The sequence below is a fragment of the Mesocricetus auratus genome, unplaced genomic scaffold, assembly GCF_017639785.1.
Source record: "Mesocricetus auratus isolate SY011 unplaced genomic scaffold, BCM_Maur_2.0 Super-Scaffold_100024, whole genome shotgun sequence".
In the NCBI taxonomy this organism is placed as follows: domain Eukaryota; kingdom Metazoa; phylum Chordata; class Mammalia; order Rodentia; family Cricetidae; genus Mesocricetus; species Mesocricetus auratus.
This window is the reverse complement of record NW_024429205.1, coordinates 2,579,039-2,642,500: the sequence shown is the minus strand read 5'-3', so window position 1 is coordinate 2,642,500 and position 63,462 is coordinate 2,579,039. Positions and strand designations below refer to the sequence as shown.

The 63,462-nt window shown below is 47.0% G+C and overlaps 1 long non-coding RNA gene across 1 annotated transcript; it reads right to left on the bottom strand.

The window, feature by feature from the left end:
• Nucleotides 1–6,709: 6,709 nt before the first annotated feature.
• On the bottom strand, nt 6,710–32,448 carry LOC121133826. Its single transcript, XR_005870827.1, has 3 exons — nt 32,225–32,448; nt 8,482–8,631; nt 6,710–7,425 (listed from the first exon to the last, which is right to left on the bottom strand). It is a non-coding gene; the product is annotated as an uncharacterized LOC121133826 (long non-coding RNA).
• Between the last annotated feature and the right edge of the window lie 31,014 nt (nt 32,449–63,462).

Below are 63,462 nucleotides of genomic sequence, written 5' to 3'. Positions count from 1 at the left end.
GTCACTGTGGGATGGTCCGGCATGACAAATGTGAGCACACTGGCATTCAATCCACCTTTCTTTCATTTTCTCCATCGAATTTTCCTGTGTGAGTTATTGCCACGTCTCTGCCCCTCTCCCAAGCCGCCATCGACACAGCCCTCAGATTAATTGCCTTAATGACTTTGCTCCCGCAATGCTTCTGCTCGGAAATCTTCAGTGTCTGCCTATTGTCTCACAGTTAGGTGATGCTTTCCTGGGTGCTGCAGGCCCTGCTGGGGGCGGTGTGTGTGCTAATTGAAACCCCAAGCTTGGTCTCCTGGGCTCCCCTCATGGAGCTCTCTGGCCTATTAACACCTAAATATGTCTCTAGAAAACTACTGTTTACTGAAACCAAAGAGACTACTCAGAAAGTGTTTACTGGTTTCCATGCTCTGCCCATTTATTCTAGAGAATAATTTTGTTTATCTTCTCATCGTCTCTTCTGATGAATTATCCAGATCCCCAAGACTGCATTTGTCTTTTGGATATTTTACCTTGTTGCCTCTGTCTGATGGTGGACAGGAGCTTGGTGGACATATGATACCCTAACCAACTACCCACTCATGTCCCTGCCGTGTCCTTCTCCAGCAGTTAGGTTCTCAGGTTCCTTTAGGCTCTGATGCTTGCATCAAAATGTCCAAGCCTTCCTTCAAGACCTCTCTTAAACCTTTTTAATGAGTCAGTCTGTCTTGCTGGCAAGAGAGAGTATAATCTTTTACATCCCTCCATCTTTTTTTTTTGGTTTTTTTATGAGACAGGGTTTCTCTGTATTGTTTTGGAGGCTGTCGGTCCAGCCTGGCCTTGAACTCACAGAGATCCACCTGCCTCTGCCTCCCGAGTGCTGGGATTAAAGGCGTGCGTCACCACCACCCGCATCCCTCCATCTTCTAAAGTGCACCTGTCTCACAACGTTTAGCATCCCCAATTGAATGTCTGTTCAGGGCTTGCGGGTATCTCTCAGAATCTAGCCTTCCTTGTCTTCTCTTACAACTCATAGACTTAACTATAGATTTCACTGGGCAGTCCATCTGAATTTATATTGAGGAAACTGGGGTCCTTGGAGGGGTGCTCCAAGGGCCTGAAACTTCATAGCCCATGTCTGTGGATGTCTGATCCTGGGCTTACTGTTGGACAGGAGGTGAGTCTGGGTATGGTGGTTTTGGATACTGAGCAATGAACAGTGATGTCCTTAGGAAAACTGATTAAGCACCTGAAAAAGCTCAGTGGGTGAAGTGCTTGACATGCAAGCATGAAGATCCGAGCTCGAACCCCACAGCCCAAAGGAGAAGTCAAGTGTGGTAGTGCATGCTTGCAAGCCCAGTGTGTGTGGGGGGGCATAGAGAAAGGATGATCCCTGGGGCTCGCTGGACACACTTTCTAGCCTACTTAGCAAGTTCTGGATTAGTGAAAGACCCTCCTAAAAAAACTAAAGTAGATAGCTTCTGAGGAATGACACCTAAGGTTGACCTCTGGCTTGCACACAAATTCACATATACATGTATATGTATACCTACATACACAAGAGTATGATGGGGCAGGATAGGGATGTCCTTCTGGATGCTGTGAATATATGTTTCTCTTATTGGTTCATGAGTAAAACTGTTTTGGCCAGTGGACAGGCAGGATGTATCCAGGGAGGAAGTATAGGCAGGGCTACCAGACTAGAAGAGATCTGGTGAGAGGAACTCAGAGAGGGAGCTGCGAAGGAGATGCCATGTAGCTACTAGCCAATAAGAAGCTTGAGCCATTGGCCAAACAGTTTATAATTAATATAAGCCTCGGTGTGGTTATTTGGGACTAAACAGCTGCAGGATGGGGGGAGGGGGGACACCAGAAACTTACACACACGCACACATACACACACACACACACACACACACACACACACACACACACGCAGAATCGTCTTCCCTGGCAGTTACCTATCAGGGCAATCTCCATAGATTTAGCTTAATTCTAGCATTATAGACAGTAATTAATGTATGCCTCATCTTTGTGAAAGAAAAGAACACGCCTTTTAAAATAGATCAAGCAGTTGAGGAATAGGGAACCCACTAGCAAACATCAAGGATCAAATTTCAAAAGGATGGAGAAGCGTGGAGAATGCTTCATATCACCACCCCATAGCAAAAAAAGGCACCAAACTGCCGTTTGGTGTCTGCCTGTGAAGGACAGATCTCACAGGGGCTTAGCCAGAAGGTGTGTGGATCTTGCCACAACAGCAGAGTTTCCTGTTAGATGTCAAGGAAACGCAAGATTAGATGGAGGTCCAGATGAGCAGCAAAGATGTGAGAGATGGTTGTAAGGTTGAAAGCACTTCCTGCTCTTCAAGAGGATGTTTGTTTGGTTCCCAACACCCACATAAACAATTTACAATCGCCTGTAATTCCAGCTCCAGAGAATCCAGTGACTGTCTTCTGGCCTCTGTGGGCATTTGTAAACATGTCACACACATATACACATACACATAAATAAAATGCCATCCTTTAAAAAGGTGAGGTGGCATTAATAACAGCAAAGGCTTTGGAATTGCAGATTCCCAACTTCAGGTTTGAGAGGAAGCCCAGGATGAGGAAATCACTGGAAGTCCCAGACCCCGACCCACCACTTGCCCATTGATTACTCTAGTGGGTGTTCATGACGTGTCTGCTTATGGAACATACTGTATGGATACTGCTGTCTTTCTATCAACTTCAAAAATGTCTTTCAAATATAGCATCTGGTGTTGGGAAGAAGGTCAGGGGTCGATTGAATCCATCAGAATCTGACTCCTGTAGCTGGGAAAGATTTGTTGTCAAGGTGTTGCCTCCTGTGGAACCATGCTGTTCATCCGGTGCACACTCTGCCTGGGTCAGAGCCCCTTGTCCTTGCTCTTTGGACCCCGGAGTGTTCATCCAGTTGAACATCATCCTCAGCAGTGAGTCACCATGAGACCGGAGCCTGTGCCTCCTCTGTCATCATTCACGATGACACGTGCCAGGTAAGTGACAAGTCACAGACTTCTCAAACTTTGTATGCTTATAGTTTGAGTTTCCTACAGGTGTCTGTAGTTTCCCTTTTTAAAGCCTTCAGATAAAGTCCATAGATGGGTATCGAGTACTCATTAGAGCTACAGTTTGTGAACGCTTCCTCTTGGTTTGACAGGTACCTTTTAACTTTGTCAGTTATTTCCTTTGCTTTTCAGTTTGATGGGGTGTTAGGGGGCCACCAGTTTATTTTTGGCTTTGTTGCCTGGGGAGTTTGGTGTGATATTAAAAACAAACAAGCGAAATCCCTGACCCACAGTCTCAGACAATACCAAGGAATGTACGCGTCTGTTTCCTTCTGGAGATTTTAAAGTTTCAGATCTCTGTTTAGATCCCTTGTCCAGTTGAGCTGGCCTTGGCGGCCTTCTTCTCTGTCAGTTTTTCTTCTTTCATGAGTGAATGCTTTTTTCCTCACCGCTAATTGACGATTCTGTCCTTCCTCCATTGTGTATTTCAGGTGGTTTGTTGAATATTGCTTGACTGTATATAGTTGGATTTATTTTAGGGTTTTCTCTGTTGATATTCTGTTGGTCTTTATGTCTGTTTTGCTCTTGCTTTATAATATAGCTTGAAACCCAAAGTAATACACATAATTTAATAACAAGACCCTAAATTGCCCAATTTTAAAGTGTACTAAAAATTTCACAACAGAGAAGAGGTACTTTTGCACACTCATGTATGCACTTGTGAGCTCATGAGTACATGTGCACACACACACACACACACACACACACACACCACTACGGTATATGATGTGAGCTCATGAGTACATGTGCACACCCACACACACACACACACATACACACACACACACACACCACTACGGTATATGATGTGAGCTCATGAGTACATGTGCACACACACACACACACACACACACACACACACACACACACACCACTATGGTATATGATATGTATGTACATTTGTTAGCTGTGGCACATCAACTCCCTTTCCTACATGTATCTCACAGCATGCTGTGCAAAATACCAATGTAAATAAATGAAAAGGAGAATGTCAAGCACACGCCCGACAGGCCATGGTGCTTAGGTCCCTGTCTTCAGGAAGCTGCTTGTTAATAGGGGCGACGAAGCTAGAAGCACCCAAACTAAATGCAAAATTGGAATGCTGTTCAATGCTCGATTTATTATGAAACTAATTACACAGCCCTGATTACACAGTTCCTCTCTCATTATGCTACATTTAATTGCTTATTTATTTGTATCCGACTGTACTGTCAGGCTGACTTGAAGAAGATACAAACCATATCTACTTTGCTTTTGACTTTCTGAAGACGACTCCTAGCTCTAGACACGTGGAAGGGTTCAGGAAGCATTTCTTGACTGAATGAATGAATGAATGGATGGATGATGAATGAATTAATGATGAATGAATGAGCAAAGGAAGGAATGAAGTGATTTACAGTGGCATGGCTGAAAAGTGTTAGGAGAGGCAGGATAGGAGCTAGGTCATGAAGCCCAAGAATGTGGATGGATATGTGGCCCATATATTTCCATGCAGTGTCGGGACTGGGGTGCTGTCTGTCAGTGAGGGGTGGAAGAAAGGCCAGGAGGCATTGAAGGCGAGGATGTAATTATTTCACTAGACCCAAGATAAATGATAAATGGGTGTTTATTGGGGAAAAATTACACAGAAAACACACAGAACCGCAGGAGCATTTCTCTGCCCTTCCTGCCTGTTCTGCTGGCCCACCAGAAAGAGCACGCAAAGGAAAGCCACGCCTCAAGCTTCCCTCTTTTGCTTGCACGTGTCTGTAGCCACGCCCAAGGCGGTGTGTGGCCACCATTATAGGTTCATTGCAAGACTGCTACAAGACATAAAACAGCCGTGTCGGGACACAGGGAGTATGGCTACTCCAGTCCTCCCCCGAGAAAGGCCACCTTCCAGAGCCACATGGAGCCATGTGTCATTGTATGGGTTTGTAACCATACAGAACAGAGTGTCCATTACATGTCATCTCAGTAGGAGTGAATTTGAAGAGTAAGCCGTGAGCCTGTCTCTGGGAGGAGGGACCGGTGTCCACCCTCATACTTTCAGTGCAGTTGGGCTTCCATGATACCCTTTGGGGCGTGTGCTGCTGGGCACGGGCAGATCATAGAAAACTTGTCATTACTGTGAGCATTCCTGTTGGGAAAACTCCCCCATCCCACAGCTAGAAAGAGTACTGGTTATTCTTTCATTCCTGAGTTGATTTTTATGTTTTACTCAAAACCCACTGCTCAGTGACTGCCAGCCTCAGTTTCCCTACAGTCTCATCCTCTCTCCTCACTGTTTATTTCCATCTGGCTATCTCTCCTGGTAGCCAGGGGCATGTGGTGCCTCTCCGGAGGTCCCCTTGTGCCCACCTGCCCTCAGGCCACATGGTTTGTTCCAGCTGTGCATTCTCCTATAACCTTCCATGACTATTGGCCTCTCTTGCCTTCCTGGGCTGACTGGGGTGTTCTCCAAGGCATGGACCTTCTGTTTGTCACTGTCTTTCAGGTTTGACTGTATGTACATGTTTTGGCTCATGAGCTTCATCTTAGAGTATCTTAGCTGTCTTCAGCAGTAGCCTTCTAGTACAAAACAATAGCATGCAACATCCTGATATATTCACGTGTACCCTTGAAATTACTGAAAGTAGCAGTGAAGGCAAATCTCTTGACTATCTAAACACATGTTAAAAAATTCCATTTTCCGACTGGCCTCTTTTCTAGTACTAGTAGGAATTTGGCAGTGATAAAATTACCACATGTGAAGTAAAATGGGAAGAAACGGTGGTTTGTGTGATTTCAGGGATGTGTGTTTTCTTCTCTGATGGCCAACTCTGAAGGAGGGCATGCACCCCTGACACTAAGTATGTAGAGGTGTGTGGAGTTAAGTATGTAGAGGCCTGTGGAGTGCAGCAGCAGAGGGGCACGCCTCAGAAGACAGCAGGGAGACAGCAGAGAGCTGAGAACCTGGAAGGGCGAGAACCCGCAGCTCTGGCCCTTTCTGTGGAAGACCGTGGGCTGGGGGAGGAGTGTGCTGCCTGGGCAGCTAGCTGCACACCACTTGGAAGCAGGGGTGAGTTAAGAGTCAAGGTCATGACAGCATCAAGAAGCTGTCTCTCTTGTGTCAGGAACATGGGTACAAGCTCCCGCGATGAGGAATGGGGCCATTCCACTAGGCTCTTACTGCTGTTCGACCCTTCAAATTTGTCAGCATTACCTCACACAACATGTTGTTCTTCTGGTGCATGGTAACCTAAAAATAGTTTGTGTTTATAATTTTTTGCAGCCTTAACTTTTTAAAAATGTGGGTGGGTTTTCCCTGCGTGGAAGACTATGCATCACACGTGTGTAGAGACCTTGGAGGTCAGAAGATGGTGTCTGATCCCTAGGACTGGAGTTAGAGATGGCTGTAAACTCCATCTGGGTGCAGAGACTTGAACCCTGGTCCTCTGGAAGAGCAGCCAGAACTCTTAACTGCTGAGAGATCTCTTTAGCCCATTTTCTTAAACAGTCAGCTTCATGGTACTTGCCTTGGCAGTGCTAATTTTTTTAAGTTCAGTGGAACCAGGTGTCCCTCTTGCTCCTTGAACATGCATGATAACCCAGTCTCTCCTGCTTACAGGAAGCTGATCCACCCCCCCCCCCCCACCCCACCCTGAGGCTTAATCATTGCCACTCCTTCTGCTTCCTGTTAGACACAAGTCAAGGAAGGGAGTCTGTGTCTGTTTAAATATATCCAAGAGTCACTGTGTGGATTTTTCCTCTCTGGTATGCAAGCCACTGACTGTTTTCCTAGAGGTCGGTGAACACCCAGTCTGCATGTACTGTGTTCCTGATGGTAGAAATGAACTCAATGTGTGTGCCCCTTTGGTAAGCTTGAACTTTTCTGGTAGCTGTGAGGTGGGGAATGTGTCCTTCCTCCTGGGAGACCAGGTACCACGCAGGAGAGCAGTAAGACTTCTTCCAGTGGCACAGGCACAAGTAAACATCCAGACAGTCTCAGGGATAGCCAAGGCCTATGCCTCAGGAATGCCCCAAGTCCATGATCTTCAAGGTGAGCAGGCTGACAGGCAGAGCTGGGGATCACCACTTCACCTGTGAACTCATTGCTGAGTGAGTCAGATCGCTCCTCAGAAGGAGTTTAAAGATCATGTGGATGTAGGCATGGAGATGGGCTCCTCGGCATGCCAGGCTTCCCTTTGGGATTTTTCATGAAGGGTATGGGTAGACTGGGATACACATGTGGATTGGGGAGGGGTCACACCTTTGCTGTGGATGCTCTTGGGCTGAGGTTCCTCCTAGAAACTGCAGGAAGAGATTCTTTCACCTGCTGTCTGGTATGCTGTGGATGGAGGCTGATAGTCTGCTCAGCAGAAGTTGTGTTTCTGTAACAGCAGAGAACAGTCTTGGTCATTCTCCCAATGCTTATTGTGTTAGCGATCACAGACTAAGCTTGTATCCACATGCCAGAGGCAGGGAAGCAACCGTAGGTCCCTTCTTCCATAACAGGATTGTGGGTCCTGGCCCCATCACTTTACTCCTTGGGACCTCGTCTAACCTGTTGGATACTCATGGTGTCGTTTTTCCCATCTATAAAGTTGGGATTTTATTTTCTCCATCAGACAGGTTTAAATATAAACTACCTTCCTGGCACATAATGAGAGCTTGATGAATGACAGCCATTAGCATCACGCCACGGGAAGACACACTGCTTGTGCTTCTACCTGTTCTTCAGCAGTGAGCAGGCATCGGGGCTGGGCCAGTCCTGAGGACGCAGATGGGTTGAGCCAGCATTCACACTGTTGTCGCCTACTGCGTGCAAACCTTAATAGACACTGACTTCTGGGTCAGCGATTCTCCCTTCTTGCAATAAGCATTCTTCCAGTGTACACCCACCCTAGGCAGTGGTAACCATTGATGGACAGTGACCTGCAAGGTGGGGCATTGCCCTCCCTCTCCTAGTCGCTGCATTTGTTTGTTTGTTTGTTTGTTCTGCAGTGGGAAAGAGTGCCTTGCAGGAGCCGAGTTTCCCTGGCTACAGTTGGTTGTATTTTCTATCGAGCCCCATCCTGCATGCGTGCCCTGATCTCTAGAAAACAACTCTTCAATGCCTTACGGTGTCCTGTCCCTAAGCGTAGGCTGCCTGCAGAGTGTCTTTAACTGTGGGCTGAAGATGAAGCACGTTCACGGCTAAGTTAAGGAGCAATCACCCTGTCCGTCCTGCTCGGTTGGAGTTCGGGGCCGGCAAGACAGACAGAGGAGCGGTCACCCGTGCAACCTCACCAAGGACAGGGATAGTTTCTCTTTGTGGGATTTGAATGCTCTCCTGTGCAGGCAGCAAACGAGCTTGGTGGGCGTTCGGGCCATCACTCACTGTCAACCCTTTTGTGAAGAGGAGTGGTGTGAAGACTTACTGGAAGTAAGGGAGACCCCATTTTTACCTGTACAGTGTGTTGAAGGCCATCACCATCTCCTGCTATGCTGGGTTAGTCACACGGGGAAGCCATGTCCAATGCTTTGGCTATAGTGGGCTGCTGTATGGAATTATCTTCTGAGCCAAACCATGGCTATCTTCAGGAGTTTTTCTGGGCCTGATCACAAAAATAAATAGATAGATAGATAGATAGATAGATAGATAGATAGATAGATAATCAAAGCTCTCCCACAGAAGGAGGAAGCTTGAGGTTCATGGGATCCTTGCCTTGCATATCCTGCTACCTCTCCCAGCCATCTGTACACAATTTCCCCCTCACAACAGGGGGCCTCACCGAAGGGGAGTTGGGGCTGGTGGGGTGGTGGGGGATGGGGACGTTGTGCAGGAGGATCCAGAGGATATAGCTGGGAAGGACTAGGTGCGGAAGCTCCATCTGTGTGGCTGTGGGAAAGCCACCATCCCTACTGGGTAAATGATTTCCCGTGCAGCCTTTGTGGGTTAGCACCCACATTTCCTTAAGAATGCTTCACCTGTGCTCTGATAATAAGTCCCACAAACTCATTGACTCCCAGGGTGAACATTGTCACTGGGGCCTTAGGCAGAGGGGTAGATATTGTTTAGGCTAGCAATATAGGGTCAAGCTTTGGGAAAGAGTAGGAGGGAAGAATGGGGAGAGAGGCAGTGGGAAGGACCAGCTAACCCTGAGATCTTTAGGAACAATGGGCATCAGAGGATGACAATGGATGTTTGTCATCTTCCCAGAGCCCGGGAAACTGGTGTACCCATGTACCAGTCTTCACTCAAAGTGACAACCTTGCCACAGCTAGCTACCAAACATGGAAGATAGCTGTAGGAGAGAAAGATAATTCCCCTCAGCAATGCTACTTAGTTTAGATGTCTGTCAACTTCCTACCACTGGAGTGGGTACTTGAGATGACCAACCACAAGGACAGAGGGGTTTTGGTCCATGCTCTGTCATCCTCATTGATTTGGAACTCTGACAGTGTATAATGGCAGTGACCTGCGGCAGAGATAACTGCCACCCCATGGCACTGATGTGAAAGAGAGGATGACAAACAGGCTCAGGTCCTACAGCCTTGTTCATAGGCTTATCCCCAGTGACATAGAGATATCCTATTGGGCCACACTCTGAAAGGTTCTATTACATCTCAGCACTGGTTCCCTGTGGACCAAGCCTCGAAAACAATGGGGACTGCAGTAAAATGCTCTATCTCTGAGCTATACCCCCAGTCTGACAGCTGGGGAACCAGTATGACCTAACCAGGTCCCCTAAATGTAGGTGTCAGTTGGGAAGCCTGGACAGTCAATGGAGCCTCTGGCAGCGGAACCAGTATTTATCTCCAGTGCACAAATGGACTTTGGGAGCCCAGTCCCCTGGAGGGATACTCTCTCAGCCTGGATACACAGGAGAGAGCCTAGGTCCTGCCCCAAATGATGTGACAGACTTTGATGATCCCCCATGGAAGGCCTCACTCTCCCTGGGAAGTGGATGGGAAGTGGGATGGGAGAGTTAGTGGGGGACATGGGAGGACAAGGGTCAGAAGGAACTGGGAATTAATATGTAAAATAAGATTGTTTCTAATTTAAATACAAATTGATTTTTTAAAAATGGGGACTGTTAATCCCTCCGATGGCAAAGAACAGCACTAGTTTCTAGATGGAACTTCTGGTGTGCTCCTAGATCTGTCAACCACCAGCCCTGTAACTGATGGAGAAGCGGAAGTGAGGGAAGCTGAAACTTTCCAAGGCCACACAGGAGCCATGGTGAAGCAGTCTTCCTCTTTCTTCATGCCTCATGCTCCTGTAATTTGAACACACAATGTTTGGAGTGTCTTCTGTCTCATCCATTATGTCTCAGTATGTATCTCTAGATGTTTGCCCAAACCTCAGAGTTACATTTAGGGGTTGTTTTTATCAATAATGCTCCAGCCTGCCTCACTGGACCTGGAAGTAGATTCCCCACAAGCACATGGGAATCTCAGGGGAAAGGCCTGAAATTTAGGTGTCCTTGAGGAAGGGGTTATTTCTAAATTATGCTTATAATGATTTTATAGAGGTTATGTGCCCAGAAATGTCTTCAGTGGGTGCTAAGTGGGTCAGAGTCTACAGCATCAGCTTATATTGCTTCAGAAAGCCTTGCTATGTTTTCTCAGCATAAGCTTCACCCCTTCCCCTGCTTTTCCAGACTCCAGGAGAAGGTATTATGCTTTAAACTATTTTGTTTATGAACATCTACCATTGAGCAATAACGTGCTAATAATGACTGTGCACTGAGCAAACCTAAACACTATAGTGAAGATGTGCACAGTAGGCATCTTAAATAATTTACTGTGTCAGGCATCACTTCTGACTAGACCAATGCAAGAAGGGAAGGAACTCTCCAGGAAGGTGTCAGGGTTGTGGTTGGTATGTGTGTCTTAAGAGACAGTGCTGTTCTAGTGAGGAGAGGCTGGGCAATAGGAACATGGTTTACTTGGTGGGGACAGAGTTGGGGGGTCTATAAGATATCAGGAATGCTGGGTTGTCCCTGAAGTCCTTGCAGCACACAGTATGGCTCCTGGAATGCATATGGAATTGTTTATCTCACACTGCCACACAAAATACATCTAAGCTGGTTTTCCCTAGTGTAGCAAGCAAAGTCCGCATATGTTATTCCATATTTTACTTTGAATTTTTTTCTAATTCAGAATAAAGCTCCACAGTTGACCAGGACGTGGAGGGCTTGAAGTCAGGACCCTTCTTGAGGAAGAACACTGATAAAATGCTGTCACAGAACTGTTAAAACGTCTAGACTAACTTTGCCATCTTACACCGAATGAGTCAAATGATTTAGAGGATAAAGAACTAAAACTAGGTATTTCCATGTATTACATTATATTGTGTTCATTAAGAGGCATCACTACAGCATTTGAGATGTTGCCTTAATAAGTGAGTCTATATTAAGCCTACTTTATTGATCATCTACTGCCTTCCAGGAAGCTGGTAGGTACGTGGATGTCTGCCAGTGCGATTTGTACTGTCTTCATGTGGGGACAAGAGCTTCCAGGTCACTGGTGATTGTGATCATCCTGACCACAGATTAGTGAGTACATACCCTATACCAGGTCTGTGCAAGGTATTGCTGTTCACAGAGAAGGAGATCATCCCAAGCTGAGCTTGGGTTTGGGAAGACCCAAGTCTTGAGCATAGGGTAGTGGCACATTGTTGGGGTGAGCCTTGTGTCAGGACCTGCATCATACCAGAAGAGACCTCTAACTGGGGGTTGGTCATGGAACTGATGATAACTTGGTCAGAGAAAGTGGGTGGCCTGTTGAAGAAGATGAAGAATAGACTCTTTGAGGCAGACAGAGCAGTGTGCTCAAAGCTGAGTCTCCTGAGTGCTGGCACTTTGGAATCAGGGCAGCTAACACAGGGCAGGGCTTGTGGGACTCGAGCTGGAAGGCCTTCACAGCTCAGTCGTGGGTTCTGGTGTCCTACATCCAGGCTGGGCAAGACCGTTGGTAGAACTGAAGCTCAGCTGAAGAGGTGATTTCTGGGGACCAGAAGAAGTGAGAGGTGGGTGGGGAGGGGTAGTGTAGTATTCTCAGACGGCCATGAGTTTCCACTCTCCACCCTGAAGGAAAGGCATTGAGTTCTTCCCCCACGAGCCCCTCTGCTCCCATGTCATCCACATTGCTGTGCTCTCCAGGCAGGTCGGTGATTCCTGGGGCAAGGTTTAGTTGCTTAGGGCCTTGGTTCCTCTTTCCCCCAGGCCAGGGCTGTGATCTTCTGGCCTTGCCTTTGGAAGACATCTTAGATGGCGGTGCCTGCATGAACACTCTCCGCCTCATTCATTTTTCTGTTCCTTTTTACAGACTTAAGCTACCATCTTCACTGTGTGCCACGGAGAACACAGCTCTGTCCTGGGCAGTGACCCCTCCCATGGCTCTTTCCTCCTGTGGCCATTGGCATCCTAAGGTCCGATACCTGACTCTCAGACTCCACTTTGATTTTGGAGACCTGTTTAGTTGCCTCTCTGGCTTACTGAACTCAGCTCTCGGTTTGAAGCTGGATCCTGTATATTTGTTGAATAAATATTGAATGAGCCAAGGCCTTTGATCTCCCAGCCACTGACAGCTCTTGGCAAGATGCTTCTATATACCCTTGATCATCTGAGAACCTTGCTGGCCACCCGAGGAGGGGCTTGCAACTTCTCATCTGAAGGGCTTGAGCTTTGTGGATAAAACCACATTCTCTTCTATGAGGCATAAGCAAGACTGCAGCTCCTCAGACAGGGTTGTAAAGTCTTTGTCCTTCTCTGTACTCTTTCCCTGCTTGCCTCTAACTGGGAGTGGGTGATGGCTGTTCTGCTTGTATTCCAGCCGGCCTTGGTCACCATAGAGACATTCATCGTGATGACAGCACCCACAAAGGCTCTTTCACGAAGCTGTCCTTTCTCTTCCTCTTTCAAGGCCCCTCTTTTCATAACGACCTTCAAAACCCAACACGTGGGGAGAACTCTTGCAAACAGCAGGGAAGGCAGTCCTACCCTGGCAGGGGATGGCGACACAGGTCCCCAGAAGGCAGCCACTTGACAGATGTCTCCACTACTGCACCCCACCCTAGAGGGTAAATTACCCTCTTCAACTGAGTCAGACTTAAAAACTAATTTGAAGTCATTGCACTGACAGTCAGCGCCTCTGTGGCTTGAAGGGTAGGGCTGGCAGCTCTACTCTCCGAGGAATGACAGCCTTCCTGATACCTGTGCTTCTTGGGAGCAGGAAAGACACTGTCTGTGGTCCCAGCACGTCTCTGTTTGTGCAGCCCACATGGGTTTGAGAGAAAGCTATTTCAGGACCTTCCTACCATTACTTCATATATCACCGATGGGTAAGTGGGCTAGAGGGGTTTTCCTTTCAGTAATAGTAGTGTCCCCAAGCTGTCCCCTCACATGCTTCAATTATAGAAACATACCCTGTCTGCTTGAGGAAATGTTTGCAGCACTAGGGTCAGATGAGGGGACAGCCTGACCTTGGTTGTCTTTGGGACACTCCTTTGTCCCAAGGGGAGCCATGTTTTTCAGTTTAGAATGGGCCCTTTTTGAGATAGAGAGGCTGGTCCTGGAGGCATCTAGCATAGAAACTCCTCTAATCACAAGCTACATGCAACAAACCAGCATGTGTATGTGTAGGGGTGGGGATGGAAATGAGGAGGAAGCCAACACTCTCCTAGTGATTAACAGGTACAGAAGAAGGCGGGGTTATGTAAAGGAGCTATGAAAGATTCAGTCCCTCCTAAGCCAGGGCCTTTGAACATCAGGCTTTACCCCTCAACTCTCTGGCCCACTTTCCACTCTCAGGAACCCTTTTCCCTCTCTTATTAAGCTGTCTGTGTTTCTCTGATTTTTCCATGTGTTCCAGTCCACTTATTTGTACCTGGATCCAAGAACCCAGATATTTCAGCAGACTCTAATTCACACCTTCCTGGTTGGCTTTGTGTGACAAACACCATGACTAACACTTGTCGGGGAAAGGTTTATTTCATCTTACAGGTCACATTTTATTGTTGAGGGAAGCCAAGGCAGGAGCTCAAGGCGGGGACTGAAGCAGAGTCCATGGAGAAATGCTGCTTACTGGCTTGCTTCCCATGGCCCAGGAGTGGTACTACCCACAATTATTAATGAAAAAAATGCCCCTTGTAAGGATTCAGGCATTATGCTGGCCTGCCCTTGTCACGTGGCAGAATGCACTCAGGCAGTGCTATGGTCAGCCCAGGGTTCCAGGCATACTAGTCTGCATGCAGGTGCAGAGAAGCCATATCTCAAAAAAACAAAAACAAAAAAACCAAAAAACAAAAACAAACAAAGACAGGCCCCGCCCACTTGCACTCTTTGCTCTCTTTCCGGCTCCTCTCTTCAATTTCTGCTCTCTTCCTGTACTCCCTGCTGTCTCTTCCCACTGTTCCCCTGGGGCAGACAGGACTTTTCCTGCCCTTACTAAATCCCCAACTTTTCCTGTCTCCCTCTTCTCTCCTGTCCTCTCTCTGTCTCTGTGTCTCTACCTCTTTTCTCTTTCCTTCCCCCTCCCTCCCCTCTCTAATAAACTTCTCACTTAAACTCTGTCTGCCTGGTGTGTTTGTTTCCCACTGATCTCCCTCGCCTGCCATGGAATCCGCCATGGTCCCCCATACAAGGTCCCACACACAAGGTCCCCCACATGCTTTATCCTCACACCGCTAAGACTTGTCTGCAGGTCATTTTGGTGGAGTCAGTCCCCGAGTTGAGGTCCCTCTTCCCAGATGACCCTAGCTTGGGTCAAGCGGACACCAGGTGTGAATCTATGTGCCCTCATCTAGAAGAACCACGTCTCACATTTCCTGTGGCCTCATTTCCTGCATTTCCACTTCTGCTATAAACAATACTGTGCTGCAGTTCCTTAGAGAGCAACCCTTACATACTTTGATTCTTGTTTTGTTAGAGTAAATTCTTAAATGTGGCCACCAGAAAAGAAACCTATGGTTTAAAAACTTTGGATATTTACTGGCAAACTTCTCTTTTGAGCGGTCTTGTCCATTTTCAGTGTTAGTACTATGATATATGACAGACTGCCCTTACTAAATCCCCAACTTAATTCTTAATAAAATGCTGTTGGGCCACCTTCTGATGAAAATGTCACATTCTTCTTGCTATGAATTGCACTTTTTCAATTTTAATTTTGAATGATAATGAAGACATTTACAGCTACAGTTTCTCCTGAGCAGAGACAGACTAAGTTATATTCCTCACATTCTCACATGTAGGTTTCTTCTTATTAATCATAAGCCAGTCTGCCTCACTTTTAAGAGATATTTAGGGTTATTTTTTCCTACATTTCCTTTTTCATTCTTTCTCTTTCTTGCCCATAAGTTCTTAGTTTTGTGTGTGTGAACCATGTTCCCAGAAGAAAAACCTATATATGTATTAAATATTCTATGAGGCCAATGAACTGAACTTTTATGATTATGGAGAGCTGGAATGTTGCAAGTCAGAGGCAAATTATGTTGGACTGTCTTTACTTCGGCCTCTCATAGTCATTCAGTGCCCATCTTGGTATTTATCCTCACACCCTTTATCCTAGTCACTGTTCTATTGCTGTGAAGAGACGTAATGGCCAAGGCAACTCTTATAAAAGAAGGCATTTAATTATGGAGAGAAGCAGACAGGCATGGCACTAGAGCAGTAGCTGCTCTATAGGCAGCAGGCAGAGAGAAACACTGGGCCTGGCATAGACTTTAAAACCTCAAAGCCCACACCCAGTGACACACTTCCTCTGATGGGCCACACCTCCTCCAACAATCCTTCCAATCCTTCCCACACAGTTCCATTATGGGGGCAATGCTCATTCAAACCACCGCACCCTCCTTGTGACCCTCTAGCAAATCCTTTTGGAATGTGCAAACAGGCCAACACCAAGGCCAATGCTGTTGTCAGTCAGAGAATCTGAGGCTTACAGCAGAGATTCCTCTGCTTGGTTGCAGCCTCCTACCTGATACACACGCCAGTGCATTTCTTTGTTCTGTTAATATAAAAACTTAAACTGTTACTGTGTTGTAACATTGTAGTTGGTTTTTTTCCTTTAACTTTTTGGGGGCCTGCCACCCAGCTCTCAAATAAATACATGGAGACTTATTCTTACTTATGAATGCTTGTTCTTAGCTTGGCTTGTTTCTAGTCAGCTTTTTTAACTTAAATTATCTCATTTCTCTTCTCCTACCTTTTGCCTCTGGACTTTTTACTTCTCTGTAATCTATGTATCTTTCTTCCCTTCTTACTGTGTGGCTGGTTGTGTGGCTAGGAGGCTGGCTCCTGGGGTCCTCCTCTCCTCCTCTCATTTCTCCCCCTTCTCTAGATTTCTCCTCCTCTTTATTCCCTCTGCATGTCAGCCTCACCTGTTCCTCTCTCCTGCCTAGCTATTGGCTGTCCAGCTCTTTATTAGACCCATCAGGTGTTTTAGGCAGGCACAGTAACACAGTTTTCCAGAGTTAAGCAAATGCAGTATAAAAGAATGCAACACATCTTTGCATCATTAAACAAATATTCCCCAGCATAAGCAAATATAACACCTCTTAAAATAATATTCCACAACAAAACATGGTGTTTTCTGCTCTCATATCTGTGTCTCTGGGCCATGGTCAGTCATTTGTCTTCAGAATGAACTCTTTGATTCCCTGGGGTGAGAGTTGTGTTTTGTTATGGATATGTGACAGCTTCTATGACACATAGCATCATTAAATACTTGCCATATGTGGCATCATGACCCCTCTTATTCCTTTATTATTTGAGGGAGAACCTAGTTGCATGAGGAACTAGGAATCCAAGTGCCCTGGCATTCATTCCTGAGGCGAGAAATACAGTACATCTCTAATCCATGATGCAGCCAATACCATCATCACAGCAGATCTCAACTGTTAATATGGTTACTGATCCATAGCTTGATATTGATTTATTATTTCTATTACCTACTAAGACTCTGATTTCCTTGTGATTTTTCTCATTCTATTCCCTTTGTACCTGGTCTTCGTTTGTGAGGATTCGTGCCTTTTATTAACATTTTCTGTTTGTATTTGTCTGCAAGTGTATATGAATGTCTTGTGCTCAGAGAGGCCAGAAAAGGGCATCAGATTAGTGTTGTGAGCTGCCAGGTGGGTGCTGGGAGCTGAACCTGGGTCCTTTACAAGGACAGCAAGTGCTCCTAACCACTGAGCTGTCTTCCTAGGATCACATCCATGTGGTTTTTAATACTGTTCTGAGTTGATTACAATTTATTTTTCAATGAACATATGTATGGCCTACAAATTCTTTGTTTTCAGTAAGCTCTTTTCGGAAGCCTTTGGATATAACTTTTTCTACATAAAATTAATTTGAAGTTTTAACCAAGACAATCCTTCACAGACACACCCACAGGCCAGCCTGACACAGTCAAACCCTCCACTGAAGCTCTGTTTCTCAGATGACGACAGGATATGTCAAGGTGACAGTTGAGCAGGAATACGAAAGACTTACTATATAAATGTGAATAAAAAGCCTAGAAATGTTAGTGTAATTAATGTGATGGAATAAAAATCACTTTATATTACATACAATCTGAAATGATGGTTTAAAAAATTCTCAGAAGCTGGATGATGGTTGTGCACACGTTTAATCCCAGCACTCAGAGAGGTAAAGACAGGTGGATTTCTGTGAGTTTGAGACCAGCCTGATATACATAATGAGTTCCAGGATAGCCAGAGATACACAGAGAAACCCTGTCATTAAAAAACAACCAACCAAAAATCTCAGCAACAATCTTACCTTAAAATGACAAATGTTTGTCACTTAAAAACAGCTTCATGGAACAGAAAGAGAAAGGCAATCAAGTCACATTCTGAGGTTTTTATAAATTTTATCATCAATTGAAAAAGTCCACGAGAAACAATCTTTTAAGCTAACCTTACTTATGAGTGTGGATGTATAAAAATTCATTGTGATGATTACAAGATACAATTATCATCACAAATGAAAGGTAATTTAACATCAGAAAATAACAATAAAATTTTGCAATAAGAATGAAACCAATTTTTGATCATTTGTGCGTGTATGTGTGTGTGTGTGTGTGTGAGGCAGTATATATGTAGTATTGTTTGTGTGGCTTTGTGTGTATGTATGTGTGAGTATACTGCATGTGTAGTTTTTTGTGTGTGGTGTTGTGTGCCTGTGTGTGTTAAAGTGTGTGTGTGTGTGTGTGGTCTAGTCTACTGCATTGTAGCATTGTGTGTATGGTGTTATCTGTGTGTGGTATTGTATGCATGGGTGTGTGTTACAGTATGTATGTATGTTATGTGTTTAAATGTGTGGAGGTAGACATGCAGGTGTGGTGCATGTGTGTGCAAGATCAGAAGTCCTTGTATGTAGTGCAGACAGCCACATGGAAGCAGGAGCCATTTCTCCTGGTAAAGGTGACTCTGAACACTTGCTTTGGTTAATTCTCTGAAAATATCTGGCTGAAATGTCACAGTTCCACCGACCCAGAATTTCCACTTCCTCTTTCATGACAATGACACACCTTCTGTCTCAAGAAAGGTGTAGAGATAATACATGCAGTGGTGCTTCTCCTGTTTGTGAAATATCTGTGATTTAGTGCAACAACCTGGATGTCTTTTAGCAGGGAAATGAAGAGACTGCTGCCTACACGTGAAATGGGTGATACATGACAGTGCAACCAGCAGGCCAGATCAATAGAAACCAATATGAATAGATCTCAAAATAACCGGCAGTGGAAAAAGAAAATGCAAAAAGACATAGACTATAATTCTGCTTACATAAGGTTAAAAAAAAACATAGTCTGGGACTGAACAAAAACTAACATTGAATAGTGATATTCAGAATTAGTCCAAGTTACCACTCGAGTCCAGCAGGCAGACGGGAGCTCACTGTGGGGCAGTCTGTGTGTGGAATGATTCACGGTGTGAGCGGTGTCCAGGATGAGCCCTGATGTTTGCAGCCATATGACTTCAATATTTACTTCTCTGAGGCTCATTTTGTTTATGTGCAAAATGGGGATAAAACCAAGAGTGTGTCTGAGTGCCTGCTTGATGAGGAGTTCCCAAAGTAGACAAAGGCTGATGGTGAATACGAGCAAGGTAGCCAGGTGGGAGGGACAGGCTAAGGTCGTCTGTGGAAGGAGGTGCTTTAATAGACATGATAACGTAGCATAGACAAACCCTAACAGTCTATGCTGGCGTCCTGTAGAAGCTGCGACCCATGAGCTTGCTCCAGTGAAGCTATTTGCTGTGGAGTCTATCTCAGTATCTCCCCAAACCAGTACACAGCTTTTCCACAGTGAGCCAAGACCAGCCCCGGAATGGGTGGGTGTCAGCCAGGCTGAGCAGGAGGCATGAAGGGAGGCTGCAACCTGTTCAGGGTGACAGGCTCCGAGCTGTGGCAAAGGCTCTCCGCTTCTGCTTGTTACACTTTCTCATCCGCAGTCAGGAAACAGGAAGCGATTTGACGCAGCACAGTGCATCAGTTATGATCATCCCGGGGAACATTCACAGATAAGCACTTTCTGCCAACCCGGGCATCCTCGTCATGGGCAATCGGCAGCAGAAAGGGGGAGGAGCGGCCGTGTGTGCCAGGCTGCAGCCTGGTTCTATGGCTTCTTCCAGCTTAGAGGCCACGGCATACATTTGCTATGGCGGGGGTTGTGAGGGTGAGGCTTCTCCTAAATCTGAACCCTTTGGATTCTCTGCGCACACCGGGGCTTCAGAAGGAAGAACGAAGAGAAGTCAACCGCTTGCCAGCATGCGAAAGCTCACACACAATTTATCACACGGAATCCCATACATTGGATTGAGTCTTGTTTTTGCTCTGTGGAAAGGGTCCTGGTGGGATTGCTGTGTTGTGAGCAAAGATGGAGATTCTCTGAAATGGGCATTGCAGATGGCAACATGAAGGAGTCAGGGCACCACAATGTGGAGGGAAGCACACAGCAGTTTGCGGCCGGGATAGAATTCTCTTTGTATCCTAATTCTGTGTCCTCAGTGGATCTGAGGAAAGAGGAAGTCCTAAGTCCAGGGTCAGTTTTAACTAATGGAAATCACTCACCCGTTCATTACTTACATTTGCACTTTAATATATCTTACTTTCAATTGATGTGTACTAATTGTACATATGTACTAGTATGCAACATTTCAACATACGTCTGCTGTGTAATGATCACATTGTGGTCATTGCCACACCTATCAATCAAGACATGTCATTTCTTTATATTAGAAGAATCCATAATTATTAGTCTGAAATGGTCAACTGAATACTGTCAGCTGGGGTTGTAGTATGGCTTTTTCCTTCTGAATTCCAGCCCTTCTGGTTTTTTTCTTTTTTCCTGTTGCACAAATTGGGGATTCAGAAGAGAAAAGAGAACATAGAATTTCATTGGTCGTCTTTGATTTGTGTTTTAAAGAGAATCCTTGTCAGATGGTTTGCTGTTTGTTCTTAGATATGATAGCTCCACACGGAGTCTTCTGTAGTGAGAATCTTTGTCAGTGTTCTGTAGAAGCCACAGATCTACACGTTTGCTAAAACAGACACCAGAACTCACAAGAAGCCATTCCTCCTGCCCATCTGCACTCCTGGGCCATCCAGGCTGTCCCACTCCTCAGGCTGTGGTAACTTTTCCGAGATGACCTTTTAAGTTTCTATACATCGTTACCCCCATAAGGTCCAGTTTGCTATGTTGCTAAAAATAACAGAACTTAATGTTCTCATGGTTGAGTTTGTACTCCACATGTGCATGTATGAATTGATCCATCTGTACATCCATAGCACATTTTCTTTACCCATGCACTAGTCAGTGGACATCTTGGCTGTTTCTACAGTAAACAGTGCTGTATCGAGCATGAGCGCCAATCCTTCTTTAGCATACTGTCTTCATTTCCATTGGATACATACCAAATCAAGTCAGCTCTGTTTCCAGTTTTATTTTATTTTTTGGAGAAACTTCTATTGTTTTTTTCCCACAATGTCATTTATAATCTACAATTCTGCCAATAGTAAGAGAGTTCACCTTTGTTCATACACGCCCATCATTTATTGTTTTTTTTATCTTTTTGATCATAATTATTCCAGCTAGGGTGAAATCACACCACACTGTGGTTATGATTTCATCTTGTGATGATTGGTGATGTCTGTTATGATTATGTGTGGCCCACTTGTGCATCTTCTTTTGAGAAATGTCTAGTCACATCATTTACCCACCTTTTAATTATATTATAGTGTTTTTTTATTTTTACTGAGTTGTTTGACTTCCTTATATATTTTTGGTGAATGATGTGTGAGGCAAACTTTTCAGCCCTATGACAAATGTCTGGGAAAAACAAAGAGGGGGACAAGTAATTTTGACCCATAGTTTCAAAATTTTCACTTCATCCCACTGAGTAAATGCAGGGTGAGGAATGACTAATTCCATAGCAGACATGGGTAAGAAAGAGAAGAGGGGAGGAGGAGGGGAGAATGGAAGAAGAGAGAGGAGGGGAGGAGGAGGGGAGAATGGAAGAAGAGAGAGGAGGGGAGGGAGGGAAGGAAGAGAGGAGGGAGAGAGGGAGAGAGAGGGAGGGGAGAAATTCAGTGACTTTTCCTTTCCATCCGTTACTCCATCAAGGTTGCAGTCTCTGGAACGGTCTCACCTACATTCCGGCAAGATCTTCCCTCTTTAGCCAATCCTGTCTGGAAATGCTACCATGGACACCCTCACCTTATTTCTGATCTTAGAGGAAACAATAATATAGGTTGCAGGTTTCTGGTCACCAGCCTTCATTGTGTTGATATACTTTTCTTCTGTACCCAACTGGGTGAGGGTTTTTTTAAATCATAAAAGGATATTGAGTCATATTGTGTCTTTTCCTCTGTATATTGAAATGGCCATGTGACATTAGTTCTTCATGATGGGTGGTAAGGCATTACTGGTTTGCATGTGTTGAACCATCCTTACATCCCTGGGGTAAATTCTACTTGTGTGTGTTGTGCATTTCAGTTGTACTGTTGGCCTTGACTTGCTTGTTGAGAACTCTGTCTGGGAGCTTGGTTGTCAGCTCTACTTTGGACTCTATCTGGATTGGGTATATGGTGTCTCCTGGAGGATGCCCTATGACCTGAAAAGGTCAATGTACGCTCTGCAGTTGTTGATGAAATGTGTGGTAAGAATTTGCCCAGTCCCTTTGTTCTATAGTTTAGTTTAAATCTAATGATCTGCCTGCTACCTCACACCATTCCGCAGGCTTGTCAGATTTCTGCTAAGAAGTCTGTCATGGAGCTTGGCATCTGGGTGATCTATTGATGCAAGCGAGGCATTGAATTATTGCTGTACTAGAGTCGGCCTCTCCCTTGCATTATTGGGTGCTTCAGCATCAGTCCACACGTTGTTTTAGTTTATTTTCTTTGGATGAACTGATACCTTCATCATTAGATAGTAATCCCCCTCACCTCTTTTGATAGCTGTGGGTGTGACTGATACCGTGATTCCTGGCCATAGTTGGTTCCTTTTGTGTAGGCTGCCTTCCTGCATCTCTTCACTTTCAGGTCTTTGCTGTTGAGGCAAGTTTCTTCAGGCAGCATGGTCACCGGGCCTTGTTTTGTAAAAATGTGTTCAAATAGCCTATAGTTTTTTTTTCCATTTGGAGAATCAAACATTTACATTCAAAGGCTGTTGGTGAAAATGAAGATCCACTCTTGTACTCTTAATGTCTTTACCTCTCTCGTATGCTCTTTGTTCCTTCCTTTCTTTTTATTTCCTGTCTTTGTGGTTTGCTGCACTGGTAAGAGCTGTGTGTTTGCTGTCAGAGGGTGTTCTAATCTGACATGCTTTCATATCCACCATTTGTATAGGACTTCTGTAAGCATTTCTTGGAAGGTTGGCCCAGTGATGATGAATTCTTCCCATTTTGCTTGTCTTGAAAAGACTATAACTCCTTCACTTCTGATGGGTAGCTGTGCTGGGTATAGTATTCTTGGTTGGCAGGTTTTTCTTTTAGGTTTCTATCATACCATTCATTAGGGTTGTCAGAAAACCACGGTGTAATATATCACACGGAGGACTTTTGTGGTTGAACTTATTAGACTTCCTTTGTGCATTCTAGACCCAGATGCCCATAGCTTTCCCAAGACCAAACAAATTTCAGCAATTATTATTAAACTCCTTCCCTCCCCCTCACTTCCCCTCCTTTTCTCCCTCTCCTCCCCCTTCTCTCTAATCCCTTCTCTTCAACTCCCACTGGCATTCCTTATAATCATGATTCTGAATTCTCGTTCAGGCAGTTTCTAGAGAGTATATTTTTCTCTAGAAAAGTGGTTCTCAACCTTCTAACAATGCGACCCTTTAATAGGTTCCTCAGGTTGTGGTGACCCCAACCATGCAATCATTTCCCTTGCTACTTCATAGCTGTAAATTTGCTATTGTTATGAGCTGTAATGTAAATATCTAATATGCAGGATATCTGATATGTGACCCCTGTGAAAAGGTCATTTGAGCTCCCCAAAGGGGCCATGACCCACAGGTTGAGTAGAGACATAGTGACTGTGAGTTTGAGGCTGGCTTGGTCTACAGAATGAGTTCCAGGATAATCAGGGCTACACAGAGGGACCATGTCACGAAAACCCAAAAAGAAAAAAACAAAACCAACCAATCAACCAACCAAACAACTAAACAAACAAAAAACTAATTATACTTGTTCCAGACTTGAGTAAGAAATATTTTCTTTAACAGAGAATGAATACAACCTCTGGTCCAGCTCCTATGGCCCAGAAAAGGGCTGATTATTCTGAATCACAGTTACCTTTGTATATATTCTATAAGATGGCCACCCTCTGACTCAATTTGGACAAACTATAGATAAATTTATTTTTATGTACCAATTTCTGTTTCCTAACTTACTGTACAATACAGGAAAGCTAAGTGTCAAGTTTATAGAACTCAGGACCTAGTAACAGGGTACTATGATTCTTGAGACTCTTCATTGGCAGTCATGCATCTGGAGGGACAGCTATCCTACTGTTTATTGAATGATTTTAGTAGCAGACCTTCTGGGAGCTAACCAATGGTGCTGGTTGGAGACACCATGACAGATTTGGTTTCAAGTAAACATTTGAGTGCACTGTCAACAATGTGTATGAGGGTCTCTGAAGCCTAGGCAGGACTTGACTGTAGCTGGAATGCACCTCTCTTAGCTAGGTCGATGACTTTGGATACAGTGTGCCTGGCTTTAGGGAAATCATCCATTTCTGTTGGTCTGGAAGGCCAACGTGGCAAAGGTGTAGCAGTTGTAGCTGTAGAGGCAGGTGTTGGCGAATTTAAGGGCTACGTGTAGGTGATGCCCTATTGTCCTGCACATGTCACAGAACCTTTGTAGAAGACTGGGGTATATATCAGAGTCTGAGTGTCCCTTGGGTGATCTTCTTGGGCCTCTGGGGGTTCACTTGCTTGTGTTGTGTCTCAGGGCCATAGATGAGAGGGCAGGGTTTTTTTTTCACAAGGATGGATCGTCTGTGTAATTAAGTTGAGCTGTTTATCTCCATTACAAGATATTGGGTGGACAGGGTTTCAGGCAATGCTGGGCTGAGCAGCAGGAGTCTAGGACAGGGCAGAGTGTCCACTGGGTTCTCTCTGTGGGTAAGGCAGTCTTGTACTAGATGAACAGCTCTTCAAATAGGCCCAGGCCCTCTGTGCCCTGCAGGATTTTCCAACAGCATGCACTCCATGTTTGTGGTATGCGTCTTGACCATTGAGCCTCCTGCTTCTGGTTTTGAGTGAAGTCCCCTCTGGTTCAGGGTTGATGTCAGGAAGCGGGATTGCAGATGCCGTGAGCTTCCTTCTCTTCTCTCTAAGGCTGTGGCTCATCCGTGTTTCGTGTGGCATCCCCACCGCATCAGCACTGAACTCTGGCACCCTCTTCAAATACTCCAGGGAAACAGCTGTTGTTTTTCCTGTTTTATTCAGGTGCTATGGAGAAAAGTGTGCCAGACACCTCTGGTCAGCAGGCTTTCTGATGTTACCTTCAGGCTGGCAGCCACATTTTGTTTTGATGTTATTTTTCATCCCCTTTCCAATTATTCTTTGTAATTAAATAAACCTCAAAATGGAACACTTGGCTTTTCCCTTCCCCACAAGGGACCGTTTGGAAAGTTACCTTTGCAAGGCAAACCTCCCTTTCTCTTAGATCTACGCCATAAAAGAAGTAAAATGCCACAGTTCAAGTGTCTGTTGTCAATAGCAGAGTAGGTTATTGAAAAGATGAAAGAGAGGTGGCTTTACAACTTGTGCACTCGATTCTAAAGGCTGGAAAATGCAATTACCCATTTACCTCTCCGGCACGTGATTATCGCATTTCAAGAGAACAAGTCAAAACACATCCTGCCAATTACAGCAGACGCATGACCCCCACACCACAGAGTCTTTGGACTCTATTTGTCTCTGTTGAGAACCTACTTCTGTGTCATCTTTCCTGATGCCAGTTTGCAAAAATGATTCCTGTAATTACTGGCCCAAACTAACTACACAATTAGCAGGAGCGCTTCTGAGAGCACTTTCCCCCAGTGCTTTCTTTGTTGCTCCTCTCCATCTGCCTTTTCGTGGAGACCTCTCAGACGCACCCCTTTGCTCATCCTCATCGAGGGAATAGGAACAAGGGTGGCACCCTTCTAAAAGCTTGGGCTAGGGTACACTGGAGAAGGGGCGGGTCTTTTGGCAACTTAAAAAAATAAACATAGAAAGTAAACTCTATCTAACCTCTCCCCTGTTACGACTTGAGGAACATGCCATTTCTAGAAGCCACCCTCCCAAACTATCCAACGTTTTTGAGCTTCTTGATAGTTACGAGTGGGTTACCTGGCTCAGGTGTGACTTTAAGGCAATGTTAATGGTTGCCTCAACTTGGAATGTAGTTAGTTGGTCCTATGGATGGAGTCTAGGGCACTTGTCACATCCTTTTCTAAATCATTCCTGTTGTGCTAATTTCAAGTCCTAACTCTTGCTACGTAGGCTGGTGATGCCAAGAAGCTGTGGTTGGATAAAAGGTGGGCAGGGAAGCCTCAGAAGGCCTGGTAGTGTCTGTAGAGAACCTTCATAACAGTTGAGTCTGTGTCACATAATGACTTCCACATAGCTTTTAATGGCACAAAGATTTCCCAAAAGAGTCAGCGTGTATCTTGCTTCCTGAGCAGCCAGAAAGCAATGGTATGGCCAGTGCTAGTGGTTTGACAGGGGCAGGGACAGGAGTTCTGGTTGGCTTCATGGGATTCTGGCCTCAGCTGCAGGACCCCAATAAACCTCTCCACCGATGCAGCAATCCAAATCAGACCAAACCAAACTGAATTAGAAAAAAACCCCACATTCAGTGGAATCAGCTCTCCTGGATGGCCTCCTAGCCACTCAGAGAGGAGGCTGGGAAGAGAGACAAGAAAAACCAGGACTCTATTTTCTGGGAGGCAGTTTAAATACCCTGTGGGAGTGTTCTTGAGCATCTCTGGGGGGAGGAGTCATCATTTGGCAGGCTTTCTGAGATGCAGCAGGATTTGGAGAGCGATAGGGAGGGGACTTGGGTGGAACTTCCACCCTAACATCCCAGACTCTTTGGGTACATGGATGCCAGGGGCTGGGATGAAGCTTTTACCATAACAGTAAGGACCTAAGCTGTGGCTTGAGGAGAAGGAGCCTCACAGTAGGGGTCATAGACATGCTTAGTGTCTGTGTATTGATGGGAACAGTAGCCACATATGGATAGGTCTCTATCCCCAAGGAAAGACAGGCTTAGGCTTGAGGTACACCTTCATAGCTAACTAAATTCTCTCCTTTAACAAGCTATCAGATCACAAGGCTTCACTTTCAACCCATGTGGGAGGGGTATGCCGGGTGCCAAGGAGATGGCTCAGTTGAAAAAAAAGAGACATGTTTACAATTGCAAAGAACTGAGTCCAGTCCTTAAAAACCCACCTAGAAAAGCCAGATGTATGCTTGTCATCCCAGTACTGGGAGGTGGAGACAGGCAGATCCCGGGGACTTGCTGGCCAGCCAGACTAGCCTACTTGGAGAATTCCAGGCCAGTGAGAGGACTTGCTTCACAAAAGAAAAGATACAAGCCTGAGGAACAACATACAAGGTTGTCCTCTGGCCTCTACACATGTGCATGTGCGCCTGCACATACATGTGTACACATGTGCACATACAAGGAAAATGTTAGTAGCTATGTTACAGGAGTGCTTTGCGGCCAAAGGTGAATCAGTATCCACAATATCTCACACGTGACTGGAAAAAATATTACTGGGGAACCAGAAAGTATTTTTTGTGTGAAGTTTTCAATTAATAGTATTTTTTAAAGTGCAACTTGACAGTTTTACAGACATTTTCAGGGTGTCAGGAAAATTGGGGATTATTTCCCAGGAGGAATGTCCTTATAGCAAGTTACTTAAGTATGGATGACGATTTATATTGACAGGTACTTTAGAATGAAGTACACATAATGTTTTCCCCAGCCTATGGGTTTATGAGTCCCCAGGGCTCAGAAGGCAGCATTATATGCAGACCATGGTCTTTTAGATTTAGTTTATACAGGGCTGGTCCCAGACTGGTATCTTTATTAAGGAAAGGGAATGAGAAACAGACACAAAGACAAGTGCTCTGAAGATACAGAGAGAGAAAGAGAGAGCACCATAGGAAGAAGAAAGTGCTTGTTTGTCCCCGAAATCAGGGGACAGTCAGGGGATGTCTCCTCAGTCTTCAGAAGGGATCACAGCCTTCAGAATGATAACCCTCTTAGCTTTTTTTTTTTTTTTCCGAGACAGGGTTTCTCTGTATTGTTTTGGAGGCTGGCCTCGAACTCACAGAGATCCGCCTGCCTCTGCCTCCCGAGTGCTGGGATTAAAGGCGTGCGCCACCAATGCCCGGCCCCTCTTAGCTTTTATAGCTTAAACCCACCTCACTTGTGGTCCATTTTAAAGGAAGCCTCGGGGAAAGAAGGGTGTATACATCAAGGCTCCAAATGATGAGAAGCTCGGATGGTGCATGTAAGGACTCAGGAATTATGCTGGCCTGCCCTTGTCACCTGGCAGAATGCACTCAGGCAGTGCCCTGGTCAGCCCAGGGTTCCACGATTGTGTAGTCTGCACGCAGGTGCGAAGGACCCCTTTGAAAGACAGGCCCCTGCCCACTTACGATCTCTCTCTCTTTCCCTCTCTCTTTCCTGCTGTTCCCCTGGGGCAGGCAGGACTTTTCCTGTCTCCCTCTTCTGTCCTCTCTGTCTCTTTATCTACCCACCCCCCTCTGCTTTCTAGTAAAACTTCTCAGTAAGCTCTGTTTGCCTGGCCTGTTTGTCCCCCATCTTGGTCACCCTTGCCTGTCATGGAATCTGCCAAGGTTCTCCACACAAGGTCACCCCTCATGTATTATCACAACAGTGCATCCATTCACAACTGTCCTTTGTCTAAATGTCTTTCCTCTCCTAATCTTCTCCACAGTCAAATGCTGGCTCCCCAGGAATACAAATTTAAAGATTCTTGTCTGTGAAAAAGCCATGGCATGACTGTGTCAACCTTGTAGGAGCTAAGAGGGACCCGGGAAGTCTTCAGAGCTTGAAAATTTTTACAGTAACAAATTAAAACACAAGACTTCAAGTGTAGTCTTCCATGTGAGCCCCTGACGCTAGCTGAAGGCTGAGGTGTTCCAGGGGTGAGCCAGGGTGAGGACTGGGAAGTTTCTAAGTCAAAAGCATGGTCCTACCTGTGGAGCAGAGAGACAAATGAGGAAAGTCACCCCGCAGCCAACCTCTGCCTTCCTCTCTGAGTCCCTGGCCACTGGATGACTCTGCCAGGCCACCTGCCTCAGGGGTATGGCAAGAAGCCACATGTGGTGGTGTGAATGAGAAATAGCTCAAGTATTTAAACACTTGGTTCCCTGTTGGTGGTGCTGTTTGGGGATATAATGGGAGCTTTTGGGGGTGGAGCCTTGCTGGAAGAAGTATGCCACTGGGGGGGTGGGTTTTGAGGGTTTATAGCCTGGTGCTACTCCCTGTTCATATTCTCTCTCTTTCTCTCCTTCTCTCTCTCTCCCTTCCTCCTTCCTCCCTCCCTCTCCCACCCTCCCTCTCCCTCTCCCTCCCTCTTTCTCTCCCTTCCCTTTTCCTCTCCCTACCTCCCTCCCCCTCTCTGTTTCCTGAAAGCAATATGATCCGCCATCTTCCCATCCCTGCCCTGTGCCTTCTGGCCTTCTCTGCCACAGTGGGCTGAATCCTAAGCACAAACAAGCCTTCTTCTCTCCATGTTGCTTTCGGGCACAGTGCTTTATCACAGCCGTGGAAAAGCATCTAATAAACCTTGGCCAAGACCTGGCCAAGAAAATCTACTGGGGAAGAATCTGAAATTAGCTTAATAGGGCTTCCACACTCACAGGAAATGTTGGCTGCCAATGCTGTTGTGGTGACACGGGGCCCTCCCTGGACTGTGACACTCTTGCAAACAGTGCAGACAGGTGTGTAACCCTGCACAAGTAGGCAGCAGATAGAATGGTGTGTGGCTACAGCCCCATGCAATACACAAAGCCATTAACTGCCCGAGGACCATGGGGTTCCCTTTTGACAGGCTGACCCCTCTAGACAGGCAAGACTCACTTCTGTAGGGCAGTTTAGGTGGCCCTGACGTCACTAAGGATTACAGCAGAGGGAGCATGGAACATGGTTATGGGACAGTTACTGGATCCCTGAGCAGCAAAGAGACCCTGGGAGCCAGGTATTATTGCACTTGGAGACTGTGTAAAACACATGGTTTTAATTCCATCACAGGGGGTTGGGTGTGGGGGGGTAGGGATTGGCTGGGGACAGTGGCAGGCAGATCTCTGTGAGGCTTGAGTTCAAGGCCAGCCTGGTTTACAAAGCAAGTTCCAGGTCAGTCAGTCAGGACCACAAGGTGAAACCCTGTCTCCACCCCACCACCCCGGGAACAAAAAAGAAAATGAAGAAGAATATGTGACCGTAACTCAAACATGATATCAGCATATGTTTCAGGGAAAGGTGAAACAGTAATGGGTGGCAGAGTTCCTCCTAAAAAGTTTCTATACCCCAGTAAGCCTCTCCACCAATACAGCAATCCACTTCAGACCAGATCAAACCGAATTAGAAAAAGCCCATGTTTAATGGATACAGTGTTCCTGGATGGCCTTCCAGTCCCCCAGAGAGGAGACAGGAAAGGGAGTCTGTTCTCTAGGGGGCAGTTTAAATACCCTGTGGGCGTGGTCTGGTGTATCTCTGGAGGAGGAGCCATCATTTGGCAGGCTTTCTGAGATGCAGCAGGCTCTGGAGGGAGATGGGGGAGGGAGACTTGGGTGGAACTTCCCCTCTAACATTCTAGACTCTTTGGGTATATGGATGCCAGGGGCTTGGGGTGAAGTTTCCACTATAAAACCTCCATCTTGTATTCTTGCTGAGGACGCCTCAGGTTTAACCAGCATTTGATCTCCTTGATGGAGAATCCCACGGAAAACCACCCAGCTCTATACTAGGGACCTGAGCAGGTAACTGCGTATCTTAGAGTCTTTTAAACCACCTGCTTGTGCTAACCTCCCCCTGCAGCCTCTAATGCAGATAACAGGATGTGGTTTTTAAGCTCCTTGGTCTACATGCTCAGGGCTACACTTGGGACCACCAGGTACCTGAGTGTAGTCCCAGCCTGCTAAGATAAAGACTTTCAGTTGGTTATAAAGTATGTCATCTCTGGTGGGCTTCCTGTAACAAAAGAACAGCTTCCTGTCTGTCCCAGCAGGCAGCTTTGCAGGGGAGAAAGCAGTGGTAAGGTCATTGGTCAAAGGACACTTTCTCACATTCTCTCAGGGTTGGAGCTACTAGACCCCTGCCCCTTGCAACTGATCTACAAAGGCTGACTGGCTCTGAAGTGTGACCTGACCAGGGACTCCTGGGTGTTTTCTGACTTGTGGCAGACTGGCTTGCTGGTCTTTGTCTTGGTTCTGGAGAGGGATAATATGGTCCCTCGGCCAGCTTGGCAGCCTGAGGCAGCCAACAGACCCTGGGATTAATGCTGGTTTCTCCTTAAGGTAGAGGCTGAAGAATAGGCCTATCTAGAGGCCAGGTCATCACAGGGGGTCATCTTCCATTGCTACTGCTGTTGTGCCCAAACTCTGAACCCCCAAAACCATCAAGAGACCAGATCCGATGCAAAAGCAAAGAGTCTTTCAAATTTACGAGTTAACTGGAGTTAACCTGGGTCCTCCATTCATCCGGCACAACTGGTGGAGTAGGAGGAACCCCAAGAAGCAGTGGGGCAGGACACATATTGGGGGTAGAGCAAGGGGAGCATCTGCTAGTTGCATAGCAACAGTCTCAGGATTGGTGCAACTCTGGGCTGGGGGAACTTGTCCTGAGATGATCAGTCAACTGCAGCTGCAGAGAAGTTGCCGTGCCTGGAGGCTGTCTGAGGACCTGGGCATTGCTACCTACTGCGTTCCACTGTCATCAGTAACGCACATCCAAAGCCCGCCAGCTAATTTCTGATTGGTTCCTTGCCACGTGGAAGGTATCTGGAGGTTGCTTCCTAGTGGTTAGGGCAAGATGGGGGCTCAGCAGAAGCTGCCTAGTCAGGGGCCTACGACTTGCTGGGTCTTTCTTGCAGCCTGGCGTCGATGCTAAAGCAGGGGCTGGGTGAGCACCTGGGCTCTTCACTTGCTAGGCAATGCTCCCTGAGAAACATGCCATGCTTGGGCAAGACACACTAGGTAGGAAAAGGTTTCCTCTACATGATAAATGGACTCATGACAGGCATGTGTGGCCGGGCTTTGGGACTGGAACAGTTAACTTTTGTGTTGTCCTCTAGACAGTGACCTGGAGCAAGCCTCTTATATTTCTGGGTTAGCTTGTGTTTGCTAGTTGGGGGTTTTCACAAAGAATACATTACAGGCTTTTGTGAAATACAAAGTAGTAAGGTGGGAGCCCTCTGCCATGGGTTCTCCTGCCTGGGTCCTTCTCCTCCAGGCTGCCCCTCCCCTTCGAATGCTGGTTTGAACCCCACTTGTTCCTGGAGGCTTGGAGACTCAACTGGAGCTGCCTCAGAGCTGAAGCTGCACCTAAGCTCTCCAGGATAGCTGCTGGCTGTACTGGCTTCCTGGGGGCAAAACCAGCCTCCACTCACCTCCCTGCTGGGCCTGCTATTACCCCTGGAGTTCAGGCCTATCTGAGGCCAGAGAACTTACCCCCCAGCAAGCAGCTGGTGCTCCTCACAGGTCCCAGCAGAGCCCCCTCTTGATGCCCTCCTTCCATAGGAGGTTGCTGACAGCATTTGGGTCTGTGTCCTTTTGTTTTCAACTCTCCCATCTCCACAGAGGTACTCTGAGGGCTTCTGAAGGGAATTTGCATGTGAGAATTTCTAGGATGGCTCTGACTCCTGGGAACGCCTTAGGGCTGAGGTTCCTGCTGCTGCCGGGATGTACCAGCCTCAGATTCCAAACCCCTAAGACTGTTTACTGAATCCTCCATGCCCTCCCCCAAGAGGTAGCCAAGTTGGTTCATTAATTCTGAAAACACCAGTCCGAGCCCTTTCCTTGTGCCACTGGTGCAAATATATTCAAATGATCATTCAAATGATTTAACAGGCAAAGGGTCAGCCTTCCCAGAGTAAATCCCATTTCTAATGTGCCCATCTGAGTGATTTCATTAGGGTGCAATGTTAAAGAGAAGTGTATACCGCCGCATAACTTATACAAATGTATGCAAATGAAGTGCTTGAAAGAGCCCGAGTGGAATTCCTTGGAGATTTCCCTGGCGTTCCAGAGCTGCCCGTGGATCAGCTGTTATCATCACAAAGAGCAGAAGCTCCCAGCAGGGACAGGAGGGTTAGAGAGGCTAAGATTCTGGGAGGGGAGAGCAACAGTGACACCCAGGAAACCCTTCCAGCTCCAGAGAGCAATGCCTGCCCCAGGCTGGCTGTTCAATCAACCTCCCCCACAGAGCTGGGTTTGCAGCGGTCCGCCTGGCGCTCAGAATACAAATCAGTGCTAAACTTTTGAACCCTTTTGGTAGGAAGAGGAAAAAAAATCTTCATGGGAAGAAGCCAGATGCAGATCCCGTCACGGGATGAGTTTAATTTATTTTCAAGGAGTGAGGTAGGGTTGCCAGAGCTTCTATTTGGATCTTCTTGGGGGCTGCCCTGGCCCAGGACTGACTGGTCTTAGATTGAGTGCTGGATAAATCAGGATAGTGGCATGGTGTCTGTTATTTTTCTAAGGAAAATCCCAAGGTCAAGGGCTTATTGAATTTTATGGGTGCACACACACACACACACACACACACACACACACACACACACACACATATATATATATTTTTTTGAGGTGGACAAACCCAGAGCCTTGCAGGCATTAGCAAGTGCTGCACTAATATTGACGGGTATTGGGGTTCAAAGGGCACCTGCCATGATTTGGAGGTGCTTGCGCTCTGCAACAAGGAACTGAACAGAATCCTATAGAGAGCACAAGTGAAGCAAGAGGATGTGTTGAGGAAGAACACACTTCCAAGGGAGGAAGTGGGATGGAGCAGGGGTGAAAGTTTAGAAGCTCACAAGATGCCCTGAATCAGCTTATCACAAGACCCAGCAATCCCACTCTTAGGCATATACCCCAAAAATGCACATTCATACAACAAGGACGTCTGTTCCACTATGTTCACAGCAGCATTATTTGTAATAGCCAGAACCTGGAAGCAACCTAGATGCCCCTCAACTGAAGAGCGGATAGAGAAAATGTGGTACACTTACACAATGGAGTAGCGGAAAAAAACAATGGAATTTTGAAATTTGCAGGCAAATGGATGGCACTAGAAGAAACTATCCTGAATGAGGTAACCCAGTCACAAAAAGACAAACAATGGTATGTACTCACTCATATATGGATTTTAGATATGAATCAGGGGAGTGCCAGCCTACAATCCCACTGCCAGAGAGTCAGGGAAACAGGGAGGACCCTAAGAGAGATATGCATGGTACCCCAGAGAAGGTGAAACGAGGCAAGATCTCCTGAGCAGATTGGGAACATGGTGGGGAAAGGAGATGGAACCAGGAAAAAGAGAGGGGAGAAAAGGAGGGAAGATGAGGACATGGGGGAGCAGGAAGGTTGAGTTGGGGGAAGAATAGAGGAGAGCAGGATGAGAGATACCATCAAAAGACCCCCAGAGTGGGGAGACCCTCACTCAAGTCTCAGGATAAGCCGACACCCCAGTAATTCAAGAGAGACCGTTCTTGCTGCAAGCACATGAGGTTTATTTGGGGAACCAGTGCACTGGGGCCGAGCTTATGACCCTCGCAGGGGCAGAAGAGGTCGACCCCTAGTAGCTGCAGTCGGGGGCGGGGTTTAAAAGGGAAAAACCAAATCAGGGAGTTAGACAAACATCATAAAGGATGAGGAAGCTAAATGATAGCTTATGTCTTAACAGGAAGATTATCTCAAGCAAGTATTCTTTGGGCATTGTACAGTTAAACATTGAGCATGAATGTGGTGAGCTAGTTCCTGGATCAGGTCTCCAGTTTCTCAGGAGAGGGCAGAAGGGCAAGTCACTCTGTGATGGGCTAGTCACTAGGGGTCTAAAAATGTTGAGTTGGGATCTCTCACCATAATAGAGGGAATCATTCTAGGTTTGAGGGGTGATCTGGCACTAGTGAGATTTCCAGAGATCTACAAGGATGACACCAACTGGCAAACCAAGCAATGATGAAGAGACTACCCTAAATGCCCCTCCCTGATAATGATTTTGATGACTATCTTATATACCATCCTAGAAACTCCATCCAGTGACAGACGGAAGCAGAGGCAGACACCCACAGCCAAACACTGAACTGAACTCCTGGAACCCAGTGACAGAGAGGGAGGAGTGATGAGCAAAGGGGTCAAGACTGGGCTGGTGAAACCCACAGAAACAGCTGACCTGAACAAGGGGGGAGATCTTGGACCCCAGATTTATGGCTGAGAGGTCAGCACGGGACTGATCCAGACCCCCTGAGTGTGGGTGTCAGTGAGGAGGCCTAGGCAATCTATGGGGCTTTGGGTAGTAGATCAGTATTTATCCCTGGTACACAAATGGATTTTGGGTACCCATCCCACAATGAGGAGTGCTCTCTCAACCTGGACACTTGGGGGAGGGCCTGAGCCCTACCTGGAATGAAATGACAGACTCTAGAGATCCTCCATGGAGGGCCTTACCCTCCCTCGGGAATGGAGTGGGGATTGGGTGGGGGGCTGGTGGGGCTGGTGGGGGGGAGCAGGTGTGGAGGGGAGGTAGAGGGAGCTGGAACTGACATGGAAAGCAAACTTGTTTCTAATTTAAATATATAATTTAAAAAAAGTATTTAAAAAAAAGGTACCCATGTAGAAAGGACTGGGACTTTCATGGGTCATGTGTACAATGTGTTCTTTCTTCTGTGTGTTTTGTATGTTTCATATCCAAGGTATATACAAATGTGTGTGTGTGGGTGTTCCGGTCTTTGTATGTGCCAGCAAGTTTGTTTTATTTTGGGGGGGGGGTATGATAATTTTGTAGGTTTTGTACCAAGTCTCCTAGGGTTCATTCTCCTGACTCATTGTCTGCTTGCCCCACCTCTTGGTGTTTTGGGGTCTCACTGTGTAGCCCAGGGCTCCCTTGATCTTGTGATTGGATCTCCCCAGCCTCTCTAGTGCTGGAATGATGGGAGTGTGCATGCCGTTACTCCTGACAGGTGAACATGTTAATATCAACATGTCATAAGGAGCTCCAAAAGGGACTGCCCTCCTCTCTGACTCACTGTTTAGTCTCCTTCCAGGACTTAAGGACAGTCCACACCTGTCTCCACTGAACCAGGTGGTAGAGTTGGCAGAGACTCCATTTTGAGCATCGCTATATAGACCGGGGTGGCCTCAGACTCACAGAAGTCCAACTACTTTTGTCTCACAAGGGCTGGGATTGAAGGTCTGCACCCCAATGCTCCCTTTCTGTCACTCTGGAAGTTCAAATCCAAGGTGACAGTCATGTGTTGCCTCATCCACCCTGGTCACCTGGAGCAGAAAGAGCTTAGAGACTAACCTGGGATTTGCTGTCTGTGGGGCCTATTTTAGCTTAGGAACACGGGGGTGCAGAACCAGAGTAGTTGCCATGTTAGACATAGACCTTGTTATCAGCCCTTGTCAGCAGTCTTGGCAGTGGTGTCTCTGTGCTTGGTACTGTTCATTGCTAATGGCTACCTAGAACCTTGGGCTGCCTAGAACCAGACATCAGCGGGGGTGGGGGGTGAGGGTGGGGGGTAAGGGTAGGGGGTGGTAGGGAGTGGTGTCAGAATGCTACCATTGTGTGTGTGTGTGTGTGTGTGTGTGTGTGTGTGTGTGTGGGTCTGCTCTGGGGCTCATGGTGTACAACCTGACATCAGGGAAGAGCTTCCATCCTGTCACTGCCTGAAGAATTGTCCTCTCTAAGACACACACAAGCCCCACCCTGAAAAGCTCTCTGTGCAAATCCTTGTTTTCCATGATGCTGGAGGAACCCACCTCTCACACCCACAAACTGCTGGAGGAAAGAGATGGTTCTATGTCTATGTTGCACACATAGGAGCAGGCACACAACCAGGAGAACAACTGAAGGTTGACTTAAGCAGCTGCCTTGGACATGGTCTGCAGGAGTGTTTTCTCCGTGCTCTGCTGTAGTCCTCCTTCCATAATTTATAGTCATGGCTTTCTGCAGTTCATTTCCTGAGTGTTAACTTCTATGGTTTCAGTTACCCCATGACATCTTCTCCCCCAAAATTCCACATGGAAAATCCCAGAAGTAGGCATTTTCCTGGCTATTCGTGAGGAAGGATGGAATCTTGCTGTCAGTCCTTTGTCCAGTGTGCTTCCGTTGTATACCGTCCCCTACTGCCCCTCATCCAATAACAGTGGAGGCACCTTAGCAGTTAAGTTTATAAAATCCTTTCTTGTCCTTGATTTTGGTCTTAAAGCTGCTGAAAGCGGATATCCTACAGAGGACCTGTGGAGTGATTGCTTAGGCTTTCAATTTAGTACGGAAGGAAAAAACTCATGTGCTAAGTTTCTAATTTCATGAAAAATTGCCTCCAAAGTTTTACTGCCCTTTGGTTATAGAAGAGAGCTTATTGTGCATATGTATTTGCAAGAACAGATTGGTGTAAATGGCGTCCCATGTGTCACTCTTGGTGTGGTTCCTCTACTGGGGTCTTGGAATGGGAGTCTGGGCTTGACATCTGTTCCCTCCATTTTTTTCAGATATCCCTTTAGCTCTTCCCAGCCCTCTTCTATGTTGTGTTTTTTTCCCCATCTCCACATGATATCCAGATGTCCAGAAAGTTCCCTCAACAGTCTCACAGCTACCGATATCCTAGATTTGAACCCAGATCTCCTTCTTCATTTAGAAAATCATTGGTGTGGCAGGCAGGTGCTGGCAGCTACGTTCAGCGATGGATGCGAGTCCTTTTGGGTCTACCTTCCGTCTGTCTCAGCTTAGCTGTTGGCTGTCTAGGATCATGCAGTACAAGCTGAAGTCCTCGACGACAAGGAGTCCTGTCCTGGCTGCACCATGAGCTGGGTGGAAGCAGGGCATGGGTGAGATATGGCAACGGGAAAGGCCCCAGGAAGTGAGAGTCATTCTTTCGAAAGGAGGCAATATCTTTGGGTGTACTAGGCTCTCTCCTCTTATACACAGGACACGCCTTGGGCTCCCATTACCCATAAGCCTTCAGTTCAGCTGACATCCCAGCCTCCTTCTGTACTTCAAGGACATAAACTGACCTTGGTGGTCAGTTGCTTCCACCTGGGTAGACATACCTTGTGGGCATGCCACATAGGGGATGGAGAATGTGGTAGGGAGGCATGTTTCAGCCAGTCACAACCACTTCCTAGAGGGACTTTGAGGACACCAGTCCTAGGAAAGGCAATGATCTAGGACATGACTCAGCTGGGGATGACTTCAGAGTGATTCAGGAGACACTGCTCTGACTTGACATCTGGGGAGCTAGGTCTGGCAGCTGCCAGCAGAGATGCACTGGCGTGTGTCAGAGATGTGCCACATCCAGAGGCAGAGACTGGAGACCCCCTGAGTGACACAGTGCCAACTGGCCTTGTGAGGTAGAGAAATGTCCCTGGGTTAGGCTCTTCCACCAGTGAAACCTTCAGTAAAATTGCTAGCTCTCGTGGGAGATGGTAGGCAGGAGATGGTGGGCAGGAGATGGTAGGTGGTGGCAGATGGCAGTCTCCTGGGAGGAAGTCCCTTGTCTGGTCAACGTGGCTCCTCTGGCCCTGCAAATAGAAGAGTCATAGGCTAACAAAGCAGGTGACTAGGGGCCGATGGGAGATTGGGATCGTCAGACATGAGGTATATGAGGCACAGGCGAGCCTTCATCTGCAGAGAGGTAGGTCTCAGGGTAGGAGCAGCATTTGGAAATATCTGGCAAGAAGGACAGTGAGGGTTGGAGGGCCAGCCCCGAGACCCTGTTACCTCCCTGTTCCCCTTCCCTACAGCCCCAGAAGTAGGCTGAGGCAGGAGTTATTGCTGCCCTGTCTGTCAGATGAGCTGGAGGCTCTGGGGATCCACTGTCCCATTTTGCAGAGCTTGGATGGGAGTGATTTGGAAATCAGTCCCCCCCCCTCCTCATCTTCTTCACTTCCCCTGTGTTTCAGCTTCCTGCAGCACCAAGCAGGCTCCATTCCCTTGTTCAGTGTCATTTCCAGAAATAGAGGCTTTGTGGGTGGACCCAACCATCTAGTGAAAGGTAGCTTTCTGTCTGGGACGCTGGTGACAGGCAGGGGTCTTTATGTCGTCTGGATTTAAGGTATGCAAGTGATGAGATAATTTAAGAGACCCAAAGTCTAGTTCACATCGAGCTTTCAAGTCACCCTGGATCCTGACAAATGCATTGAGGAGCTGTGGTCATAGGCATATGGTATAGATAATCACCCCACCACCACCACTCTACAGAGCTGTGGTTGCAGCCAAGAGTTGCATGTCATGAGTGTGTCTGATGCTGAGAAGTCCCAAGATCTAGGCAGTGGCTGTGTGACCGTGATCTTATCACAGATCAGAAGGTTTGTGCTAAAGTGGAGGATTTGGCATCATGTAATGGCTAATCTTGGTTGTCAACTTGACTGTGTTTGTAATCAACTAAAACCCATGCTGCCAGGCATCCCTATGAGGGATTTCCTTAATCAGATTATTAAAACAGGAAGATCTACCCTGAATCTGACCACACCTTCTGGGCTCTAGGAAACTTTGCCTTTTGCTGGCTTGCTCTCCCTCTTGCTGGCTACTCTGTCTATTCTGTTGCTGCCTGTATTCAGCCCAACATCTTCGGGATTCCAACGTAGACGGAAGACTAGCAGCTCTTTAAGAATCCTCCTGGACCCCAGCATCAGATTGAGCCTGCCGAGGCATCTAGGCTTGTGGACTGAAAACCTGTGGTTAAAAATATTTAAAGAGCTAACTGTCGGGGAAGAAGGAATTTTGTGACTGTGTATGAAACTTTTGACCGTTTGTGGATAAATAAGGAAGATAACAATGTTGGATGTCCCTAGAAGCTCTAAACTGACAAGGGAAAAGCACAAACTCAATAAAAAAATGAACTGGCTTCAAATGTGCCTAAGTAGTATACACGTTTGTAAGTGTGCCCCGGAAGAGAATCTTCTCTCCAGCAGCCACAGGGCTCAAGTTGTGGAAAATTAAAACTAACCCCTCATTATAATGTTGGCTAACCTAGAGTGAAAGTTCAAGCCCCAGCCTCTGCTAAAGTAAGGGCACAGAATGATAAGGAATGGGGCCCTTTGACTTGGGGTAGAGATGTGTGAGAGGACCCTATTGAAGCTGAGGACTTTGAACTTCCAAATTCTGAAGGGTTTGTCTCACCTGAGGATGTAGTCTTCCCCACTTGACATCCCCAATAATCTGCTTTCACCTTTACCCCCTGCAGTATTGCCCTCAGTCCCTTGCCTCAGGGAATTAATTCTTCATGATACCCATAGACTCTGTCATTTGAAACACTTGGTCACCAGTTGGTAGAGCCATTTGGAAATGTCGAGGATGTGTGGCCTTACTAGAAGTATGTTATGGCAGGAACGGGGGCAGGTTTTGAGGTTTCAAAGTTTTCTCTGTCTCTCTCTGTCTCTGTCTCTCTCTGCCTCTCTGCCTCTCTGTCTGTCTGTCTGTCTGTCTGTCTGTCTGTCTGTCTCTCTCTCTCTCTGCTTCTGGTGTGTGATTTGAGATGTGAGTTATGCCTCTGAAACCACAAACCAAAATAAATTCTCTCTTCTATAACTTCCCCTTGGTCACAGGAGAGTAACTAACACACATTGTCACTATTTCTGGGGCTCTGCCATGGTTTGGATGTGGCATGAGTGTATCTCCCAGGGAATATAGCCCTGCTATGGAGACCTTTAAGAGAGAGGGTCTAGCAAGAGGTCATTAGGTCATGGGACCATGCCCTCGGAAGGGACTGAGGAATTTTTGGAGGAGTCTGAAGTCTCATCCTTCCTCCCCCCCACCTCTTCATCCTTTTCTTTCCCTTTGTGGAGAGATGTAAAGACATGACGCTGCTCCATTTTCCGTCTCTCCGTGTGAACTCCCCATTTCTCGAACGTTCCTGCCATGACGTCATCCACGGTGATGTGATGTAGCCAAGGAGGTCCTTGCAGAGCTTGATTGGCTTCCAAAATGGCGGACTAAAATAGTTTAAAACAATTCACCCATACTCCTGTATGTATTTCATCATTACAATGGACGAGGGACAAATACAAGTTCTGGCATCTCTCCCTGTTTATTGGGTCTTCAGAAGCCTGAGATTTTGCTATAAAGTTAGCTCCTTGCCAGATACATAGTAGATAGTCAAGATACTGACCACCTTTCTCCCGGTTTCTTTTTCTCTCCCATAAGTTTCAAAGTCAGTGCAACTAATTTTCTTGAAACAAGAGGGTGGGTGTAATTCTTGTGGCAGATTAGAAGGTGTCATTTAGAATAGGGCATGGATTTGTACCAAGAAGATAAGAGGCCCAGCAGCAATTTAAGCAAGAACATCCATGTCCTGGTCACAGTAGACCCAAAGGACACTGTACTGCTTGCCAGGGTTTTATTTCCAAAAGCCAGGTGAGTGACTGTTGATAAAATGAGGCAGTAGGGATAACTTGTATATCAAGCTTCCATAAAGAGACACAGAATGCTCCATTGTGCCACCAGCCTTTTCTGCCAGCCCAAGCCGTGGTTGGACGGTCTAGACACCTCCAGGAACTGTGCCCCCACCACCATTCACACCGCTGTGCAGCTCTCAGACCTTTTGGGAACTAGAGGAAAGCAGGCCCCAGCAATGGCTTGAGTGTCAGCCTAGCTCCAGCAGTGTGTAGCCAGAGCCACTGTTGTGATCTTCCCACAGGCTGAGGGGTGGAGGGATCTCTCTTTCCTTGTCTATTCTCAATCCCACCCTGCTATTACTCTAATACCCAGAGTCTTTTCCTCGTGCAAGAATTCTGAGGCAGGAGTGTTCACTGTGTGAGCAATAGGAAGCCAGCAGCAAGCGGTGAAGATGGAATCAGAAAGTCTGTGGGAGGTCAAGTCTTGCATGGCTTCCAGGGACTGTGAGACTCTCTTCTCCTGAGTCCCAAGGAGAAGAACTTGTTTGGAATAGGCGGGCTTTGGACCTGATTTTATTAGCTCTGTTTTTCATAGTAGTTAACGCTAGCTTCATATACAGTTTGTAAGTTGGGCTTACATGCGCTGCTGATCTGGTACAGGGCTTCTCACCAGGAATGGGAGAAACTCTAGCTATCCAGTTGGTCTCAGAATCCAGCGAAAGCTTAGGGAGCTGGCAAAGAACATCACTATGCTTGGAGGCAGGATAGGCTCTACTGTTGCCATGTGGGGTGGCATAATCACTGACATTGAATCTCCAAGGGGCACCTTGTTCATCCTGTGGGGGTCCCACCATTCTTATTGTGGGAGTGGGGCCAGCTCCCTCTAGAGGTGGGGTCCTGTCTTCACTCCAGACTTCTGCAATGGCTAAATAGGCAGACTCGGGTGTCTGAAGCTGGTCACAGTGTTGAGAGAGAGGACTTGGAAGAGGAGATATTCAGTAAGAGCCCACACTGGGCTTATATCTCTGGTCCTCAGTTTTGTAGCATGGGTGAAGTAGCACCAGGTTCACCAGGAGGAGACAGCTGCTGCAAAAGAACTTGGCATCATAAACACATCCTTGACTTGCTAGGAGTCCATGTGGGTGTGTGGGCTGGCAGCTGAGGATGACCCTTCTATCTTGTGATTATGCTGGCCCAGGGGCTCATGAGGTCTCTGCTTGTGGGTAGAAGGAGAAGGAACATGGAAAGAAGTCCCACCCACCCTCTAAGAGCCTTGCCAGGAACTGACACACATCATCTCTGCAGACTTCCATTCCCAGGAACGAATTATGTAGCTCCACGGGGGAACAAGGGGACTAGGAGATTGTCCCAGATGTCAGCAACCCACAGCCAACAGTATCCATTCTGTGCCGTGTTGCAGGGGACACAGTGCTCTGGTGTAGAGATGCTCTCTCTGCCATATGTCACAGCTTACAGGGTTGTTAGGAAGCTCAGTGTAGGGTGCAGATAGCTCAGGGTGAATGCTGGTGCCTTCAAAGTACAACTGCCTCCATCATGAGCTTGTGCAGGTCCCAGAAACAAGTCCCCGGATCTCCAAGCACAGTATCTGCCTGTGTGACAGTGGGGATGGGGATAGTGACAGATGCTTGAGGGTTAATAACAGCATAGGGAATGGATGGTCATAAAATAGATACCCAGCCAATAGTCTCGCTCTTGACTTAGAGTAATGACTGTGGGAATTGGCAACACCTGAGCTCTTTGTCCTCTGGAGCGAGGACAGTGGGGAGAGCTCACCTTTTCCCTCTGATTGCTGGTAGCATCTTCTAACTAGCTCTGCCTGGTGTGAGAAGAACAAAGGGGATTTATACTGTGTTCCTACTAATACAGAAGGGACACTGTGCTTGCACTTTTGCTACCATAGCAAAGGTGTTTAGGGCTCAGTGCTGTAAGATCCACTCAGCCCCAGTGTGTGGTTTCTCCCTTGGACCTCGGTAGAGTACCCTCCTCATGATTGCAAGTGTGCTGTTCTGCCAACGGAGTTCATTGTGAATGCACCAGGCAGAGTGTAAACAGAGCCAGGCTTTGCCTCCTTCAATACAAGCAGGTCCCTCGTGGGAACATGGGGATCCTCGCTAATCCATGTGGTGGTGTTGACGAGAATGCTAATAAGGGCTCCTGTGAGGAGATGCTCACCGCCTCTGTCTACATCTTCTTCAGAAATGCCACTGGCGCGTCCCCATGTGTCTATCCACAATGGACCCTCTGAGCCACTGCAGTGCATGAGATCCAGGTCTAGGAAAGCCTCCCCACTTACAGTTTTGCTAACCACGAGGCTTCAGAATGTGTTACTGATAATGACTGAACAAATAGAATTTCTCAGTGGCCCCCTGGAACACACAAGGTTCAACAAACCAGGGCCATGAGGTCTGTCACCTGCTGCTTTAAAAGGAGTCCATGTCCAGGGTCCCAGGTGCCCTGGCCAGCAGGGCACAATGATGGTCTAGCCCAGAGAAACCTGGAATGAGGGGACAGGAGACAAGAGAAATGGACAGCAAGACAACATGGCTGATGAATCTGTGTTTATTGAAGATTTGGTACAGGCTTATATAGGGGAAACGAGGTAGGGGATGGGGCAGAGGAAGGCAGGACAATGAGGGAGGGGTCGTTGCCTAGTAACCAGGCCACAGAATGTCCTTAATCAGGGTCACTTGAGGGCAGGATATCAGGTGAAGATAGGCAGGGTGACAGAGTCACAGAAGGAGAGGCTAAGTGATCTATGGAATGAATGTTTCCTTTTTTGTTACCGGCTATTCCTGTGAGCCCAAGTTCTATTCATTAGGAAGCTGGGGAGGGGGAAAGAGGATTGCGTGGGATTGAAGGTAGCTATTCTTTTAACACGATGGACTATTCTTTAAAAAGGCTGGCAATATTTACAAGAGGTTCCAAATAACAATGATAACTCCCGACATCCAGGCCTAACATAGTAAGACCAGGTCAGACTATACACTTTTTGGACTCAGGTTAATTGAGTGTGGTTTTTAGATAGTAAAATCCTGTATTTAAGGTGTGAAAGCATGTAGCTGTGTATCCACCTTCACCGTCATTCTAGATAGAACATGCCTACCTCTCAAATTGGATCTGAGTCCCTTCATGGGCAGTTAACATGTCCTAGCCCTGGTGGAACATGGTCTGTGTTCCTTTGTTGTCCAGGGTTATCCTACAAGCCAAATTGCCACCATTTTTACGAGTTCAGCCATGCCCACTTGCAGAAGATCATCTTGGCCAGGCTTATTGACTGATTATGTTTCCTCATTGCTCACCAAAAGATGGACAGGAGAGGGCACAGGGCTCTCACCCAGTATCCAGAAATCGCCCTAAACAGATCTATGCATTTGTATAGGTGGTCTCTGGGAAGGACTAGGGAGGGAGGAGGCCTCCGTCTCTGCAGCCATGGGGGAGTTACCATCCTTCCTGGGTGCAGATCTTACAGTGTGACTGCTTCTATGGGCCCCTCCCCCGCTACTCTGTGAGCAAGCCCAATAAACTCAAGTGTTCTCCAGAGTGCATTTTGGAGGAGTCATACCTGTTTGTCACTGAGACCGTAGGAAAAGGGGTAGACAGTGTTTATGTCTCCCCTGGGAGAAGAAACTTGAGCATACAGCCCTGCAGAGCGCTGCGTGGGTGCTGCAGCATGCATTTCCCATGTGTGTGTATGAGGTCACCTTGTGTGTCAGAGGGCTGCTCCTGCAAGCCCTGGGTGCCATTCCCCATCACTCACAGGCAGTGTTTTTCCTTTAACCCTGTTCATTTGGCTTACTGTTCTCTACCAGACTCTGTAATGCCTGGATACCCTTCCCTGCCCCCCTGGAGCTGTTTTAATGATGGGGGGGGTCCGTGAACACCAGGCACGTGACACAAGTACACGGATGTCATGCAGGAGTGTAGCACACCCCTTGGGCATAAACGTGCCATAGTAGGGATTCTCAGTCGATTGCCCATCCTTGCCTGCACCTGCTGCATGGTGTGATCAGGAGCAAGTCACCCAACCTCTCATGCCTCACTATCTTTGTCTGCAAATGAGTATGTGACAGCACCTACCATAGAAGCCTGACTGTCACTCACTTGAAGCTCTGGCTACTAGGCATTCTCAGTGAGCATTTGGGAAGCTGATGCTTGTTAAAACCTTCCTTTGTGTGGAGTCAGGATGCAGCAAGCTCTAACACAACTTCACTCCTGTCATTTGTCTCAGGGGAGACCTGCTGTTTTAAGGTGTCATCCTGGTCTCTGGGTAGGAACTGATATGGCTTCTGTCAGCAGGGAGAGCTGGAGTCTGATAGGAAGAGCTTAGGGAGACAGATGCTGGGAAGACACCATGGTTGGACACTGTTGCCCTTCTGGATTCATCAATCACTTCTTTCAGCTTGGACCTGAGGATCCAAGTTCCATCCTGCAATCTGTGATAAGGTGCCCCATATCCCTTCTCACAATCAGTAAAATACACACCGGAGTCTCGGAGTCACCAGCCCTGTGGGGATCATCTTTAGAGACAGAGCTGGTGACAGAGGTGGGGCAGCCCTGGAAAACCCAGGCTCAACATGGCTTTGCTCATATAAGTGCGGTGTTTTTCATTCTAGAAAGGTCAGGCTGAATACCAACTCCCCTGACAAGGGAGTCACTCTCAGACCAATGAGAGAAGCATAGTCTGTTCTGTGTGGGGAGAACCATGGCTCTCACAAACTATCTGAGGAACGGCACAAAGTCATCATGACCCTGATACGCATCCATGGGTCCCAGCTGAGAGCCTCTTCATGCCTCTTCCATGAAACAAGAACCATGCAGGATGTTTCTCGAAGCTCCCAAACATCCGGTGCCTGCATGGCAGGATTACTAGAAAATGACGGAAGATTCAGGGAGTAAAACAGAGGCTTTGCTTTGCAGGTACAGAAACAACACTTTCTAGTGCATCTAGCTAGAACAGCACGTTGGCAATGGCTGCTGTGGTGGTTTGAATAGGAATGAATCCCATAGGCTCATAGATTTGAATGCTTGGTTGCAGAGAGTGGTACTGTTTGAAGGGATCAGGAGGAAGTGTGTCACTGAGGGAGGGCTTTGAGGTTTCAAACACCCATGACAAGGCCAGAGCCCCCTCTCTCCACTGGCAGATCAGGATATGGCTCTGAACTACTTCCATAGCGCCGTTGCTGCCTGTGTGCCGCCATCCTCCCTTGCCATGACGATAATGGACTAAAGCTCTGAAACTGTAAGCCAGTCCCAGTTAAATGTTTTCTTTTATAAGAGCTGCCTTGGTCATGGCGCCTCTTGGTTCACAGTAATAGAACACTGATGACAGCTACAGACCCTCATAGTAGGATGGAAGGGTGAGGGAGGGGCCGTGGGGCCTGCTCTTGGAGTCTTGCACAAAAGCAAAAGAGACAAGGGGCTGGGCCACCAAAGGCACCCATCATTCTGGCCCTAACTTTCACTGTGTCTCATCTTGGCTTATTAAGAAGCTCTGGGCCAAGAACACAGGCCAGCCCTGTTACATGGTGGATCTGAAGAGCTGTGGTGGCTGTTACTGCTGATGTGGACTCTATCACCACCAGACAGTCCTGGAACCCTCACCGATGAGATTCTTAGCTGCACCTTGCAGAAAAGCGTGCAGTCGCTGCAAGCTCTCTCTGTGGGAAATCAACACGGAGCATCTGCCTGCTACCTGGGGGGCCGGTATCCCGATGACTTCAAATGCATACCAGGGCCCCACTTGGCTATTGTGCCAGCTTGGAATACCTCGTTCCTGTGGGTGTGTGAACACTTGGCATTCTCCCAGAGGTTAAGCTCAATTCCTGCTTCGTCAGCGACTGTTGGTGGCCTTTGCAAGTCACGGATGTTGTGTAAACCCCTACCCTGGTCCATAGCATGCTAGGAGCGATGGCACCTTCCTCGTGGGACTGCTGGCATGAAGTAGGACAACAACAGGAAGTGCTTGGTGCGATACCTGGTACACAACTGTGCACAGTGCCTACGAGTTGTCACAGAGGTCAGAGTTTTCCGACAGAATAAACAGCCCTCTGCTCTCACCACACACCCTGCAACCCACCTGTCCTCCGGCAGCTTGTATCTGATCCCTGAGGACGTAGGAGCATGGTGCTTGATTGTTTCTGTCACTGGTTCCCATATGTGGCACTCATCAGTGACTCTCTGTAGACCCCGGGTACCCTGTCTATAGAACTCCAGTGAAGTCATGTCTCTGCTGTTCTGATAGTTGGTCCTGAGGTTTGTCATTATCTAGGTAATCCCATCGTGTGGGAGATTCCTTGCCCGTGGGAAGGTCGTCTGTGTTTCCCTAAACATGACTCAGAACACAAACACGTCTGCTGTATGGGCATGTCCGTCCTGAGTTCCCACCAGCTAAGGGAAAAGTTACCAAGTTCCAATTGCTTTGGAACAAAGAAATGTACCCACCTCCCTGTGTGAGGACACTTTCTCTGGGACCAGGACCCTGAGTTTTCTTTTCCTGGTTGGCAGCTGAGGATGCTCTCATATTTCATGGTGTGACTTTAATCAGGTGCCTAAGGCCTTGCCCCACTTTGGGAGCCCAGTGGCCATCATCACCTCTGAGGCTGTGAAAACACTGACTTGACTCTGCGGTCTGCCTTTCTGAATTGATGAATGGGTTTTCACCAGTGTGTTGGTTGAACGACACAGCCTGTGGGCACTATCTGGAGAGTTTTGCTGGAAGCTCAGTGTGGGCTGCTGGTAGCTTCATCTCTGAGTAGGGCTACCAAGCAACCAAGGGCACTTCTGTGTTTGAATGACTTGGTGAGTGACCAGTATGGACAAGCCAACCTTCTGGCCTTTATTCTTTGGATATTCTCATCCTACCCGGGTGACCTTACAGCCAGAGTGGAGGAGACAAGCAGTTGTATCACTGTCACCAGATGAGCTGCACCATTTCTCTGAGGGTCAGAACCCCATTGCCAGCTTGAGCTATTGCGTCGAGGGGCAGCTAGTTTGTTCAACTTCTGTACGAGTCCTCTGGGGGGGGGCAACAGAGTGTGATCACAGAGTTCACGTTGTGGCTTTTGGGAGATACAAAGGTGTGGCTTCCGGAAGTTCTCTGAGTTACTTTGTCTCACCAAGGAGGGTGTCCATGGGAGGCATCCTGAGCCAGAGACCTGGGAAGTCAGGCCTTCTCATATTTTTTAAAATTTAAATGTTAGTTTCTTGGGAAATACGCCATTTATAATCATTGAGGAGCATCACGTGAAAAAAAATCTGGGGCTTATGAAAGGAGTCATGGCTGTGGATACAACCTGGAAGTTTATCAGCCAGAAACGATTCTTCAGCCTGCAGGTCTGAAGATGTCACCAGGAAGAATGCAGAGCCAGGAGAGAGAGAGGCGTGTCACCATCCAAATGAAGGAGACAGAGCAGATGAGTGGGGCCTGCTACTGTGGGAGGGAAAGTGCTCCCTAGCCTCAGCACCCAGGAGTGAAGCTAGACGCTTCTCCTTAGCAAGCCAGCAGCAAGTGGGCTTCCGGCTTGAAAAGGGCTGAGGAGAGCTGGTGGGCTCTGAAGTCTACACACCGAGGAGATGAAGTGATGGGAAGGCACCTTCTCTTGACTGCCAAGTCCAGGCTCAGGGGTTCCTCAGCGCCATGTCCCTGACTCATTTCCGTCTTGAGATGGAGTCCAGAGCAGCGTCTTCTTCAGATACGCTGGTACTCTACCTGCTCTCATTAGACAGCCTGATTTGTTGGCTGTGAGAGATCCCCCAGGAGCTTAAGAGTCTCCTGTTTACAGCTGCAGACTCTTAGTCTAGGCTTACATGTTGTTTTAAAACTAAATCTTTATCTGTTGAAAGGAATTAATGATTTTTCCTTTGAACTTATGGACACATCAGAGGGAGATGAAGAAGACAAAAATCTAGAAAAGCAAGTGTTGTGTTTCTTGAGTTTTAAGTTCACTTTTCAGAGCCCCTTATTGTATACGTTTACTGGGAAATGTTCAAACATTGTAGGGAATGCTTTTAAAAAGGTAAAAGCAGCCATCCTCAACTGTGTAGTGAGATGACACTGACATCATTGTTAGCTCTTTGTTCAACTCCTTCTCCCGCAGAACTTTTCCTGACATCAAGGTGTGCAAATAAGTTTGTGCGCATCACCCAAGCATTTCTCCAAGTAATTAAACACTTCAAAAAACAGCATTTTAAAAGTGGCACAATCACACATCAGACTGTACATCAAATAACACTTTACACAGAAAATCCCTTATTCTTGGGCATCTCCCACTCAACAAAGCATCAGCATTGGTAACTTGGCAGTCCCTGGCTTATTATGGTTTGACTTTTGGCGGTGTGAAAGTGAAGATGCATGAAGTAGAAACTACATGTATGAGCATGTGTAGTGTAGGCACGTGAGTGTCTAAGAGCATGTAGATATGTGTGAACATATGAGTATATGTGAAAGTTGAATATTCAAGTGAGCAGTTGTGAGTATATTACTGTGTGTGATTGCAGGGGTATGTGTGAGTTCATGAGCATGCAAGTGAGCATGTGAATATGTGAATGAGTGAGTGTGAGAATATGTGAGTTAACAAGTGTGTGAGTGAGCAAGTTTGTGTTGGTATGCAATCAAACGTGTGTGTGCACGCGCATATGTGTGTGTGTGTGAGAGAGAGAGAGTGTGTGTGTAGTGTGGGAGCATGCATACATGCAAGTGGAGGCCAGGGTCAACTTCTTTATCAGTTACTCTCTACCTTGTTTTGTTGAAACAAAATCCATCACTGGTCTGGAGCTCACCACACAGAGCAGTCTGGCTGCCCAGTCAACCCCAGGGCTCTGCCTGTCTCTACCTCTCCAGCACTGGGATCACAAGTGTATGCCACTGTGCTTGACTTTTTGAAGTGGGTTGTTAGGATTGAATGCAGGTCTTCACAAGCACTTTAAAGACTGAGTCATTCCTTAGCAGGAAGGTGACTTTTAAAAATGCATGTCTACTAGACACTTGCATTTCTTTTTCTTCTTCCTTCTTCATTTTCCTTTTATTGCTCTTCAGAAGTTCACACAGTATTATAGAAGTGAAAATAAGACAGGAAAGATACATCTGGCTTTATATACATGAGAGTTTAATAATGTTGTTACAACCCCTAATAAAATGTAGTCTTTATTTACTTACTTTATTTACCTACCAGAATAAACTTAGGTATACATTAAATTGTTCAAGTATGAAAGGCAGATGTCAATAGCTGGTAACCATCAGAAAAACATGACAGTATACAATATACTGTCCAGGGCTGGCAGGTTATAGCTGAGTTACAATATTGTTCCTGGACACCTACTGTGTGCAGGTGAGATTATGGAGACCTCTCTGGACCATCACCAGTGCCTCTGTGGGTGTCATAATAGAAATTCTGCAGCCTTCAGGGACTGCGAATGATCCACTGGCATCCCAGAAGTTTTCAACAGAGGGTAACAGGTGAGTGTTGGTACTATGTTCAGGTCCATATTTTAGTGAATGTGGATAGTTTGGGGTCAATTTAAGAGGTAACAGTTGTATCCTGTCAGAGATATGTGCTACTTGCAAAAGGGTGGGAGGAACATGGAGGCACATGTCTGATGTTGAATACTGGGAAGACCAGGAGTACGTATGCTAAGCATGTCTGGGAGGAAACAATTAGTTCAGGGTACAGAATATACACAGAACTGAGAAGTCCTGGGGCGTGCCAGGAGGGCTGACACTTACTCTCAGCACCTCCACTTGTGTGTGTGTGTGTGTGTGCGTGTGTGTGTGCGTGTGTGTGTGTGTGTGTGTGTGTGTGTGTGTGTGTATCAGTGGGTACTGTAGCAATTTCAGGGAGGCCACCGTCAATATCTGGTCCCTGTGTAGGTGATTTTCACAGAGATGTCTGGGGGCCTTAAAAATAAAAAAGAATCCTACACCGACAAACCAACTGCTCATTACTATACAGCTGGCGCAATTGCTGCTGGAGAAAATGTTTTACTGCTTGTTTTTGTCTTCCAAATAGTTTGGGAAGGAATCTGGTTGTCACAGTGTCTGGGGAGTGTATAGAGACAGCGTCCCAGTACCCATAGGCAGCACACATTCCAGCTCTGTGTTTGGGGGATGCTGTCAAATGCAATCTGGTGCACTGAGGGAGAAGTGTCAGAGAGCAGAGACAGCCCCTAGGAGATGTCAGGGTTTGAAGATGACCTGCCTAACATGTGTGAACACTTGGTCTCCAGTAGGTGGCGCTATTTTGGGAGGGCACAGAGCCTTTAGGAATGGGGACTTAGCCTGAGGAAGTGGGTCACTGAGGATGGACCTTTAAATCTATGGTCTTGTCCCTCACTTGGACTGCTTCTCTTCTTGTGCTTTTGAGACATGAGGAGGTAAGGAGTCACAGCTACAGGCTCCTGCCGCCTCTCCCGCTTGGTGGGCTGCATCTGTCAAAACTGTGAGTAGCCATAAAGCACCTTTCCTCCCTCAAGTCTTCTTGTCAGGCATTTGGGCACAGTGGCTAGAAAAGTAACAGTTAAGGGCATCCTGGTAGTGTGAAGCTGATCTGAGTTTTTATGAAGTCAGGGAATGTGGCGTGACTCGTGGAAGGCCTTGGGTCCTATCTCCAGCAGAGCAAAACCAAACCGACCATCAGCAAGTCTGGTACCCGACATAGGACTTGGTATCCAGGCAGTGAGACCTGTAGTGATATATTCACTCCCCCCGGCCAACCCTCACACCTGTAGCTCTGATCACACCTTTTTGGGCATGGTCACAGGTGTGGGTGGTACTGGTTAAAAGGAATGAGATTGGGGCTTGGAAGCCTCTTCAGGTCACAGAGAGCATCAGGGTGGCAGAGTCTACATCCTTGGAGCTGGAGCGACGTGGCAGTCACTTGTCTCCTGTGTAAGCTATTTTTCCCCATATAAACTCCACTTCATTCTATACTGAGTCTAGTGAATCCTGATTTCCACACCTATAGAGAACTGCAAAAGCAGCCATGTGGAGGCAAATATGGGGTTTTTCAGAGGTACCTCCAACTTCAGCAGAGAGGCTGGTTGCAAGTGCCTAGATATTTGGACTCTGGATAAAAAAAAATGGAGAGGCACTTGACTCCACCAGAATGCTGAGGGCCGAGTTCCAGAACTCTCGCCACAGTGATCAGATTGGCAGGTGAGCCCTATGGTTTCTGGGGAGTAAATTCCACTGTGGTGCCATTATCTGGGAACATGATTAAACAGGATCCAGTTCTTAGGGGAAGATAAGAGCTTGTTTAGACTTGTGCAGTTCCAGTGTTTCTATAACCTGATACCTCAGTGGCTTGGTCACTTGCTCAGGGAGGCATCGTGACCTCAGCTTCACATCTGGTTATCTCTGACATAACTAGGAGATGGCTCTCACCCCAAACACAGGTTAGGTCAGCTAGAAGGGCGTGTGTGAAGCCTAGTCTGACCCAGAGTTCGGTGTGGTAGCCAGAGAAGGGCAGCTGTGACACTCACAGAGTAACATGCCTTGACAGTGAGGCTGCTCCACTCCCCAGGGTTTTGGGAGCGTTACCAGGATCTTCCCCACTCTGTAGGACTTGCTAAACATAGTCACGTACAAGGTAACCCTGGCTTAGGGTCTTATCATGTTTTATAGATGGGGAAACTGAAGCTCAGGGAATTTTAGATTAAGTATCCAGTAAACAGCCAGGACAGAGGTAGATTCTTCCTCTTTTTCCTGTTCTTTCTGCCATTATTTTTTTTCTCAAAACGGCCTCTCTATGTGACTCAGGCTGGCCTTGATCTTAGTGTCTTTTTTGTCTTAGCTTTCTGAGTGCCTGGGTCACAGGCTTCCCCTTTCTTTCTAAATTATGTGATAACCTTCTTGTCCCACAGCCAGACTTTCAGGATTTTTTTTAGTTGCTTTGAAAAGTAGTGACAGTATTGATCGATTCCCAGAAATGGAAGGTAAGGACCTATTACTGAAGACATACCACACACTTCGGACAGCACAAGTGAGCGGGAAGTGACCTGGAAGCATCCTTCCTGAAGACTGGCTTGCACAGTACCAGAAGGAGCCATATAAGCTTCCAAGAAAGAAAAAGCGATTGTTCTACCCAAGTCTAATGCCTATAAACCATGATGATGGGTGATGTCCTTCTGTATATATATTTCTCTTATTGTTTGATGAATAAAACACTGTTTATCCAATAGAGGCAGGAAGATAGGCAGGACTAGGAGACAAGGAGAATTGTGGGAAAGATAGGCAGGGAGAGACCCAAAGGGACGCCATGTAGCTGACATAAGAACAGGTCTGGGCATTCTCTGGTAAATCAAGACCATGTGGAAATACATAAATTAGTAGAAATGGGTTAATGATTAAGACAGAGCTAGCCAATAAGAAGTCCTAGCTATCGGCCAACAGTTTTATAGTCTTGGTATGCTTATTTGGGGCTAAAGCAGCAACAGGACCTGGAGGGACAAGAAAACACCAGCAACACCACGTCAATGACCAGATAGCATGAAAGGTATACTACTAGAGGCACCTCTATCCCAGATGTAAACAACAGCTGTCTAATTGTATTTAAAGTCCACTTGGTAGGAGGGAATTCATGCTTGGTATTGTAAACCTAATCCACTAACCGTGGCTAGCGGGATTATGGCCTCAGAGGAGAACCAACTACTGCTACTTCTGTAAGCTAGTGTAACTTCTAACTCTATGCTAAATACTGATCCTTATGTCCACAGAGAAGCATAGCTCCTACTATCCATCAAAGGTGTTTCTTCTTGCAGCAGATGGAGAAAGTCATGACTGGTCAAGACACAAAGAACAATTGAACCCAACCGTGAGGTACCCAGCACCAAATGGCACACCTACAGCACAGCCTCTATGTCTAAGCCTCAGGGAACTGTATGGAGCATAGGACAGAATGATTGTAAGAGCCCAGGGTGCATGATGGGTGCCTGGAGATAGTGTCTTCTGCATATGCCAGGGAAGCTGCACCCATGAAATCTCAGCATTATGGCTACCTAAGCAAGACTACAAAAACGGCTCAACCAATTGACATGCCAATGGGGTTGGAGGAAATGCCACAGGACCCCATCTCTAGATGCCTAGATGAAGAGCTGTAGAAACTAATTGCTGTTGAGAGAGGAGGGACAATCTGTATTCTCTAAGGTTGAGGCTCCTGATAGATTATCCAATCCCAATTCTATGTGATCAACACTAAACACACATACATATGAGTAACACTAAATGAACTCAGTAGACTGTATTTATTAATTTGTATGTGAATATATGCATATTAATAGTAGATAATAAGGGATCATGAGTTTGAGATGGAATTGAGGGACATAGGAGGAGTTGGAGGGAAGGGAAGGGTGGAATTAATACAAATACAGAGCTCATATATGAAATTCCAAAGAATAAACTTTAAAAAAGAATAAAAATAGCGGCAATAACACAGAAATTGTTTCTTACAGGTGTCTGGAGCAATATTGATGTTCAGAGGGTGCAGATTGGATGTGCCAATAGCCGATATTAGCAATAGTGGGAATCATGTATTTAACATAATTGGAAATGTGTTTTCCCCCATGGAAGTGGGAAATAATGAGAATTTTCATAATGGAGGCTTCATGTGAAGAGATGCATATAGACTTCTTGGGCTTTCTTAGTTTCAAAGTCACTATCATGGCAAGCCACAAGTGAAGGTGACAGTCACACAAGGAGTCAGAGGGTCTCAGAACCTGGATCTGCCTTTCTCCTGACTGCCTGTCTCGCTGCTTTCGCCTCTCTGAGGTTGTGCTTGCAGCTTGAATAAAACACTCCATTCTTTGGGATGTCTGCCCACAGCTAGAATCTTAGAGCTATGAAAGTTCAACCTTTTAGAGTGTCAGCAAGTCAGCCACAAGCTTCACTCAGTCTGTCCTCCGTGTCTGGGGCCGACGTTAGAAGCAATATGCAGCAGCAATGACTGTCATTCATTCCATATGAGGACACAGGACGTGGGTTACCGAGTTTGGCTTCCCACTTGCCAGGGATGTGCCACTGGAGGATCGGAAAAGTAGAGGCAACATCAGCGTCTTCCTCGGGACAGGCTCAGGTCTTCCTGCGTGCTTCAGTTGGTCTTGTTTCCAGAATGGTCTGAATGACCCGTGTTTTAGTCCCCCTTCCATCGTTTGTCTCCTTGTGAGAAACCTCTCCGCCTTCAGAGATCTGCTTCCATGTCTGCTTTTCACAACCTCATTTCTAAAATCCCCCAGTTTGCAAAGAGCCCTTTGCCTTTTCTCTCATTGTGTTTTCAGTCCACGTATTTGCCCATTTATTTATTCTCTGTTACATGTATCTAGCATTTCCAACTACTCTTTGGCCCCTGTTAGGTGCTGAGTCCTGAGAATATGGAATGAGGAGGCACTGCCACGGCCTTTGACATCATGGTGTAGTCGGGAAGGCCCATCTCACACAGAGAATGACACAGGAAAGGTAAGTGCCGTAAAAAAAATGCATGAGCCTCACAGCATTAATTTTGCTGGAGTTGAGGGGAAGGGTCAATGATGGAGGTAAGAGATTTGGAGGCAAAACTTCAAAATAATGTAGAAATGTCAAAAAAGGAACTTATGGACCCATTCCATGTAGCCCGAAGGACATTTTTTTTCCAGACAAAGTGTGGACTTCAGAATTCACAATGTGCTCAAAGTTTCTTCTCTGTATAGCTGCTGAAAGGGAGAGGGAGGGAGGGAAGGAGGGAGAGAGAGAATGCAAAGAACTCCCAATGTCTATCCATATGGCAGCCACAGAAGCCATAGAGGGAGCCTGAAGAGCAGTTGGACTAGCTTTGTATCCTTCCTCACTAGTGTCACTGTTCACAGGAGGCAGGATCAAGTCCCCAGCCCTGTGCGGAACCAGGAGCAAAGCCAAATATACCACTGCCTTCTTATCCACAGTTTCAGCCTGTCAGACCTGGAAATATTAGAGGAAAATCCTATGTTTTAGATACTGTGATGCAATATGCCATTATAATTATCCATGCCATTTCACATGAGGGATGTATACTGGTAGAGTTCAGTATTTGTGGAGGGTTCTAGAACCAGTCCCCCTAACCAATAGCACTAGCCTCTATCACCAACTCTGCCCCTCAACTCTAGCAGAATTAATGCTATGGACACTGGGGCACTACTGTTTATGCAGAGTTCAGTGTTAGCCTTCATGCCAGCATCCACTGGGGACCTTGGAGTGTGTCTCCCATAGACACACAGGACCTTGCCTTCCCATCACATGTCTAGCCTCACAGGTCTTGCTTCTAGAATCCATATGTGCCACAAGAAGAACAGCTGGGGGACTCCAGATGACTGATACCTAAGAGTTCTGGATACCAGGGGTTTAAATCTAGGTACCTTCAGGGGTCTCACTATAAGGGTCTTGTCCTTCTGCCTTGTTTGATCCAGGATGCCCAGGCTGAGGAAATATGACCTCACTTCTCTACCTGGTGTCTTCCCCGATGTCTGGACGTCTGTCCTCACACCACCAGTTCCTCCTAGCACGATGTCTACTGTACTGAGTCTGTGGATTCAGACCCATCACAAGGCCCCCATTTCCAAATGAGGTCATGCTTATGGACTCCGGCAGTTAGGATGACAACATGTCCTTTTGGGGAACACAGTTAAACTCCTAATGTCTATCCCAATTTCAGGGAGGACAGGAGCCAGACTGAGTGGGTATCACTCAGTGACCCACAGACATGCAGCCAGGACTCACTCTGGATGTTTCTGAGCTTGGGAAGTTCTAGATTTCTATGTCATTGTGGCCACAGGAAGAAGGGAGGGGGCCTGGGGATGGGAATAGAGAGGGAGAGAGAGAACGAGAGAAAGATGGAGAGAGAAAGATGGAAGGAGACTGCGATATTATGGTTTATATTTAGAAATAATTCTGACCATAATTCCATGAGGTGAAGGTCGAGGTGAAACCAGCCAGTTAGATGCTATCCTCATAGGATGAACGACCTGACCTTGAACTACTCCTAGGATGAGGTGGGCTCTTCAGTCTCCTGGGCTCAGTCCTAGGTGCAATCAAAGACGTCCTTGAGAAATCTGATTCTCGGGCTGTCAAGGGCACACCCCATGCTCATACAATCAAACCTGCTAGTGAAAATTTAAAAATGTGACTAGGAAGTAGAGCCTGGGTTTTTCTTCCAAGACAGGGACCTGCCTACCCTGGGTAATGATTGCCCTTTTAAAAGTCTCTTTGTCCAGGTGATAGAGTCTGAGAGGTCCTCACACATGTGCTGTCTTATTTCCAGTAAAGCCTCGCCTCATTAAAACGCAGGCCCCCTGCGCTGTGTAGCAACAAGAGCTGTTAGCAGTGAGTTTGGCTGGAATTGACAGGAGCCCTGGGGGAGGGAGGCTTACTGATGGAGGGGGGAGGGGACCAAGGTCTACAGCAGCATCAGTACTGGCATCAGCACCGACTTCGTAATTTTGTTCGGAGAGGTCCCTGAATATCTCTAAATCCCCTTCAAAACAACAAAGGGTAATGTCTGGGTCTGTGGATTACAGAAATCCTGAAATAATTAGCTCACTTAGCAGGGCTTGTCCAAGCACCTGCTGCTATATGCCGGCCTCGTGGAGGAGGGGTGGCTCAGGGGACAGGAGAGACCCACAGCAATTTCAAGCTCCTTGTAGTGACATACAGGCAGCTGGCCAGGCTTCTGTGAGGCTACACTGGGGGCTGAGGGGCATCCCAAGAGAGGAATGGGGCCATGGTCTCACAGTGAGGAGTGGGGGGGGGGGGAGGGCAGGCATCAGAATAGCCCAGAGTATGCTTCCTTCAGGAAGCTTCATGGTGTATTCAGGGTATACTGGGGATACAGTATCTTACCAGGAGCAAGTGCGCTTTGGACAGTGACACAGATCCTGCATGCACACACACATGGCTCTTCCAGGTGGCTGCCAGCATAAAAACCCCTTTTAGGGCCTGTCCTAAAAACGAAGTTTCCCGACCTCCACGTACACCTGCTTCCTAGAGAATGAATGCAGGTTACAAGGGGACTCTAGGGATTGAGTATTTTAGGGACATATGAGGCATTTTAGGAGTATCCTGGTAGGGCTGGGACACCCAGCAGAGCAGGGACACCCAGAAGGACAGGGACATCCAGGTGGAGTCAGGGCCATCATATACTGACCTGTGTGGGGACCCCAGAGGCCTCCTCATCTCTGAAGGGAGGTGGCCTGGACCCCAGTCCTCCCTAGCACTGGCAGCAGTGTCCTAGATCAATTCTCCCTTTAGGGTGCTCTTTTATATGTCATTTATTTATATTTTTGTTAGCATATATTAAGTGACAATAGCTTTCAGTACATTTTCATACATTGATCATATCTTACCTTCTCTTGTCTTGTCAATCTTACAGATCCCTTTGCTCCTCTTCCTGGATATTCTCCCTCCTGCTCGTCTCACTGTGCGTGTGTCCGTGTATGTACCTGTGTGCGTACATGCATGTGAGTGTGCATGTGTGAATGTGCATGTGCGTATGCACATGCATGCATGTGTATGCACAAATGTATAGGTATAGGCATGTGTGCATGCATGCTTGCAGATGTGAGTGTGTGTGTGTGTGTGTGTGTGTGTGTGTGTGTGTGTGTGTGGTCAAGCATGCTCATGTGTATGTGCCAGAATTTGATAACAGTTACTTACAGAGGCCTGAACACCTCACTCTAGCTACACTGAAGAGAATGTGTCTGTGTCTCCAGCAGCCATCAACTGTTGAGGATGTCCTGTACTCACCAACAGCAGCCTTCCTGCTCACCCTCAGAACACTGTGGTTTAGGAGACAAATGTCAGTGGATACAAGGCCAGTGGGAGAAAGGGCTGTGGTGGCCATGGCCATGGCTCTAAGAAAGCCAGAGCGGACTGGGTGGGGGTGGGTTAAAGACAAAGAGAAGGGGAGGGAGACAAAGAGGAAGGCAAGTACGGAGTGACGGGAGGGCGAGAGTAAGACAAAAGGATAGCGTGGGTGTGGTAGGGGCAGCTCTGAGACGCCCTTCAGGTCTGCTTGATGGCAACGGTGATGGGTAGAGAGTAGGGTAGAGCAGAGGGAGACCGCATCTGTGCTTGCCACGAGCTTTGCCTTTGTAGCAAGGGCAGTAGTACTGGGTCTAGGCCTGGTGACCGCAATCATGGTATTCGCAGTTGTATGTGAGGAGCCGCCCTCGCTATCGCTATTGCCGTTAGAAGATGGCGCTGACATCCACTGTCAGTTGGAGTTAACTGTCGCTGTCAGTTGGAGTTAACTGTCGCTGTCAGTTAGAGTTAACCGTTTAAACTGTGCCTCTCCCGTGACGTCATCTGGGGTGATGTGCAAACCACCAATCCCGGCTCTACACATCTCACTCGGAGCTCCTAGGCTTATATAAGGGGCTGGGTTTCTTAGCTTGGGGTCTCCCTCTAAGAAGCTGATCATCTATCTCTCAAGATGCATTAAAGCTTTACTGCAGAAGGATCCGAGTGTTCTGCGTCGTTCTTGCTGGCGAGACGGTAGCGCGGGACATCTGGTGCCGAAACCCGGGAACTCTTCAACATCGCCGGCGCCGCGGGAGACCCCTCGGAAAACGGGGCGGATTCAGAACTGCAGGGACGTAGGTTCAGAGAGGTATGCTTTATCCTGAACAACCCTTTTCTCGACTTTGGCCTTAGTTTGTCATCACCGTGGGACGGGTCAGTGGAGGCTTTGGTGCTAGTCCTGTTTGTCCTTCTCCTTCATCGTGGCTGGTGCTGACAGAACGGCGCTGTCCGTCTGGCGCTGTCCGTCTGGCGCTGTCCGTCTGGCGCTGTCCATCTGGCGCTGTCAGTCTGGTGCTGTCAGTCTGGTGCTGTCAGTCTGGTGCTGTCAGTCTGGTAACGGAGTTGAGCGCGTTTTTAGATAAGCTGTCAGCGCGATGGGGTCGTCACAGTCAGTGGTTACAGCCTTACAGACTGTGCTAAAACAAAGAGATCTTAAAATTGCACCACGAACACTTCAAAATTTTGTGAAGGAGGTAGATAGAGTGGCACCATGGTATGCTTGTTCCGGGTCCCTCACTGTGGCCTCATGGAACAAGCTAGGTAAAGAACTAGACAGGAAGCATGCAGAAGGAGATCTCTGCTTAGGTACCAAAGCCATTTGGAAGCTAGTTAAAAACTGCTTGGAGGATGAGGCCTGTCACCCTGCTATAATAGAAAGTCAGGGAACCTTAGAGGAAGTTCAGGATAGCATGTCAGAAACTGAACGGAGTGAGAGAATGGGAGCTCGCAAAAGAAAAGACATGTCTAAGAAAAAAGGCCCTCCCCAGGAAGTTAAGAAAGGGGGAGAGAAAGAAGGGAGTTATCATTCACCCCTTAACAAATCTAAGAAAAAGAAAAAGCCAGAATCTAGTCTATACCCTGCAGTAGAGCTAGAAGCCTTGGAGCTAGATAATTCTGATTCTGACACTCTGGATTCTAGCGAAGAAGGTGGTCTAGAGGAGGAGGTGGCACGGTATGAGGAAAAAGATATCACCCTGATAGACACCGGCCACTGAAAACAAAAATGAATGTGAGGCCACCGCCTATAAATCCGGCGGGCTCACGCCTCTCAGCGCCTCCGCCATATGAGCTTCGGCTGAATACTGGTACTGACTCCTTTTTACCTTTAGAGGAACGGAGAAAAATACAAATGGCTTTTCCAGTATTCGAGAATGTGGAAGGCGGAAGAGTACATACCCCCGTAGATTACAATCAAATTAAAGAATTGGCCGAATCCGTTCGTAATTATGGGGTCAATGCTAACTTTACCACATTACAGGTGGAAAGGCTTGCTAATTTTGCCATGACTCCCACTGACTGGCAAACGACAGTGAAAGCAGTGCTTCCCAACATGGGACAATACATGGAATGGAAGGCTCTCTGGTATGATGCAGCCCAGGCACAAGCTAGAGTTAATGCCACGGCTGAAGATGAGAATCAGAGGCAGTGGACATTTGAAATGCTGACAGGTCAGGGTCAACATGCCCTTAATCAAACCAACTACATCTGGGGCGTCTATGGTCAGGTGTCGGCCGCCGCTATTAAAGCATGGAAGGCCCTCACAAAAAGGGGAGAGTCCAGTGGACACCTTACAAAGATTGTCCAAGGACCCCAAGAGCCATTTTCAGACTTTGTGGCCAGAATGACAGAGGCCGCCAGTCGCATCTTTGGTGATTCAGAACAAGCTATGCCCCTGATTGAGCAACTTGTCTATGAACAAGCAACCCAGGAATGTCGAGCGGCTATCGCCCTCGCAAAAGCAAAGGTTTACAAGATTGGCTCAGAGTGTGCAGGGAGCTGGGGGACCCCTAACCAATGCAGGACTAGCTGCCGCCATTTTACAAACGCACAGGTATAGAGATTTATCTAATCGAAAAGCTTGTTTTAATTGTGGGAGAATGGGGCACCTTAAGAAAGATTGTCAAGCCCCTGAAAGAACAAGAGAATCGAAGCTTTGCTATCGTTGTGGTAAAGGTTATCATAGGGCTAGCGAATGCAGGTCAGTCCGGGATGTAAAAGGGAGGCTTCTGCCCCCTATTGAAGAATCCAAGGTACCCCAATCAAAAAACGGGTCACGGGGCCCATGGTCCCAGGGCCCTCAGAAATATGGGAACCAATTTCAGAAAAGCAATCAAGAGGAAGTAGAGGTTTCCGAGGAACCTCCGGAATGGACTTGCGTGCCGCCTCCGACTTCTTACTCATGCCCCAAATGAATGTTCAACCGGTCCCAGTCCATTCCCCTGGACCTTTGCCCCCTGCCACCATTGGGCTTATTCTGGGCCGTGGCTCCTTAACTTTACAGGGACTCATTATATATCCTGGGATTGTTGACCCGTATCATAAAGAGGAGATTCAAGTTCTCTGTTCTAGCCCTCGGGGTGTATTTTCTATAAAGCAGGGAGATAGAATTGCACAACTGGTGTTGCTGCCCTCCCTCGGGGATGGAGAAACCTACACTTTACAAAAAGGGCTATGGGATCTTCTGGAAGTGATTCAGCCTATCTGGCTATACCCCTAAATGAGAGACCTACAATAAAATTGTTAATTAATGGAAAAGAATTTGAAGGGATAATGGATTCGGGAGCAGACAAAAGCATTATTTCACTCCATTGGTGGCCGAAGTCTTGGCCCACTGTTGTTTCATCTCATTCTCTACAAGGTCTTGGATACCAGTCCTCTCCTGCCATCAGTGCCTCAGCCTTAACCTGGCGGGATGCTGAAGGCAAACAGGGATGTTTTACCCCCTATGTGTTGCCACTCCCTGTAAATTTATGGGGACGAGATGTGTTACAAGCCATGGGCATGACCCTAACTAATGAATACTCCCCCAGGCATCAGCCATTATGGCAAAGATGGGGTATACAAATGGTAGAGGCTTGGGTAGGCAAGAACAAGGCAGAATAAAACCCATTACACAACACGGAAATCGGGGTAGAAAAGGACTGGGTTTTATTTAGGGGCCGTTGAGGCTTCACGACCCATACCATGGAAAACAGAGGAGCCGTTATGGGTCTCTCAATGGCCTCTATCCTCTGAAAAATTAGAGGCTGTCACAAGATTAGTGCAAGAACAGGAACGGCTGGGGCATCTAGAGCCTTCTACCTCCCCATGGAATACACCAATTTTTGTTATTAAGAAGAAATCTGGGAAGTGGAGATTACTCCACGACCTGCGGGCCATTAACAATCAGATGCATCTTTTTGGCCCTGTTCAAAGAGGCCTTCCTTTGCTTTCTGCACTTCCTCAAGATTGGAAGCTTATTATTATAGATATTAAGGATTGTTTCTTCTCTATTCCACTTTACCCACGGGATAGACCAAGGTTTGCCTTCACTATCCCTTCTCTTAATCATATGGAACCAGACAAGAGATTTCAGTGGAAGGTACTGCCGCAAGGCATGGCCAATAGCCCAACAATATGTCAGCTATATGTGCAGGAGGCTTTGGAGCCAATTAGGAAGCAATTTACATCTTTAATCGTTATCCATTATATGGACGATATTCTTATTTGTCACAAAGAGTTAGATGTTTTACAAAAGGCTTTTCCCATGCTGGTGGCTGAATTAAAACAGTGGGGATTAGAGATTGCCTCAGAAAAGGTTCAAATTGCAGATACAGGGCTCTTTTTGGGCTCAAAGATTACTCCCAAAAATATAGTTCCTCAGAAAATAGAAATTCGCAAAGACCACTTACAAACATTAAATGATTTTCAGAAACTTCTGGGAGATATAAATTGGTTGAGGCCCTTTTTAAAAATTCCATCTGCTGATCTAAAACCCCTCTTCGATCTCCTGGAGGGTGAGCCTCATATCTCCTCACCCAGAAAATTTACCCCTGCC